This window comes from Rattus norvegicus, chromosome 1 (genome assembly GCF_021556685.1).
Source record: "Rattus norvegicus strain SHRSP/BbbUtx chromosome 1, alternate assembly SHRSP_T2T, whole genome shotgun sequence".
Taxonomy (NCBI): domain Eukaryota; kingdom Metazoa; phylum Chordata; class Mammalia; order Rodentia; family Muridae; genus Rattus; species Rattus norvegicus.
Window position 1 is genome coordinate 53,071,706 of NC_141534.1, and position 72,089 is coordinate 53,143,794.

The 72,089-nt window shown below is 43.5% G+C and overlaps 1 long non-coding RNA gene across 1 annotated transcript; it reads right to left on the reverse strand.

Moving 5' to 3' along the window:
* Positions 1–12,440: 12,440 nt before the first annotated feature.
* Positions 12,441–33,441, reverse strand: LOC148006973 (uncharacterized). Its single transcript, XR_015645400.1, has 4 exons — positions 33,229–33,441; positions 32,480–32,603; positions 20,389–20,466; positions 12,441–14,156 (listed from the first exon to the last, which is right to left on the reverse strand). It is a non-coding gene; the product is annotated as an uncharacterized LOC148006973 (long non-coding RNA).
* Positions 33,442–72,089: the final 38,648 nt, after the last annotated feature.

Here is a 72,089-nt window from a genome sequence, read left to right on the forward strand (position 1 = left end):
GCCTACGTGTCTTCACCTGAAGTGCGCCCTCATATTTTGCCAGCATGTCTCTCTCTCTCCTTGGCTGATATTTGGGGCACTTTCTACTTGAACTGTCTGGGCTGGACTGACTCTGTGAAGCAGTTGCTTGCTTTGAGTTACAACTGTGCTGTAAACTTCAAAGGCTCGGGCTTGGTCTCTTCCCCTCCACTGCACCCCCACCTCCGGACTGGGTTCGGCCCCTTAGGGACTGGCCAATGGCAAACACGCTCTTCATGTGAGCTCTGTGGCTATCTCTTCCCTTTATCCAGGGTTGTTATTCCAGTACCCCATAATTAGCTGCTAGAAATAGATCCCATGTGGCCTTGCTTGGGCGAGGTACGCCTGGCGGAGCGGCTGGCCTCTGTTGAAATCACATTCCCAGTGAATGCTGCCCTTGTAGGAGACTGAGTACTTACATTACACAGTGTTCTCTCCACCCGTGACCTCCACCAGCAGTTCACCGCAAGCACCCGGGGCTCATTCCGCCAGGAACACTCCCCAAGAATATGAAAAGTTAATACAGAGACAACCCAAGAGACAGCGGCATCTTCCCGTAAGGGTGACATTTAATGTGGGACAAAGTAGTTCACGCTCTGAGAATCTTCGGCACACGATCATGCGGAAATTTGAGTGCAGACTATTTGTTTTATTTATAGACAGAGTTATGGTGTTTCAACAAAGGGACGGCGCAGGCCTGACAGCTTCCCGTATGACATGCGCTGTGTGCCTGTGTTTTGGGCCTTACACAGAAAGCCTCTTCGGGCTGGGAAGGGAATAAGTTGTTCCACTCTCTTGCAAATGTCATCCTTCATTAGCTACTTGCACCTGTCCGGCAGCAGTCTCTCTCCCAGTGGGGATGCGAGCCCCTTCTAGAAGCCATCATCTCCTGAAATAAAGCAAGAACAAGTAGCAGCCTGTGTTAACTTTCTGTTTTGCAGCTTTGGTCTGGCCTGGGTACTTACTCTCTTTCTGATGTTTCTTGCTCAAAGTGGTACCACTTAAACTTTGAACCAAATATTTTTTATTTAGTTACAATTCAAATCTTAAGTATTTAAAGGACTTCTTGATTCGGTCCCTTGCAGGGGAGATAGAGTAGGAAATGAAAAATAAAGGAGTTTAAGGAAAAAAAATCATCTAGACTGCAGATCCATCAAAATACGGCTTCCTTCAAACATCACCATTCTCCTAATTGTAGAAATTGCTTTTTGCAAAATTCAGCCTGTCATCTCAGGAGAGCTAATTCATTTCCATTTACCTCCAACTTTACTTTCACATTTTCTCTTTTCCACACTATTTCCTTTAATGGAAAATTGGCATTTGTGAGTTGTCAACCATTTTAGGCAAACCATCAAATCTTTCAGTATTTTTAATGTGAACCCTATCATTTGATGGTTATTTCATAAAAATGCTCTTTGGCTCCTTGTGTATGGCAACCCGCAGCCCTTCTCTTGGTGAGATATAAAAGCACACACATGATAAGACCCAATAATAAGATCTCAGCACAGATTTCCCTCACGGCAACATTCCTGAGCCATAATCACACACTTAGGCTGCATCGCCCTAATGGCCGGACTATGTCTCTGGCTTGTTATTTGTGGAGCCATCTTAACCTTGAACTGTCTTAGAGTACTTCAGAGTCTGTGCTGGGGGACAGAGCCCCCTGCTGGAAGTGTTGGGGGCTTGACTTCCCACTGGGCCAAAGGTCAGTCCAGAAGCCTGGAGTCCAGTAGGCAGCGTGGATCAATGAAATCTGGATTATTGTTTCAAAAATGCATCCCTTCCTTTTGAAACCTTTCTGAGGAAGAAAAACATAGGCCCTTTTAAATCAGTCACCCTCTGCTTGGCTAATTAGTGATCCCTAGGAAAATATTTTTTATGTTGATAGTAGTCACACATCAAAGTGTTTTCTCTCAGGTAAATGTTAGAAATGGTGGATCCAGCATGATGAAATGGAACTTTTTAGTGTACTTGAACTATGCAGCGTTGGCCAAGTGAAACACTTCCAACGAACACCTTTCTCTCAATTCGTTTGGCGGTGGGCTTTTGCCTTTTTCCAGTACTTTTTAAAAATTGCTTGTTGATGTTTTTTGTTTATTTTTGCGTGTGTTCTTGCTTTCCGGGGCTTTCCATCAGGTCATCTTATGAAGATCATTTCTCCTTAGTGCTCGAACACATTCTTTAGCAAGTTGCAGTTTTGGTAAGCCTGGCTTAAGAGTTGCCCATATTTTGAGCTCATGGGGAAATCAAGTCTCTGTTCTTTGTAGAGGAGGACACCCTCACCCAGCTCTGAGGCCCAGCTCCTCCCAGAAGGCCAAGAAGGCACCACTGCGTTCACAATTATGAGAGTTTCCTACTTAAAATGTCCTCATCAGGAGCCGTGGCTAGGTGCCTAATCACTTTTCGAGTGTGATAAAAACAACGGGGAGAGTCACTAGAAAACACGTGAAACTTCAGCGGAAGGCGTTATTTCTGCTTGGATTCTGTTTGAAATATAAACACGGCGTTGACTGTTCAGCTTTTAGACCCTTGCCTCCCTCGCCTGATCCAAATCTTGCCAGTCCTCTATGGTGGGTTCCTACTTCTTGTATCAATGAAAATGCTTCAATGTATGACCCAGATTTTAGTTCAGAAAGCAAGTATTGACCTGTTCTCTAGTAGCTTTTAGAAGACAGTGTCCGAGACTGTCCCTCGAGGGCACGGTTCAATGAGTGAGTCCCCAGTTGAGTTCTTGCGGGAACCGCACAGCTGGCATTCTCTTTTGTTTAATTCTGTGAAGCGTGGTGTGGACGATCAGCGATATTAGGGTCACACAGAGCCCACGGGGCTCTTACTCCTTCATTCCATAAGGATTCTGGCTTTTAGGAAGTGTAAGGCTTCGCTCAGAAAATACAGCCGACTCCTCAAGCCAATCCTCCATCTCCTCACCGCTGTAAGTCACTGAGGCGCATGCGTAAACCTCTCTGCTAACCCTGGATCCAAAAGACTGTTCCAGTGAGGTCCTCCCGCAAACCACAGAACAAGAGAAGGACAGAGGACTCCAGAAGAACTTCCAGACAAGCCTCCTCTGAAGTCTGTCCTGATTTTTTTCAGTCTCCCCACTCAATGTGCTTGCTTTCTGCATGTGGTCCCTTTAGGACAGTGTGATACACAAATACAGATGAGAGCAAATCCACAAACTTTAGACGTATTAGATACTTGTTTCTTCCACACTGGAAGCATACCCCATTCTGGAAACAAAACTTTCTGCAATTTTTTTGTATATGACATACATTAAATGGAGTTGTAGTTACCATTCTCTCCAGAAGTTGTGGCCCCCCATGCTCTCGGGTGCTGTTTAACAGAAATCCGGTTGGCTAGAATCCCTTCTTTTTCACCCTTTCCAGGTATTGAACTCATACAAACTGTTACCATAGCAACGGGTGAGACCCACTGCTGCTAAAGTGTACGGCCTCATTGGGCACCCCGACTTTTTCTTCTGACTGGCTACCTGAATTCTGTCTCAGCCAGACCCAAAAGACTACCCTGGACTTCAAACTAAGAGTCCCCGCAAAAGGCAAATCTGTTTTGTCTCCAGCACAATCAACTATTCTTACTCTGACCTGGAGGGTGACAAGTCTCACCTTTGTGGGAAACCATGTGGAGCCTTGTAGAGCAGCAGTTCTCAACCTTCCTAATGTTGCGACCCTTTAATATAGTTCCTCATGCTGGGGTGATCCCCCCCAACCATAAAATTATTTTCGTTTCTACTTTATAACTGTAAATTTGTTACCGTTATAGATCATAATGAAGATATCTGTGTTTTCTCATGGTCTTAGGTGACCTCCCTCCAAAGGGGGTTGAGACCCCCAAGTTGAGAACCACTGTTCTAGAAGGTCCTCCTCAAGCCCCCTCAATGACTCGCTGATACTTCTCTAGTAAACACCCATTTCTAGGCTGTCTCTGACTAGGCTCCTCCCTTAATTATTCTGTCCCCTCCTCCTGGGACAAGAAATGTTCTCACTCCATTGTTCCCCACCTCAGCCCCAGCCTGACTCTCTGGTCACTTTCATGAGGAACCCCCTCCCGAACCTCCCACCATGTGGTCTCCCGGGACCTCTCCCTCACATGTCTGCCTCTTATCACTGGACTACACTGGGGCTCCTCTCTCTTTCTTTCTAGGAACTTCGGTCTCTCTAGGTTTTAGAAGCACTTCCCAAGTGAAAACCAGCATTATTCTGACTGGAGTTATAGCCCCACATGTAAGAACTTCAGTCTCACAGCCTGAAGAGCATGCTTGAAGCCCATTTATCTGCCAAGTAAGAGACCTCATTGACAGCCTTTATAATAAGATTTTCTCAGCTTCATGCAATGCCAAAAAGAAAATCCACACGTCTCGAGACTCCTGTACAGTCAGACCCAGCCAGACTCCGGGTCCCTAAATTCTCTGCTGATGCCCACTGCTAAATGGGGCATCTCTTTCTGCCTCTATGTGTCTGCCCCTGCCCCTCTCTCTGTGTGTCTCTGTGTCTCCCCCTCTTCCACCATGACTTTACTTTATTAGACTACCTTGGCTTACCACCCCCATTCTCTCCACTCAGATTATGGTACTCTGCAGCCTCCTTGGAGGAACAGGAAGCATTCTGATTTTGGCCTCAGAAAGGCTGCCTTCACCTCAGCTCATAGGCATCCCTTGGCTACAAATGGGGAGGTGGCCACTGGGTTTTCCTTCTCTTCCCTAGACAGTTCTCTGTGATTCAGGCCTCATGGGTGGAGTAGAGCAGATTGCTGGTGGCAGGTGGAGACAGTGGTCCTAGAGCCTCAAGCACCTCAGGTAGCCACTGCTGCTCATCCGTGACTTACGTTGTAGATTATGGCAGATTCCTTCCAGCACCCATCATGGCTGCTCATAAACCATCCTCCAGGTATTCCAGTTGGTTCTGCCTGCAGCATACTTTGAAAATCACAGGTCATACACGTATCAGTTTTCCCTACCTTCTTTGGGAGGGGAGGGCCTGCTGACAGCCTCCTGTTCTGCCTTCAGAGACACACAAGAAGCCTGGGTACCTGAGTCGCTCTTTTCCTCACAGTCCGTGGTCAGGGGTGGGGTGTAGGAAATGGGCCCTCTGTTCAGCCCAACAGCAACCCCATCACTCTGGTCTCAGTGGACTTAGAGGATGGGAGATGGATGCTTGTTCTTTGTTGTTGTTTGTAACTAGTCTGACTAAATCTTAAATGTCAAAGCTTACGTCCCTTAGTGTCAAACACTTGTCTTCAGAACTCGGAAACTTCAAAGTGTTGCTTACTTTTGCGGTAAGCCATTATCCACATTATTTATTTTTGTTTTTTAGGGGCAGGATCTCTTCAGGGGTAGACCAAGATGGTCTTGAATTCACCATGAAGCAGGAGATGAGCCCATACATCTGAGATTCTGTCCCTCTTGCCTCTATGCCTGAGTTCTGGAATGACAGAGATGTGCCTGCCACCGTATCTGCTTATATAGGGCTGTGATTAAACCTGGGACCTCACACGTATTAAGTAAGCCCTCTGTCAATCACAGTGAATATTGTAGATTGCGTCCAAGGGTCTGCCCTGCCCGGCACTCACAACTACCCTCCTAGGGAAACATTTTCATTGTTTCAATTTGGGAACTGGAGATGCGGAGGCTTAGGAAATTTGCGTGTTATCAATCGCTTTTAACAACCCTCCTAATGAGGGTCGAATGGCTGAAAACAGCTACAGTTAACCTAACTCAGGTAAGGCTGTGCTGATTTAGGTTTTGCAGTCTGCCCGATCGGATGACTTCAGACAGGAGTGCAGAGCTTGGACGGGTAATGGGGACTCCAGCCTCCTCCTACATCTTCTTGTTGAATTATCCTAGTGGGTAACCAGGATGACAAGAAGCCTACAGAACAGCAGGAGTGGTAGCCTTGGGGATGTAGGTCTTAAATCTCAGTTGAGCTGTGGGGCTCCAATGGCCCAAGCGATTCACTGCAAAGCTCTCTGTGGGAGAGGTACCCAGTCCACAGATAGAGGTAAAGAGGCTCTGATAACTTTGGAAGGGAGGGAGCCTGAGCTGACCGCAGAGCCACAGCTCACAGGAGGAACAGCTGGGGTTGGGACGCAGGCACTGTCTTCACCGTGGAAGCCAGATGACTGTCTTTGGGAAGCAGAACTCAGGCTTGGGTGGGGTTGGATGGAGTGGAGTGGTATTTGCCTTGTTCAGCAGGGCTGCATTTCCTGTCAGCTTCTTCAAGGCTCTTCCTCTTTCTCTAAGAAATGGGTGTTGAAAACCAGCGTCTTGAGGTGAAAACCTTGTTCTTTGGTGGACCACGGGACCGTACTGAAAACCGTGAAGAGCTTTGCTCAATGCTCACTGGTCTGGCCCTAATCTGCTTCCGGGACTCCAGTGCACTTGTTCTAACTGTTTAAACACCCCTTATCTGAGCCTCACACAGCTCTCCATTTGTGACCAAGTGTGAATGCAAAGTCAGAGTCTAAGGTCCTGCTGTCTTTTTCCCAAGACATGCGCCCTAGGCTCACAACTTCAGGGGGTTGATTTCAATGTGGAAAATAGGCTCCGACATCTCTGCCCTTCAAGGACAGCATGAGGAATTGGCCAGGGCGTACATTGGGTTCCTTTCTGAAGGATGTGGTTGGGTGTCTGATAGATTACCTTAATTATACCACTTCCTTCATGCACACATTTCTAAAATCTAATTATAGCGCATGTGACACCCCATGACCATCCAGAGGGCAGAGATTAATATAAAGTCACAGCAGGACAGTGTGCTCCCCTGAGCAGTTTACACACAACTGCAAGTACAGCTCCCCAGGGTGCTGCTAATATCTGGCTGCTTGTATCTTTGCATGAGCATGTGGAGAAGCTGCTCTCTCTGCGGTCCGGGTTAGAGCAGCTCAGACTTTTCCCATTGGTACAAGAAGCTCTCCTTATGGAATCTGACATTTGGGTTCTTGGAGCCATGCATCTATTCTGAGGGGTTTCCCCTTTAGGAAAGTATCTGATTTACTTTTATGTCCTTTGTGGGATCTAAAGGTAGGGGGCTTTCTGTTCCTCCTGCTCAGATAGGAGGCTTTGTACAGAGCCAGGGTGGAGAGGCTGCTGCCTCTCTAGGGCATTATTTAGCTTCATTTAGCCCAGAGCTCCAGCGAGGCTCAGCACATGACAGACTGATGCACTGTCCTGGAGCAAGAGCAGCAAGCAGCTGGAAGTGCTGGCCAGGTTACAGAGCCCCCTTCCTCCTTTCATCTGGAGACATTGGATATGCATATGGGACTTTTGGAGACCACCTTGGCAACAAAGAGAAAGATCAGTATGCGATGACCCTTCTGTAGCTGGTAGCATAGATCTGACCATGAGGGAAGCAGGAAAGGGTAGGAACACTGGAAGAAAGACAATGATGTTAAGTACAGAACTCCAGTGCAGAAACACACAGGTGTGGAAACACACAGGTGCAGAACCACACAGGTGCAGAACCACACAGGTGCAGAAACACACAGGTGTGGAAACATGCAGGTGCGGAAACACACAGTTGTGGAACCACATAGGTGCAGAAACACACAGGTGTGCAAACATTCAGGGCAACATTCAGGGAATAAAGCCCCAGGATCCTTGGCAGGAGAACTGAGCAAACCTGGCAATTAATTCAAGGAGGAGGGGCTTGCCAGTAGTCCTAGGGTCCAGTGCTCTTCAGTATAGATGTTTCCTGAGGGTATGGCATTTAAGTTGAATCACCCAGAGGCTAAGGCTCAGACACTCAGAAGCTTTTTGAGATCTACTGTACAGCATTATAGTGATAATTAATTGGAGTTCAGTACACATTTCAAATTATTGGAGAAAGGAAGTTTCTGATGTCTTACAATGTAAAAATAAGTATCAGATATGCTTGTTAGCTTACTCAAATCGCCTTGTTCTGCATGTGCCTGTGTGTACTGTCACAGCTTCGTGTTATACCCTATAGCTATACAATTGCTTTTGCTAATTAACAATAAGAATAAATAAATAGCTATGCGGGTCAATTCTGTTTTGGAAGATCATTTGTGTAGTCATTTGTGTGTGACCCACAAAGGGACCCTGGACTCAGGGCTGTTGGAAGCTTGCTGAGAGACTTTCACAGTGGTGGGCACAGTGGGCAGGGTCTGTGCAGGCATCTGCTAAGCTGCACCATGGGCACTGGGCAGTGATGGGCTACAGGTCCCTGTCTTGGTACCTGATGATTCTGATCACATCAGAGGACAAGGGCAGACACTCTCTCTACTGTGCAGAGATTACAACCCCAGCCACACACTGAGACCACACACACACACACACACACACACAGAGAGAGAGGGGGGGGGGAGATGCTGTTTCTGTAGACAAATATGTTGGGGCACTGGGAGGAGTCCCGTGGTATGTGGGAGTAACATGCAAGGGAAGGCAAATGGAGCCTCTTAAGGACTCTTCCCTAGATCTCAAATGACCACAAGATCAGGAGAGAACTGGTGGCCCTGGCTGCAGCAGATCAGGTACCATAAATACAGAGGGGAGACTGGCCAGGCCTCTCTCCTGCCCCAGGAGTGTCAGGATGTTGGGACACTCACGCCTAGTGACTGTAAGAACCAGAATGAAAACAACTGGACTTGAGGCTGAGACTGCCTAGCCGGCAGTGACTCCTGTCTCGTGGTCAAGGGAATAAATTGGAGTCCAAAGTCAGTGCTGAAGGAGAAATCCCAGATCCTTCTCTGTCATCTTTAATATAATAACTTTCATAACTGACATTTCCTTGTGTTATCTCATATATTTAAGGCCTCACTTTGATTTGGAGGATACATGTTTAGGCCTTCCTTTAGAAGCTTTTAAGAGTGGGTGTTTAGAGCTTGTGTGAGGATTGTGTTGTGTGTGTTGTGTATATGTGAAGGTATTTGCATAATATATGGATATGCAAATCTCTCTGTATTAGAGGCGTCATATTAGGCATTTCTGGAGGGGAATGTTTTGTGTTTTAAACACTGCACATGCCAGGAGTTGTTAATGTATTTCCATGTCCAAGTGGAGGGCTCTCTCCCCGAGTCTCAGGACAAACATAGATCATTTTTATCACTGACCCAAGGGGTACAAATTATTTTCAACTGAAAGGGTATCCAGGACTTCAAACTCCATGCTAACCCTTGAAGGGCATGGGGCGCAGATGGGAAGGGCGATGCTGCCCGGCTCTGTTGCCTGGAGATGTCTCTGAAGGGTGAATGAAATAAACATCTTTTGAATCTCCAGTCGCCAGAGGGGTCTATGTGACATCTCTGGGTGGCTTCACTGCCATGCGCGGCTGATTAGATATTAAGGTCAGGTGCTAAGAAATCAAGGTCGTGACACACTGCATTCTCCTCGGGCAGCTGGGTTCAGATAAGCTCAGTGGTGGGTGATGCCACCACACAGATAAGGTGACAGTTTTTAACAGTCTTAAAATACTGTCAGAGCAAGGAAGGGCTCGATAAGATCACAGCGTTCTGAAAGACTTGTCCAAGATTTCTTTTGTCCTCCCCAGCTCTCCCACTCATACTAACCACACACACACACACACACACACACACACACACACACACACACACACACACACAGATAAACATACAGTACACACACATGCACACACACATGCATACACACACAAACATATATGAACACATATACACATACACACACATATATATACACACAGATGCACACACATACACATATACACACATATACATACACACATATACTCATATATACCATATATATGCATACATATACATATACACAGACATACATGCATATACATATATATATACATGCATAAGCACATACACGCATATATACACATTCACACAGGCACACACATACATATACACACAGACATACAATACAAACATTCACACATATACACACATACATACACACACGTGCACACATACACACATATACAAACACATATGCACACATATACATACACACAGACATACATGCACATACATATACATACATATATACATGCATAAGCACATACACACATACATGCTTATACACACATTCACATAGACACATACATATAAACACAGACATAAATACGCACATTCACACATATACATACATATACAAACACATATACACATACAGACATGCATACAGAGACACACAGACACACATATCACACACATATACATGCATACATACACATACACACACACACACACACACACCTGATACTTTCTGAGATAGGCTGTTACAGACTGGCTTTTGAATATGAATACAAGAAGCGGTTTGTGATTCCTCCCCTCACCCCACCACCACGTCTCTGAGAGGCTTGATTTATGGCCTGGATTACTGGAAGCAGTAATTCTTCGCTCTTTATGATGTTTTGGTGGTAGGTGCACTAGCCTGCAGTCAGAACAGCATGATCTCAACTAGGTTTTTACAGAAAGGTCCCCGCAGAAAGGGTGGCTGCGAATTGGACAGCTTCTGTAATGGAGCAGTTAATAAGACACAAGCACATTAATCATGTGACAGCTATTGGCTTTAGCGGGGAAGGCTCCAGCTTTTAAAAACAGCAATTTAGGAGGAGACTGTTGAAAGAGGCTGGCTGACTTCGCTGTTTTTAACACAGAGTCAACAGCTGACGTGCACTGGGGCATTCGCAGACTTCTTGTAATGTATCTGGGATTTTCAGTAAATCCAATAAAAGAATCAATCTCTTATTTTTCATCCTCCTATCAATTACCACAGCCTGACCTGTACCGAGGAATTAACTAGTTACTTAGTAATTCTTTAAAAAACTACCAAGAACGATTTTCCACCCCCAGTTATCCTAGCAGTGAATGAATCCTCCTGCTTCATCTGGACACATATACTCATATATACCATACCAATCTGAGAAAGATTTGCTCTCATATTTGAAGAAAGAAAAGGATGATTCCCATCACCAAGTTAAAGGAAGTTGTCCTATGTAGAAAACGTCATCTCAACGTCAGTGAGAATTTCTGTCCATTAAACCATCAGGGGTTTATAGTATGAAGCATTTGAAATAAACTTCAAGAGGTTTCTTGGATTTATCTATAGAAATGAACTGATGAGGAGTTTGAGAGGAAACAGGCTCAAGAAACCTGCTCAAGTTGGCAGTGGCGAACTTCTGGGATTCCCCATATAATTACATTAATTAGTGACATGAAAGAGAAATGAATCCTCATGCATTGGACAGTGGTAGTGTCCAAGATCATAGAAAAATCAAGCAGTAGAACCAAACCAACCTTTACTCTGAAGAAGAGGAAATTATGATTACTAGTAATGACAGTTTTTGAAGGCATTGAAATCATGGCTGCTGGGACCCAACGTCAGAGCCAGAGCCTCGGGCAGCTTTAGGTTCTTAACTCTACAACTGCTTGGCCTCCAGCAACTCTGTGTCTTCTTGTGCCCAGGTGTCCTTGTCACTGAACGATGCACAGCCACAGGTCCTAACTCCAATGACTGACAGGAGGGTTCGCTATGACACGTGCTTTTATAAACAGGTCTTAATGTTCTCCACACAGTGTAGTATCAGGAGGTAAATTTCACCATGCCGACATTGTCAACTATGGCGTGCTGATGAGAAATTATGTAATTGCTGCGACTTTCGCATTCAAAGAAAATGCTCATGGTAAGTAACGCTCTTATGCTTGGTGCATTTGCCCAGATTCTTAACAAAGTATATCTCTGAAAGACTTAGAAAATAATGTGTTTTATAGTTTCTCAAGTCAGCACAGATTAATTGGTGAGGTCCACACCGGCTGGAGGCCATGCGTGTGGTGTAGATACACTGTGCAGATTAAGAGAGGAGTGAGTGTGTCCTTTCTGTGGAGAAGAAACTGGAAGACCCCTTCTCTGCTTTGTAGTCTGGCCCTGGCCATGTCAATTCCTTTCCTTCAAACTTACGAGAAATAAATAATCGTTGGTATCTAAAAGGACTTGTCTGGATGTTAGAATCCATATTGCAATAAAAGTGAGCAAACTGTAGCTACGAGCCACAGCGGATCGATTTCAGGATCATAAAATCTGGCAGGAACCAAGTAGAGGAATCCATATTCTATAGTGCAGATCACTGGGCGAGGGCAGAGAGTCAGAAGCAGTGACAGTGGAACCCCAATGTGTGAGCGGAAGTGCGGTGTTGTCCCTGGAAACTGACAGCTGGTGGGGAAGGAAGAGCAGATCAGAGGGTCTTCAAGTGGGCCGAATGCTGTTTCTTTAGGGCTGTTGATTTTCTTTGCAGTGTGGGCTGTGGGACGGAGACCTGGTACACACCAGGCAGGCAGGCACTCTAGCATCCATCTGCATCCCAGAACTTGTGTAGATTTTGGCTTTGGGAGTCGTTAGCAGGCATGTACCTGATTGTCAGCTCCTTGAGCTGTGTGTTTAGGATGAGCACACGTCCTGTGTTCTGTCTACATTCCTTTATTTTTTTTAAATCGGCTGTTACAGGTTCTTTAATTTTAAATAACATTATTATAATTGAAGAACATTATAAATGAAAATGTGCGTATATTCCAACATGCTTACTTATTTTTATTAGCATATATTTATGAACAAAGTAATGGATTTTATTAAGGCATCTCACACATGTACCGATTACAGTCACCCCCCTACTGCCGTTTTACTTTCCCTCTTCTTTCTCCCTCTCCCCTTCCAGACTCTGGGTCTCCTCGAGCTTTCAGATCCGCCTCCACACTCCACATAGCAGAGAAAATGGCAGGCTTGTTTGTAGGCGATGGTTTCCTCTGCTTTCTGTGATGATCTGGCCAATCTCAGACGGAGGAAAGGGGAATAAATAATAACGATCAAAGCTCAAGTTAATGAAACGGAAGCTAAAAGCGCAGTACAAAGGCCTAGTGGAACAAAGAGGAGCTTCTCTGGGAGAATAATCAAGACTGACAGACGCTCAGCCAAACTAACCAAAAGAGAGAAAAGACCCAGTTAAATACAATTAGAGATGAAAACGGTGGTATGGCGGAAGCCGCTGCTGAAACCCACAGGGTGGCGAGGGGATAGTTGGAAAGTTTACAGCCCAGTGAATTAGAAGACTAGTGGAGATGGGGACATTTCCAGAGACATAAGAGTTATCAAACTGAAAACAAGAAGATGGGAATCCCTAAATAGATCAATAATGAGGAATGGGATAGAAGCTGTAATAAAGACTGTCCACAAAAGAAAGCCCAGGACTTGGTGGATTCATTCTTAATTCATCCAGACGTTTGATGAGGCACTCACAAGACGCTCCTTAATATTAAGTATTTATGAAGAACAAGAGACAGCCATGCTGCAACCTCTTCTGCCCAAGTCAAATTTATAAGCACGTGGTTATCACTCTGTGGTAATAATTGTTAAAATTAACAACACAGGGACTTCTTAATTAATTATGTCTGTATCTACCAATAGGGGCAAATATTACCAAGATAATGACCAGAAAAGTGCACATTATAGCATATGAACTCATTTTCTTATAAAACAATAACATATATCTATATATCTGTGTCTGTATCTAATCTATCTGTCTGTCTGTCTGTCTATCTATCTACATATAAACATAGGCACTCAAACTCTCTGGAAATCTCTGTAAAGATAAAATAGCCCCACTGACTGCAGTTTTCCTTTCCATGGTTTTTATAGCAGCTAATTGGAAAATTCCAGAAGCCGTCAATTCTTCCCTTAAGTGGTATTGGCTTCTGTGGCATTTGATGAGATGTATGTCATCCTCCTGGGGTGTGGTCATCCTTGACTCAGTGCTTCTGTGTCCTTGGCATTGACGTTGTCCATCGTGTCTACGGTGATGTGTAGTGCCATCATGGGCAGCACACTGTGTAAGTGGCAGCCTTCCACATTAACATCAGTTCTCTCAACTATACTAACAGTGAGAATCACTGAGATGCGCTGCTCCTCACGGATACAATTTACTTCGGTTATTTCTCTATGATCTTGACTTATCTTCTCTCTCTTCCCTCCTTCTGAGAGGTCTTTCCTTCCCACATGGTTCCTTGTGTACTGCCTTGATTTTTACCTTAAATCTGGATTCCACATCTGGGGAAGAAGATACGTTGTTTATCTTTCTGTATCTGTCCGGTTTCACTTATCAGGATGATGGTCAGTTCCATCCATTTTCCTGGAAATGAAGCAACTTAGTATTATATGTCTGGTCCGAAAGCACAAGGAGAGAGATGCAAAGGAGACACAAGATGTGAAAGGACAATGAACTTCGTGGTGGCCACAGGAAGGGTTGAAGAAGCATAGAGGACATGGAATCATGGTGCCATCCCCCACACCTCTGGGAAAGTAGCCCTTGTAGATAGATGAATGATACAGATATCTTCAAATATAGATGGTACTGGGCCCATCCTCACACAGTGGAATCATGGGTTCTCCTTTTCTACATTATCTGTATGTGGGGTCTATTTTGTTCTCCAATAGTTAGTTAATTACAAATAAATACTGAGAACAAACAAATCCCCAAAATACATTTGCAAAAAAATGATCAGTTTGTGTATACACATGTTCTACAGTTTGTGTGTGTATGTTTGAGTGAGCATGTGTTTGTGCACATGCTTCCACTTGCATGTATGTGCTTGTGTGTGTGCATGTGTATGTGCATACGCATCCATGTGCATGTATGTCCTTGTATGTGTGTGTGCGTGTCTCTGTGTGTATGTGTGGGTGTATGTGTATATGTACGTGTGTGCACATGTGTGTATATGTGTGCCTGTGTGTTCTTATGTGTTTATCTACATGTGTGTGTCTGTGTATATGCACATGTGTTTGTGTGTACACACATGTATTTGTGTATGTGTGCATGTGTGTGCATATGTGTATATGTGTGTGTTAGTGTTGTGTATGTGCATGTGTGTGCATATGTATATGCATGTGTGCATGTGCATGCATGTGTGTATGTGCATGCATGTGTGTGCATGTGCATGTGTGTGTGCATGTGTGTATGTGTGTGTCGGTTCCCAAACAAGCAGGTGAGTTTATGTGGAGTGAGAAACACAACCAGAGGTGCCCAGAGAGTGATCATGGAAGTACTAAGAACTGTGGGATAATGGGAAATCTTAAACTATTTTCCAAATATTTAATTTGTATTCTCCCAAATATGCATTGTATAGTAATAAGCAATAGATACTATTTACTAAAGCAAAATGGCTTATTATGTGTTCAAGCAGCAAGAGTCTGTGTACTTTGTGTAGGAAGGAGGTCCCTTTCACTGCTCATTTGTGTCAGATGACTTGAAATTCAGTGTACACAGAATTCTAACACATGACACCTCTCCAGTGCACTGTCTGATTGCTACAGACTTGACTTGAGGCACCGTCCATGCATAGGATTTGTCCTCAATGTTCTCTGCCCATTTCTGTGGGTCTGACTTGAGACCAGTCACAGGATTCATAGAGTCTGGGCTTCTTATATGGTTTCTCAGGGTTCAGAAGATGCTGTACAGAGGCCTGTGGTCCGGGTGCTTCAGATATGGGTGGAAGTCCAGAAGATTGTGAATGCTTATATGTTCCTGCTGGGGAGAAAGCAGCTCACAGTATACTCTCCTCAACTTCTAGACATGCCAGAGTGGTGTGGGCCTTACCTAGACCTCACTCTTTTGCCCTCTCACAAGGCTGTCTTCAGTTTGCTATGGGGATTTCACCAAGCATAGCCCAGTGTGCAAGCCTCCTGAAAATCCATTGGCTGGAAGGGTAGGCAGTGTTTGCCTTCAGGTTCCAGAGAGCAGGGTTGAAAGTCCATCCTCAAAGGGCAGTCTTGCATGCTTGCATTGCACTGCAATGCTATCTAAGCAGTCTTGCCCACCCGCCAGTGTTGACCAGAGGGGAGGCTGAGGAGGCAAGCCAATCAAAGTCCCTATTTTGGGTATTCTGTGTGTTTTGGCTTGCTTCCAAGCAGGTGGGCAGTGGGTCTATAGATGTGCTGTAGGATGTGGAGAGAGGAAGCAATCCCCATCAGGTTCCCATGTTGAGGACAGGGGTTGGGTTCCTTTTCCTTTACAGAACAAGTGTTCGCTCCACAGTGTCATTGTCCTGTTTCCCCAGATCTTCCCAGAGCCTTCAAAGTCACATTTCGTGCAGTAGCCTTGGCCTTGATGAAGAATCTGGGTCTGTTTTCTTTCTCTTGAGGACACTGCAGTGGCAGGGTTCTGAGGCACTTGTTTTCTTGTCACGTTCATACCCATGACATCATCTAAGCACAAAGCAGCCTTGTCTGTGTGCTGACCCAGAGCTGTGGATGCCTACGGTGGCTGAGCTTTGTGGTAGACTTGGAATTAGAGGATAAAGGGCAGTCACTGGCACATACACTAACTGCCCAGTGGTGGTGGGGGAATTAGGACCTCAGAAGAGGCTGCCACGGAGGTAAGCAGCTCAGACGTTCTCCTGTGAAAGATGATGCAGGGTGCCGGAAGACAAAAGCAGGAACGGCCCTGGCCTCCACTAAGAAATGCAGAAATGCTAAAAAGCAACAACTAATATCCAACTGCATGTGCTTCAAATCACATATTATTTTAAGCAGCAAATTTTAGAAACATGTCAGCAAAATTCACCATACCAACCTATTTAAAGAAGAAAATATGCCACGTTGACACGTTTTAAAAGGACATTTGATAAAATTTAGGAGGTCTTGAAAATAACGCATCTAAGCAAATCAGAATTAGGAAGGGATCATTTAAATTTGTAAGAGACAATTCATTACAAACCAGCAAACCCAGAAGACATTACTGTAAATGGTAAAAGGCTAAACTCATTCCCACTAAAATTATGAACAAGACAAAGGTAATTACTGTCACCATTATCTGATATTTCAGAAGATAAGAAAAGGAAATAATAATTAAAAGGCTGGTAAAGAAGAGACAAAATTATTCTTTTTTGCTGATGATTTGAGTATATATATCTATAAAATTCAAAATAGTTCAATTTTAAAAGTTATTGCAATTAGTTAGTGAATTCGGTAAAGCAATTAACTGTGACACACATCCCAATCAATATCTTTTCTGTAGCTAGTAGTAACTAGCTAGAAATTAAAATAAGAAAAACAATCATTCTGCTAAATAGTAAAAGCAATTAACATAAAGTATCCATAAATTCAGTTCATCACACAGCAAATGGGGTTGTCGGGAAAGGTAACAGAATCTTAAGGAAATGTAATAAGATCTTCAAAAAACAGGAAAATTATTTTTTATATAAAGTAAAATGTCATTAAAGGGCCAGCTGCCCCAAATTCGCAAGCATAATTTTGAAAGTCAATTAAAAAAATCTTTTACCCCCTTAAAAGAATGACTTTTTAAAAATGATTCTTTAGACAAAGAATGTGATGAGAGGTGCTAGCCAAGACACAGCACCGAAACATACTCTAAAGCCACTGAAATCAAGCCGGTATGGCTCTGGGCTACGGAGAGACTAGGTCACCAGAAATATGAAATCTGACAGTAGAGCCCAGGGTATTGTGGGAGCTTGACAAAGCGGAGCTTAAACTCATTGGAAAATGATATCCTATTTTAGAAAGGGTTCCAGAACCCCGACTGCTGCTGTAGAGTGAAATCAGATTGGTCTCTATCCCACATGGTGTGTATATTACTAAACGGACTGATAGTTTAAAAGTAGGGGGTGTACGTAGCAGGACAGTAGAGAAGTTACAGTAGAAATCATATGGATGGGTTTTTTTAAAGCATGACAGTGAATTTAGATGGCAGAAAAGAAGTGATATACCTGCTTGATTATTTTCTTTTTTAAAAAAAACAAGATACGTTTTGTAAAGCTGGTATGCAGTCAACTGACAGATGAATAACTGAGAGAAACCATGTCATGCCAGGGAACTCGGAGGTTAAATTCAAAGGGAAGATAAGGCTTTAATTTTACAAACAGGCAAGGGACATTTACAAGTGGATGACAAGTAGACCAGCCAGCGGAAGCCATGCAAAGAGCACTCATGACACGGATCAGCAAAACCCTCACTGTCCACAAGACACTGCAAAGCTGCTGGAGCTTCACCACAGGCTAGGGAGGAACAGCTCTTGTTATTCCCAGCACCCTGGAAATCAGAAAATCTGTCTGGGGTGAAGGAAGTCTGCACTGCCATGGGCTTTTAGTGGCAAAAGGTATGTTTTCTTCATCAAAACATATTGAAAAATTTCAGATAACGTGTTTGTGTTATCTGAATTTCAGATAGTGTGTGTGTGTGTGTGTGTGTGTGTGTGTGTGTGTGTGTGTGTGTGTGTTGGGGCAGGGGATAGGGAATACATGTGTCCATGTGCAGAGGACATAGAAAAGCTCCCTCACCCTGGAGTTCGCCATTTTGGAGGGCTAGGATGGCTGGTCAGCAAGTCCCAGCAATCCTCTTGTCTCTACGTATCCTTATCTCTGGAGTTACATGCGCACATCACCGTGTTCAGCTTTTACAGTGGTATTGGAAGGTATTGGAAGGCTTCGTGACTGCAACAAACACAATTACCCATGAGCCATCTCCCAGCCTAACTTCTGTTAGCATGCAGCATGCTCATGTCTCCCAAACAAAGCAGTGTGTCTTCCGAAACCCAGACTCTATGACTGTGTGTCACTGAGGCCACAGTATCAGATATACCTATCAACATCAAACACAACACAAGGACCAGTCAGGATTCAAATGGGTGAAACAATGTTACATTTGACAATGTATTTACAAAAAGCCTTGGAGTGATTGTTACCTAGCGACTTGGATGTGATCTCATTATGTACCAGCAAGGATGAAGCTTAGAAACACTTTTTTTTTCTTTTCTTTTTTTCGGAGCTGGGGACCGAACCCAGGGCCTTGCGCTTGCTAGGCAAGCGCTCTACCACTGAGCTAAATCTCCAACCCCTAGAAACACTTAATACATGACTTCTTACAGAAGAAACTGTACTGGGTTGTAGTATGTGCCCCTGATAGGGAGATTGTAGTCTTAACTGTAAGAACCTAAGAATGGGAGCTCATTTAGAAATAGGATCTCTAAGGAGCTAAATAAATCAAAAATCTCAAGGTGAGGTCCTCCTAGAGTCAAGGTGAGCCCTGAATCCAACTCCTGGCATCCTCGTAAGAGAAAGGGAATATCTGTAATGCAAAGATAGAAGCAGCCAGTGGAGGGAAGCTTGAAAGCAAAGGGCACCCAGGGTAACTGGCCATGCCCAGAACTTACAGGCCAAGCAAGGAAATGGATCTTTCCCTCCTTTGCCAGCATCAGTTCTTTAGATATCAGACTTTGGGTAATAAGGGAGAATATGGTCTATTGTTTTGAACTCCCTGGTGTGAGCTCCCGTAATTTGCTGTGATGGTGCTAACTCACCAAAGCTACAATGCGATACCAGTATTCATCCTTTGTGTATACTGTATACACACGCACGCACGCACACACACACACACACACACACACACACTGCAGTTCTGTCTTCTCTCTCTCTCTCTCTCTCTCTCTCTCTCTCTCTCTCTCTCTCTCTCTCTCTGCAGTCAAGAGGCTAAGTGGGTTAACACAGGGGCCTGTGGCGCTGCTGGAGGAGAAAGTTGGGCACAGAGTAGATGATGCTTTGACAAGACAAGAGCTGATGGGTGGACTGAAGTTAAGCTGCACTTGCCTGTGCCCAGAGTGTGTGGTATGTGTGTAGAGTGGCCAGGGCATATGGCCAGCTCTTTGGAATAAACGAAGCAAAGGTTGATCGGTAATCTCTCACATTCATTCTTTTGAGAAGAGAGTATACACAGAACAGGACGTCTAAGATTTTCAACATAAAATGCTAATGCAAGATGAAAATCTGCCCGAGCCTTTGCATGAATCAAGCTTCCATATCTTGCAAGCATTCACTCCACAGCAATCTTTTCCTTCCATATTTGTTGAATGAGTAAAGTAAGAAGGAAAACAGTCGCGGAGGAGGCATGACCAGTTAGAAGCTGTCAATTGAGTAGAGCCCTGCTGTGTTTGGAATCCTTGAGTCTTGATAACCAGTCAGTTCCCGCAGACCAAGGGTTCCCACTCTTTCCAGACTGAGGGCCTTCTTCTCAGAAAGATTATTTATTCTACATGATTTTTTTTATTGTTTGTGTGTTTGTTTTTGTATAACATGAAAAAAAACATTTTCAACTCCAACTTTTTTCCTGGTCCCTACACAATGATGTTGTTCTTCATGTACCAACTGAGAGAAAAAGAATTATGATAGTAAAATTTTACAAAAATTCAGCAACATGAAATGTGCATTTTAGTAATGTCAATATTATACCTTCTAAAGCATAGTTCAGAGTGTGGCTTCCATATAAAGTAATGAGGACTGGCTTTGGCCTACCATTCAAACAAGCAGTAAGACCAAGAGCAATATGTAAGTCATAGTAGTTTTCAAAATACCCACCAGGAAGCAACAAGAGGTAGGAATCCATGAGAGATGGAAACAAATGACCCAAGCCCCATGGTTTATCTTCAGAAGATACTGTTAGGAGAGAAAGGAGACAAGTTGCAAACAGGAAGGAAATTACTTGTAAAGTTTGTATCTGATTAAAAATTCATACCTAGAATATATTAAGAATACGCCACATTCAATGACAAGATAACCACCCAATTTAAAGCTGAGCCAAAATGTGAGCAGATGCTCCACTACAGAAGATTATGGAAGCTGAGCAAAGGCACTGACACCCTCAATGGTTAGAGCAAAACAAATTAAACCCTGCATCTTGGTGACAGGGCGGAAACCCAACCATGAAATCCTGTGGTGTTCTAAAATGTCTGCGCTTGGACAGTGACCTGTCCCACAAAGACAGGGTGGAGTGTTTCCAATTGTGGTATGGTGTTCAAAAAGTGTCAGATTTGAGGGCATTGTGGACTCCAGATTTTCAGATTAGGGACGTTAATCCTTAATGCATAGCATACGAGTCATAGTGTCTGGCCCCTCGTTCATCATGAGGAGTTTTTTGAAATCTAGTAGGCCACATTCTTTCCCTGGCATCAAGATAGCATTTGGGAATTAGATATTAGCTGAAGATATTCTCAACATGAAGCCGTGCCTGAACCAACTCTAGCCTCTACCACTGTCCAGCTGTGCACGATGGGAAATTTCCGAAGCCTGGGTTTCCTCACCTGAAAATAACATGGGTTCTTATGAAAGAGAAATGAGACAGTCTATGCAAACACTGGGAACAGAGGCAGATGTAGAGTCCATGAGAAACTTATTTTACTGTTTGTGGGTGGTCCCTGGCTATGCTCCACTCCCTGACAGTTGGGTCTTCAGCCTAATTTCTGAGAATAATGGCTGGAAGAATGATTGAGCAAATGAAGTCAGTAGATTGTCCTTTTTAAATATTTCTTTCATTTTCTTTTTCTTTTTCTTTTTTTTTTAATTCAGATCAAGCTATCTACTATCCATGGACCATAGAAATGATTCTTGAAAATATACTCTTGGATCAAACCATCTAAATAGCACGATGTCCCACTCATCTGGACTCCTTTGGAAAAGGGGGGAGACTTGATTAATAGGTAGATGAATTTGTCAAGTTTGATGCTTAATTAGTAACAAAGATTTTTTGTAAGAAATGAGCTAATTCTATGACCATAAATTTAAGTATTTTTATCTGAAGGATATATAAATGTGGAACCCATCAGACTTTTAAGGTTTAGAAGCAAACATGGAAACAGAAAACCTTTTTTGTTTATTTGTCATAGTTTCTATAATTTCAATATAGTTCCTTTTTAAAGATTCATTTGGAAATCTCTTGATCAGGCTGGGGGTTCTAAATGCTCTAATAATTTTTTTTGCTACATTTTTATTTAAAAATAATATGCCCTCTAAACATTTACATTCAAGATTTGTTTTTCCTCAGATGTGTAAATAACACATAGTCATTTGCATCTCATGCATAAATCGAATCCTGCTACAAACAAATATTCAGAAAAGGTCCTGTTTCTCCAGACTCCTCGATTCTCCTGGCTATGCTGACCAGTATTTCCAGGAGAAGAGTGCATAGAGGTCTAGAAAAACAATCGCTAATGACCCATTTCAGTGGTGGGATATGAGAGTAGAGTCCCCAACTCAGCCTTTCATAAGGCCAACAAAGGTAGGTCAATTTGTCTTCTGGAGGTGATGTATAGATGTTACCGCAGAATAAACTCCCCTTTGATGTCTTATATAGCAAAATCAACACTGCTCAAAGTGGTTCTCATCCCTTGGCATTCCAGACATCAGGCTTTCATGGGGGAGCCCTGGCTGACTGAGCTAGCTTCACTCAGGCACAGCCCAGATCCTTGTGTCAGCGTGGCTTCATGCTGGGACAGTTACAGGAGTTCCCCTCCTTGTTGCTGCACTGATCATGTTGTCTGGCCAAACTCTGCAGCTTGTTTTATACTGTGAATTTCTCGCACCACTGCTTTTTTTATCTACTGTTCATTTGCTGGGTCTCAGCCTGGTAAGAAGACATCTCGGGAGAGCCTCCCCTCCATTATAAGATGTGACTCCAGCACCTCATTGAGCCATATGCCCTTGGTGCAGCTAACTCTCTCAGCGAACACTGGATGATGCTTTGAATAAAAGATGCTACATGAAAATAAATAACACCGCTCTCTTCTTGTGGTGTTGTTTATGTGCCTTCTCCTTCTACAATGAGGGACATGCCTTATTTACCTGGTAGTGGTTTTTTCCTGTAAAATGTGCAAGATCTGTGTCTCTAAAATTATTTATTTATTCCGTCTCTTTTTCTTGCTCTAAACAACTTAATAGATATTCTTGGAGCACCCACTCCTGTTTGTGTATGAGGAGGTAAGAAGCTCAGACAGGATTCTGCTCCTTGGGGGAACACAGTATTCTGGGAAAATGCAAGCTGAGCTTCAGAGCAGCCTAGGAGCAATGCCAGGCAGAAGCCAACTGAGTCACACATAAAGCAGGAAGACTCCAGGAAATCAAAAAGAGAATAAGTAGGAAATGTGGTCCTGAGAGAATCGAGTTGTAATGATTACTAGATGAGTTGGAACAACCATTATTGAGATTGACTTCCACCATCAAGAACTTTGCTTAGTTCCAGTTCCCTTGACATAGCCCAGGGGCCTCTGCGAAGCGGACATCGCTGTCTGCCCACCACAGATCAGGAGGTATGTTAGTCACTTCCTGTCTCTGTGACAAAGTTACTGAGAAGCAAATTATAAGAAGGGATGGTTTGTGTTGGATCAGAGTTCTGGAAGTTTCAAGTTTATAGTTTCTTAGTCTGCTTTGCTTCAGGGCTGTGGTAAGCACGTGGTAGAAACATAAGAGGTGTGTGTGTGTGTGTGCGTGTGTGTGTGTGTGTGTGTGTGTGTGTGTGTGTGTGTGTGTGTGTTGGGGCAGGATTTGGGGTACTATTTCCCCCTACAATGTTAAAAGGGGACCTGGGTCCCATTACCTCCTAACATCATCCCCTTTGACATCCAGCCTCCCACACATGGACCTTTAGGAACATTCAAGGTCCAAGCTGTTATTCAGGCTATATTGAAGGTATATATTATTAATACTTACTTCCTCTGTGGGATAAATATCTGACAAAGTCAACTGAAGGAACATTCATTTTGGCTCATGGATTGAGAGGCTATCATACATCACAGATGAGACTGCTGCAGCTAATCTAGTCACGTTGCGTCAGTGGTCAGGAGGCAAAGAAAGGGGAATGTTCAGCTTCCTCTTCTCATTTTCTCCTTTCCACTGAGTCTAGAACCCCAACCCTGAGGATACACCAACAGTTTGAAATGAACTTTTTAATTCCTAACCACCTGTAATCTAAGCTGAGAGCAGAGATCACAGTACCTAAGTCAGCCATTCACAAGGCCAGTAAAAATAATTCAAGCTTTAATATTTGAACACACTAGCTGTTTTGTCATTGAGACATGTAGCCATTGCCTGGGAGGGGCTTGAGTAGAATGTATTGCCCTTCAGGTTCTTTGCAGGACACCATCAACACAACTTGAATCACTTCTAGCTGCTGGGTAGGTTTCCCCACTTAGTTAAATGGCTCTGAAAACAACCTTACAGACAGTGTATCTCCTAGGTAACTCTAAATTCAGCCAACTCAGCAATAAACATCCATCAAGAGGGTCTTCATGGAGGAGGAAGAGGATTTAGAGGGTCTTCATGGAGGAGGAAAAGGATTTAGAGGGTCTTCATGGAGAAGGAAAAGGATTTAGAGGGTCTTCATGGAGGAGGAGGAGGATTTAGAGGGTCTTCATGGAGGAGGAAGAGGATTTAGAGGGTCTTCATGGAGGAGGAGGATTTAGAGGGTCTTCATGGAGAAGAAGGATTTAGAGGGTCTTCATGGAGGAGAAGGATTTAGAGGGTCTTCATGGAGGAGGAAGAGGATTTAGAGGGTCTTCATGGAGGAGGAGGATTTAGAGGGTCTTCATGGAGGAGGAGGATTTAGAGGGTCTTCATGGAGGAGGAGGAGGATTTAGAGGGTCTTCATGGAGGAGGAGGAGGATTTAGAGGGTCTTCATGGAGGAAGAGGATTTAGAGGGTCTTCATGGAGGAAAAGGATTTAGAGGGTCTTCATGGAGAAGAAGGATTTAGAAGGTCTTCATGGAAGAGGATTTAGAGGGTCTTCATGGAGAAGGAAGAGGATTTAGAGGGTCTTCATGGAGGAGGAAGAGGATTTAGAGGGTCTTCATGGAGAAGAAGGATTTAGAGGGTCTTCATGGAGAAGGAGGATTTAGAGGGTCTTCATGGAGAAGGAAGAGGATTTAGAGGGTCTTCATGGAGAAGGAAGAGGATTTAGAGGGTCTTCATGGAGGAGAAGGATTTAGAGGGTCTTCATGGAGGAGGAAGAGGATTTAGAGGGTCTTCATGGAGGAGGAGGATTTAGAGGGTCTTCATGGCGGAGGAGGATTTAGAGGGTCTTCATGGAGGAGGAGGATTTAGAGGGTCTTAATGGAGGAGGAGGATTTAGAGGGTCTTCATGGAGGAGGAAGAGGATTTAGAGGGTCTTCATGGAGAAGAAGGATTTAGAGGGTCTTCATGGAGGAGAAGGATTTAGAGGGTCTTCATGGAGGAGGAAGAGGATTTAGAGGGTCTTCATGGAGGAGGAGGATTTAGAGGGTCTTCATGGCAGAGGAGGATTTAGAGGGTCTTCATGGAGGAGGAGGATTTAGAGGGTCTTAATGGAGGAGGAGGATTTAGAGGGTCTTCATGGAGGAGAAGGATTTAGAGGGTCTTCATGGAGGAGGAGGATTTAGAGGGTCTTCATGGAGGAGAAGGAGGATTTAGAGGGTCTTCATGGAGGAGAAGGAGGATTTAGAGGGTCTTCATGGAGGAGGAAGAGGATTTAGAGGGTCTTCATGGAGGAGGAAGAGGATTTAGAGGGTCTTCATGGAGGAGGAAGAGGGTTTAGAGGGTCTTCATGGAGGAGGAAGAGGATTTAGAGGGTCTTCACGGAGGAGAAGGATTTAGAGGGTCTTCATGGAAGAGGAGAAGGAGTTATAGAATTTAAGGGCCCAGACAAAGGGGACATCTCGGGGACTGGAAAATGAGTTGGGCAAAGCTTTGGCACCAGATACATCTGAAAAGAAATCAGGTTAGATTGGCCAAGTAGAAAGGCCAAACATGAGACAAGAAGCAATGAGACCAGCTAGATACAAATGGGGTCTTTGAGGGAGGCTGCATCCTGAAGATTTGGAATGAGGCTTCTCCCATCAGTGTAGAAATCCTCAAGCAATAGTAGGGTAAACAATGGGTCATCATCTTGCTGCATAACAGGCAAGTGATCATCACATGTCATAGTGCTCTGATAACTGAACACAGACCTTATATCTGTCATTTAATTAACTCTAACTAGACTCCTTTCAAAGACTGGGTATTTTGTACAGGACAGTTGTTGCATGTAGCTTTTGCTATCCCACCTAAGCTCCCAGGAACAGCAGCGCTGCCAGCTCCCTACCAGATTCCCTTGAATCCCTAGATAAATGACACAGACACACACTCGTTCAATTTCAACTCACCTTTCTTGGCACAATTGCTGGGCACTATTATCTCCTGCCTGGAGAAACATCAATACTCTAAGCTCTGAATCTCTCCACCTGCCCTCAACTTTAGTTGCCAGTCAAATCTAGTCCCAGCTAAACATCCCCAATCACTCACCCATAGAAGTGGCCTGTGGCCACTTTGCCTAAGATCTCACATGGCTGCTTGGCTTTTCTCTCAACAAAGCATGGAGAACTCTCTTCCTCTCTTTCCTGGATTTGTCTCTTGCCTGCAGGGACCCAGAAGTCCTGCCCAGCAATTGACCTATGGTCTCTTTACTAATAGATCAATAACCAAATGGGGAACAGGACCTTAGCATCAGAATCATCCCTATAGACAGTAGGCCCATAAACTGCAGATAAACATTTTAATCCATGACCCAACTGTTTTTCCTCAGTGCTTTCTGTAGATCTACCCATGCACATGTGTGCACGTGCACATACACTTGTGTGTAGCTATGAGTAACTGTGCATGTACACCATTGAGTCCCTTCATCTTCTAAAGAGGCATCACAAGGACCAGTGTTTCTCCAGAGATTACCAATCTAGTGTTCTGTGAAAGCTGCCCTTCCTGTTGCAGCCCCTGTTCAAGGACAACTTACCAACCACAATGCAGCTATTTTAAGCCAGCAACAGCTGCATTCCCAAGTTAGAGGGAACATTTTGGTGGTACCCTTCTCTATACTAAGATTCCAATAACATTTAATAAAGTATGAATTCCTATGATGCAAATTCAGATGCTCCCAGCTATGTCATTTGTGCCCCCCCCATACAACTCTTGTCCTTTCTGTTTTATAATGTGACACTCTGGCTAATATTTCATACCTTTAGATATTTCCTCATGTGAAATATTTTGACAACTAGTGATCTTCATTTTTGGTAGTAATGGTGAGCATGGAAGCTTTAGGGCAGTGTTTGTCAACCCTCCTGATGCTGATACCCATTAATACAGTTCCTCATGCTGTGCTGACCCCCAAGCATAAAATTATTTTTGTTGCTATTTCATAACTATAACTTTGCTATTATTAAGAGTCATAATAGGGTTGGGGATTTAGCTCAGCGGTAGAGCACTTGCCTAGCAAGCGTAAGGCCCTGGGTTCAGTCCCCAGCTCCGAAAAAAAAAAAGAAAAAAAAAGAATCATAATATAAATATTTGTGTTTTCTGATGGTCTTAGGCAACCCTGGTGAAAAGTGTCATTCAACCCCCAAAGGGGTTACAACCCATAGTTGAGAACCACTGCCTTAGAGTAAGCACTAAGAAGCTTTATAAGGTTGTTCTATGATGGTATGTAGCAGAAGGTCACTTTCTCTTCAGAAGAATGAGACTTCAGTGGTCTATAGAAGGTTTTAGGTGAACAGTAGAGATTGACAGAGGTCAGAGGAGATGTTCATGGCAAGCTCATGGTGAAATATCCCAATCCTGGGCCTGCATCAGCCTAGATAGAAGGTCTAAGAGTAATCTGGAAAGATCTACTGTACTGAGGAACAACGATGGACACGATGATGGAGGGTCTGCCATCACTACCATGTTTCCCCAGGTTAATAAAGGGGAACTGTGACGATTTTACTAACCTCCTTTGAAAAAGCCTACCAAGCAGAAAGAATCCAGAAGCAAGTCAGAGCAGATGCCATAGTTACTAATTCTGCCAGTAGGAACCTGGTTATCTCTTATCTCTAAAATTATTTTTATCAAAGGGATTTGGCACCCTGAAGAAAGCATCTGCTTTTGCTCCATCAAGCATTAGCTGTATTCTTGGAGAGAGGAGAGGATATCTTGAAGTGCACCCAGTCAGGGGCCAGTATGAACATGTGTTCCCAGGTTTTGGAAAGAGCTAAGATATTCATAAGAGGCAGAGTAGGGAGATCAGGACTGTGCAGTCTGTCAGGCTACTTCTATCAGAACACCATATCCTAGAAAACATCTATTGGAGGTGACATGTCAATTAGCAGGGACCCAGGCACTCAAGGCAGAACCCATCCAACTTTTAGGAAAATGATCAAGGATTATTTAACTGGTCTGTACAACTTGGTCACACAGACACAAACTTATCTGTTGTGGCTCTGTTTGAGCTCCATGCTCAGAGCCGGCAAAGAAGGTATACTGTTTGAGGCTCTGGTGCTCAATGGCTCAGCTAATTAGAGGAAAGTCACATAGACTCCAGGCCCAGTAAATTCTCCAGCAACTAGGCTTTGGGCCTTCCAGTGGATCTTTAGAAAGCCCAAACTCACTTCATTTTAGTATCCATAAAGTCAAAACATGAGCCAGATCAATGTCTGGGTTAAATCTATCCCTGGTCCAAGCCAGAGAGAGAGAGAGAGAGAGAGAGAGAGAGAGAGAGAGAGAGGCCTCCTTAGTGCCTTCTACCCAAAGTCCAGCAGATCCAGTTCACAGATGGGCCATTTCCCTTGCTTCTTTATCCATCTTCCTGTGTGGTAGGCTCCAGTATTCCTGTCTCTATCCTCTTCAGTCCAGGGAGTTGTAACCCAGTCTCTTTTCCACAGTTATCATCAACTCTGGGATTGGCAGACAGACAGGAGACAAGGCTGGAAGCAGATGGAGGAATTTTGCTTTCCAGGAGAATCTGATTTTTACCTTTAGACATCAGGGCTACTGTTCCATGGCTTCCAGTAGGGCAGGACACAATGCTATGTTCTTTAGGTTTTCTTATTTCTTTCTCAGTCAAGAATTCTGCACAGGAAGAGGGGATGCATGCACACATTTGCTTTGTTCTGAGGGTTTCTCTATAACCTGACAACTGGTTTGCTGAAATCCAAAAGTAGAAAGGAAACTTCACATTTTAGAAGGACTATCCATTCTTTTCGTGGGAGTTTGATATTATTTTTTGATTGGAGATCAATTCTTAGGGAAAATATGCTTTGTAAAGTAAGTGAGTCACTGATTGCTCTAGTTTTGCCAGCGTTCCAGAATTTTCTTACTAAAACGTTTGTGCCACTGTGGTGAAATAAGAAGTTTTTTAGTTGTGAAAACAATTTGATCTTTCTTTTCTGTTGTTGTTGTTCATTTTTTTTTATTTTTTATTTTTTTGGAACCGATTCTTACCTGTACCTCAGGCTGGTCTCAAACTCACTATGTAGAGTAGGCTGGCCTCAGATGTGGCATCTTCCTGCGTCCATTTCCTGAATGCTTGGATTCAGAGCACTTATCATCATGTCTGACTGATCTTTTATTTCTTTACATTTGGGAAGTATAGCCATTCAAGGCTTCAGGAGATTATTCCACTCAAGGACATACCCAATAGTTCCTTCAACTGTAGACAGACAGGCCGGTTGGCTTACATGACAGTTGTGGACATATAGGTAAGGAATTTGAAGGTTAAAAAGTGCAAAGTATTTTTTAAACAGGTAATATTGATTGCTGGCCCTCAATTACTTTTTAGTGCTAATTATAGAACTGGGATCTAGTGCATGATAGGCAAAGATTCTTAACACTGAGTGAATGACAGGTATTTATTTATTTAAAATTTTAAATAAAACAGGCTTGTCTCTTTTTAAACATAATATTTATAAACTGAAATACTCGTGAGATGCTTTTTGAAAATTTTCAGCTTCCTTGAGCACAATGCTTACAGCGTACTGTGGATTAATGAACTTGTATGAGACACGGTGTGAATGCAGGCCGAAGGGAGGGAGCAGGGCAGACTGAACACAGGCTGTGCTAACGAGCTGGCCAAGGTGGAAGCTTGGAAGCTCCGCTGAGCAAACACCACGGAGCTGTTTCCTAGTGCCCTAGGAAGGCAGGCTTCCTGACTACTGGCTCACTCAACTCCCCTTGCTCCATTGACCGTTGAGCCTTTAATGCAGGTAACGAATCCATTTTCCATCCCAACCAGTTCAGTTGCACATCATACTTGTGAGCTTCCTCTGTGTTCTGTGTGAACTCAGTATCCCACAGTCCTGCAGACAGAGCCTCTTTGAGGGGATTCGACTGCAAGCGAGAGGCGCAAAGGATTCAACTGACCTACTCCGTGTCAGTTTCCTGTCCTGCTCCTCATCTGCCTTTTCACAGAACCGGCCACAAGCACTGAGCTAAGTGATCTGCGGTACACAGTGTAACTCAGGTTTGTTTGACAGGGTTAAATGTGACATTCTCCCCCACCAGAGAAACCTAAACACTGTCTTTACTTTCATTCCTCAGGGGAAGTTTGTAGATATCTGTGAGGCTCCAGCCAAACCTTGCTTGCACACTGATGGGTGGTAATTACTTTTTGCATGGGGTGCTTGGGGATCCCCAGCGAGGAGGAGGGTTAATTATTCTTTTTCTGCAGACTTTTTAATGTGAGAGGTCCCTTGAGACCTCAGACTGGCAATAATAAAATAACCCTCTTCCCTTCAACAGTGACTGTGGAGATGATTGTACAGGAAGGAAGAGGCACAAAGAGCATACCTGGATATCCCTGTGCCCTGCCCACCACTGGCATGTCCCCAGTCTCCAAATGGGAGCACACAACATTTCCCACATTCTGTCTCCTTCTCTTGGATGATAATCTGAAAGCCCTGCATGCCCCTAGCCAAGTCTAATGGATCATGGCAGAGCTGCAATAATGACATTTTATTCCATTATTGTAATTTGTTTTCAGGAGGCATATTTTTAATTATTTGCATGAATAATGTCATTATGCATTCGTGCCAATACAATTCTCATAATTAATTTACATGATGGAAACTTCTTAATGATTTTGATGTCAATGTTAATAGCAACATCTGATAGTTGATCTGTGGGTGTTGACATAAATCTGACTTTTAATATAGTGTTGCCAGCACCACCAGCAGCAGAAAATTACTCTGCAGGGAAGGAAATAATCCATGGGGGGCAGAAATTCAACAAAGGAGAAAGTGAACCTTGCTAGGGGTTTACAGTCCTAGAACCAAACACGTGTGCCTAGCCGGCACATGAGTGTCTTAGGCACATGTGTGTCTTCCACAGTCACAGATTGGTGGAGAAAAGCCAATCCCTAGCCTGGGGCTTCCTCTAGGGCAGTTGTTCTCAACCTTCCTAAGGCTGTGACCCATTAATACAGTTCCCATGTTGAGGTGATCCCCAACTATAAAATTATTTTTTGTTGTGACTTTATAATCATAATTTTGCTACTGTTATGAATCATAATGTAAATATAATATCTGATATGTGATCCCCGTGAGAAGGTCATTTGATCCCAAAGGGGTTGCCACCCACAGGTTGAGAACCAGGGCTCTAGAGGAGCTTACTGTGAAGGCTCTGTTCATGATGGAACCAGTGGCCCCCACAACTGGTTTGTGTTACAAGGACAATGACAATAGTAACATCTTCCCAGAGGTGTTAAAGACTTTTGCTACATCTATATTTTTGGTAACTTAACCTTTCCCATTTCATGGGGAAGATGCTCTAGCTTTGTGATTTAAAGGCATAGAGCAAAGGATAGCAGTTGTTAAAGACTGTGGTTCCTTGTCTCTCGAAGAGGTGAGGGGCCGTCATTTGTTAATGGTGTCCGTTTCTCAGGTGGCCTGCCAAGGAATCCATTGACACAGTGGGGGGTAATTTTATAGTCTCTGTAGGTTCCACTTGGGGTTCAAAGAGGAACAGCCTGGCACAGATGCATAGGTATGTATATGCACATGATGCAGATACTAGGTACATGGATACGTTCTAGCACGGAATGGAAGTTCATGAGCCTCAACCTGTAACCGAGGAACCATGACAGTTAGCTGACAGCATCTTGGGGTAAGAATGTCATTTTATTTGAGGCTGTGGCACTGGTAGGTTGAACATGCTTCCGTGGATGGTCCTTCATTGGGAAGTAAACCGGCAGCACAAACTGGGTTATTAACTTAAAAAGAGAAAAATGCGAAGGAGGACACAAAGTCCATGAGGAGGCAGGTGGGGGTGGATCTGAGAGGACTTAAGGGGAAACATGAGACTGTGAATATGATTAAAACACATTGGATGAAGCTTTCAAAGAAGTTATAAAGAGAAAAGTGGAAAATGCATAGTAATATAGATCTATGTGTATGTATGTATATAATTGTGCATGTGTGTATCTATGACTGTTTGTGTATAGAGATCATTTACTTATGGTTTGGAAATACAGGAATTTTGTTTGTCTGATGGTTTACTTGGCCATCACTGTAAGATACTGCTGGCCAGACCCTAGCTTCCCTGGGTCATGTAGTACTTTATGGGCTTACTGTTTTGAACACCATAAAGGTGTCTCTTCTTCCTTAGTCTCCGGAGTTGTGTGGGCTTTCCAGGGAATGCTACCTTGTTCTTTCCTCCTCAATATCATAATTACTATTTAAGTTCTATGTAGATGTCAACTTGCAAGGTATTTAGGCTCCTTAATAAAGTGAAACTGAGAACCAATAGAGAATGTCCAGGTTCATTCTAAGGCTAACTCTCTTTTGGTATTCAACGATGCCATGTTAAGGTGACCTGAGCAGATGGAAAAAGCTATCCACCGATTCTGTACAGAACTGTAGTTACTTACAGGAAAATGTTTCCTCTTCTCATTTACAGTGACAGCCACCATCCTCACAGTGACAGAGCCTTGTTGGTTGAGAGCTTTCTGATCTCCACTCTGTGCTGTTTGAAGGGTCTTCCCATAATAGCATCTGGCAAGGGACAGACAGAAAACGGCTAGTGTTTCTTTCCTTGTTGGATAAAGTCTGACTTCGGATCAAAGCACAGAACGCTCACTCCATCTTACCCTCACTATAATTTTTTCACTTCTGTCCCCAGAGAACAACTAGACATGAAGAGGTGAGTGCGGTCCTCTCTGGAAGACTGGTTCCGTTTGGGCAGCCCAGTTGAGCTGCTTTTGTAACCCCAATTTTAATAAATTTTAAAAGAGCACATGGGGTGGGGATAGGTAGATGACTCCAAGGGCACAAAGTTAGTTTGGATTTTCAGAAACTATGTTAAAAGCTAATGTGGCAGCACATGCCTGTCACCCCAGAACTGAGGGACAGAGAAAGGCAGATCTCAGAGGCCCACTGGCCAGGCAGTCTAACTGAATGAGTAAGCTCCAGGTTCAGTGGGAGACCCTGTCTCAGAACATATGATGGAGAGGCAATCGAGGAAAATACCTTGATGTCCCCATCTGGCCTCCACACGTGTCTGTGGGTGAATACACTGTGCACAGGCATCACACACACAAACATGGAGAGAAAGCAAAACAGAGGCACGGACAGAGGGCGTGCGGGGGAAGAAAGACTAAGCATTTACCTTATATCTTACCTAGTTGGCTAAAATTTCACAGCTTCCAAAAGCTGGGTTGAAAAGATTCAGAGTAAAAGCTGTACGGCAGATGATGATGTAAGCTGTTGCTAGGGAGCTGTTGGGTGGAGCCTAGCAGAATTGTCTGTAAGCTCTGTAAGCCACTCTCTCTCTCTCTCTCTCTCTCTCTCTCTCTCTCTCTCTCTCTCTCTCTCTGTGCATTGGGCATGTGCCCTTTCTCTTTTTCTTCTCCCCCCATGGTGACTTCCGTGACCTTTGTCTTTGGGGCAAATGTATATCCCCGAGAGCAGTTCCCAATAAACTTGCACTTAATATCTAATCCGGCTTGAATTGGCTCATTTCACCAGTGGAGAAATAACCTATCGGTCAGGTTTGAGTGGGTGGCCTCATAATAACCACAAGTGCCTAGATTGAGTTTCTGAGTTCCCCTGTCAATCTGTTGTTTTGTACTCACTTCTGCTTACTGTGTGGAGTCAGTGCTGGCTGCCTTGCTCTGGGTTCTCTAAGACTTCACATGTCTCCCGTCTTTAGCCCTCTCATACCACCTCAGCTTGAGCCTCATATGGTGACTTGAAACTTTGCTCAGACATCCTTTCTCTCTCCCATTCCTGTAGGAAGGGTCTACATCCCAACTGTATTGCTATGCTTAACTAGGTGTCTTTAATGAATGGGGTTGTGATGGGTCTGACGTCTTAGAGGCCTAAGAGGGTGCCCCTAACTCTTGACCTTCCACCTATGTCAGGGTTAGAGCCCTAGTTGTAGGAAGAAAGGGAAGCCAAGCAGAGACTGGCCTGGTTGAGCTCAGTGTAATTCCAGATCAGTCTCTGAAAACTTACCGTCCCTATGGCTGTAAATTCATTCTCATGTGTGGGTGTAATCCCGCCTCCGGGCCTCACCCTGCCCTGTGTGGCTCACTGTTTTCAAGGTGGCTCATTCTCTTTTTCTGTCTCAACACCTCAGACAAACCACCTCACTGGCACGTCCCAGCGTACCCGCCCTAGTGCTCTGCATCCCTGTGTATTCCTCTTATAACTCACAGACTGAGAATGTCTGACCTCTAGAACTTTTTCAGTTTCTAAATTCCAGGACAAACAAGTCATTGGTGCTGTCTTTTCACAAATTCTGTCATTCTCCTTAGTGCTTCAGATGTAACCTGTTTTCTTTCGACTCCAGGCAAACCCACTTTCCGTTTCCGATGCTACTTTTGTATGCCCGTCTCCCATACCATGCTACCCCAGTACTCAGTGGGCTTGACTGTAAGCTCTGCTTTTATTTTTTATTTTTTTTTTTGTCAGAAGGACATCTTCCTCATTTTCTCTAGTTTGAAAAGGTCAATGTATTACGAAGTGGATCGTAACTTCTGTTTGGATTGACTTGAGAAAAAAATAGGCTGTGTTTCCCCTAATACCTTAAAGCATTTTCACCTGTGTACTTGTGTGTTGGGATTTTCAGTTGCTTTGTGTCCCGAGGAAGTCCAAGGTTCTGCAAAGGATTCTCTCTTAAGCGCTTTCCTGGAGGAGGAGCACATGGTTTATTGAAGTCCCAGCTCCGCACAGACTCCCAGAGCTCTGTCCTCTGTGGAGGAGGGAGTGGTGGCACCAATGTTGAGCCAAGCACAGGAGCTACTGCAAGCTGGGACACATCACAGACAAATTAGACTCCTCGAACAATATGTCCATGAGTTCTACTAATTACTTTTATTATTTTTTATCCTCCAGCGTTCTGTTTGCAAAGCAGGTTTATTACCTTTCTTTGTGTAGGTGTATGCATGAGTGCACATGTCAGGGTACATATAGGATGGGCAGAGGATATCCTAAGAGAATTACCCTTTTCTTCAACTGTGGCAATGCCCAGGATAGAACTCAGTTCCTCAGGCTTGGCAGCAAGCACCTTTGTACCCACTGAACCATCCTAGCAGACCTGTGTTGCAGTTTTAATTCACATATCCCAAAGCAGTAGCAAGCTCAGGGAACTACTCACAGCTTGGTTTGCAACAAGAGCTACAATATACCTTACCTCTGTCATTAGGGTCTCTGGAGGGACAGGGTTCACCTAGAAGTAGAGCCTCCCTGTACGTTTGTCAGAGTGCCCGGGTTTTCATGCCAACACTACTCCCTCCACCTCTGCAGTGTTAGAGCACATAGGCCACTGTCTTCGATGACCAGGAAACATTTCTTCTAGGCACTGGCAGAGTCATTGGCGGTAGCAAACATCTGGGAAGTGTCTGGGTTATTTAGTGCATGATGTGTTCCCTACCAGTCACCTGATACAGCCCTATTTAACTTAGTGTTTCTTTCTTTCTTTCTTTTTTTCTTTTTTTCGGAGCTGGGGAACGAACCCAGGGCCTTGCGCTTGCTAGGCAAGCGCTCTACCACTGAGCTAAATCCCCAACCCCTAACTTAGTGTTTCTTTATGGGATAGTTTGAGTCTTAGAAATAATTGCTCTTCTAGAAAAGGACCCAGGAATCTGACGGTCACTGAGGTAGATAAAATCCTGAACTGGGTGGCATCCCCAGTCCCAAGCCTCACTGTGTTCAACACAGCTGCAAGGTGCCATGTGACCCAAGCCAGGCTTCTTCCTCCCTGGATCGTCAATACAGGGGAAGCCTGACTTAGACACTGGGGCTCTGAAATCTCTAGAGGACTGACTGGGTTGCTGTGGCTGACTCTCCTAAGCTAAGGAAAAAGGCAGGTCTATCCATGAGCAGATTCTTAGCTGTGCATTGAGAATTCTGCCCATCGTATCGGATTATATTATTGTACAGTAGGTAAATTAAAAAATTAAATGTCTGCTTCTATACTGTAGGTTCAACAACTACAGCCAGAAAATTGGCAAGTGGTCGAAGTTGTGTGTTTCTATATAGCTTATTAAGTTGTATCTTTCTGTAATGTATAGTGGCTTCAAGTGACCCTACACACACACACACACACACACACACACACACACACACACACACGTGTTCATAAATATACAGCCTTATATTTTTATCATCATCATTGTAAATAGGAAATGAAGTTACCGTCCTTGAAATTATAATAGCAGGCACACAAAGACACAGTTGCCGGCACAGAATTCAATTAAGAGATAGCAATCGCCCCTCGGTGACTGCGTGAGGTAGAAATATACAGGCATGCTAATAAGTCATATCTTAAAGCCACCATGTTTATCAGCCGGCAGCCAGACATGGGCACAAGTGTGGGAAGACGGCACTGCTCTGGGATATTTAATAAAAACCAGCTCTCTCCATTTAAGGATTTGTGTTTAATCGTTCAGCAACATTTTAAAACATCTTGGCTGGCGAGCTTCTCAATTGGAACTGCTTGCATTAGATTTTTGCTCCACCTGGCTGAGGAGGATGGGGGTGGGGGGAGTGGGAAGGAGACATTTAGCAATAAGAAATCTGCGTGTGTACATTCAGAGGCTTTTCTTGCCATTTTCTGACCTTTGAGCCGTGTTTGTGTGCATCTGCTGTCTGAACCAGTGCTCTGTCTGAGGAAGCCTGCAGAAGGCATTCATTAGCACGCTAGCCAGATGACTGGCTCCGTTAAAATATCTTTTCCCTCGCAGCGGCTCGGTATTCCTCATCGCTAGATTGTTCTAAGAATGGATTTTTAAAATATTTAAAGATGAACACAGGAAGGGCGCAAAAAAATACAGAGCGTTTTCTGATTCTTTTTTATCATATTAGTGGAGATGTGTGTATAGCAGGTCAAAGAAATTCTGTAAGTCTCTGTTCGGATAGACCGTATTGAACAGCAGCAAAGGGTGAGGGAAGGCAGCCAGGCACGTGGGCATGGTGCACTCTTTCCAGAAGGAAATATAATATTATCAAAGGGAGGCCACCCTTTGTATTTGACAAATAGGAAAATGGTCTTACATTGAGACAATCCAGGATCTATATTTTTGGCTGCCAAGATTAAAACCTTCATCGTACAGAATGGTTCGAGAACAGCTAGTCTACAACCATCTAGGTCATACAATATGCCTGGAGGTGTTATGTCACATTTGCTACGAGCAGCTGCCTGGGGGAATCTGCCGGCTTAGCAGATGGTTATGCTGGGAGAGTACCCTCCATTCAGTGCCTCGAATCAATCAAACCCTCTGCAGAGCTCTTAGTTCTTCAAAGCTGACAAGGAGGAGGAAGAGAAAAGCCGAGCGTAGGACCAGTATGGCCCCAGACATGGCAGAGGGGAGTGCGGCTGTCTACTCTCCTTTCGAAACACTTGGATCATTTTAAATGTTTCTCCTTTCAGAGAAAAGCCTTTCATTTTTCAAAGTAAGAAGAAGAAAAGTTCCTGTAGACTTCAGATATTTAGTGGATTTTAAGCTGTCAGGAGTTAAAGCAGCTGAAGTGACTGAGTCTTAGAGAAAGTTTGAGACGGAACTATCCTTTGTAATTTTCTGCCTGGTCCAAGCAAGAGCCAAGTTCAAAACTTGAGGCCCTTTTCTTGGCCTGCACATGGCAGTGACCCTTCTCACTGGAAGGCACCAACCGCTGTCCCTGGAGATATCTATCTCTGCAGTACCCCCCAAGGTGATCACAGGATGAAGGAGATTCATCTTATCCACAGGGAAACAAGAACAAGGTGCTAGAGTTTGATGTCAGCATCGGTATCATCCTCTTCATCAGTTAAATATAATTGTGTGAGCCCGAGATTCATTCTACTGCAATCCTGAAGGTTCCACTCTAGTTAAAGGAAGACACAATGGTCTGGGCTTGATCCCGAGTGTTTACTGAATTTAAACGTTGCCTTTCACAGCTCAGCACAGGATAACCATGGTCAGGAATTGGTCATGGGGAACTCTCCTCTGAGATTATCATATAATTACAAGTTTCCCCTTCTCCTTCCTGCCTCCAAACTTTCCTCTATACCTCTATACACTCTCCCTCAAATCCATGGCCTCTCTTTTTATTAAATGATATTGCATGCACATATGTATATACGTATATTCCTAAATATGACCTGCTTGGTCTGTATGTTACTAGTATGTATGTCTTCTGCATGTTTTCAGTGCAGACACTTTGGTACTGGACAACTAATTGGTGTGCTCTTGCCTGAGGAGGACCACCTCTCCCGCTCCCAGCTTTCTTGAGTTGCTTGGAGTTCTTTGAGTACAGTGGAGGCCTTGTGGGCACATCTGCTGGTGTTGTTCTTGTCCATTTCATTTCTTTCTTTTCTTTTCTTTCTTCCTTCTTTTTTTTTTTTTTTTTGGCTCAGATTCTAAAAGTACTTCTGTGCTTCTTGTAACTCTTGATGCAATCACGCGTTTACAAAAACCCTGTGATCTTCAAAAGAAGTAACTGATGTGGGCTTCTGTGATGTGGATGGAAAAAAATGAGAGAGTGCCGGATCTTACTGGGAATTAGGTTCTGTTTGAAATGACTTAGGATTCAGTGTATACATCCGAGAGCTTCAGCACTTAAGAGTGGGTAATGCTCTCACCAAGGTCCTGATTTCGGATTCCAGGACTCACATAAGGCAGCTCATACCCATCTTTAATTCCCGCTCCAGGGATCTGATGCCTTTATTTGGCCTCTGCCTGACCTGCACTCACACATAGCCTCACATCTACACACAGATATGCGCTCATAAGATTTTTTTAAAAGTCATTATCAGCAAGGTTTCTTGGCCATTTTAGGAAATTTGGACATTATTTAATCTGTTTATAAGTGATTAGATTGAATTATAAGCACATTCCTGTAAATAGATGAGTGCTGGTAGAATTAATCCTAATTAAAATGCATATATCCCTAACAAGAGTCAAATCCAAACTCTGTGCACCTAAGAATTCCACCCTAGGAAAGACAGTAAGGATTTTTAAATGCAAAATAATGTGATGAAATTTATATGAACAATTCGAATATTTGCTGTTTATTTTTAAACATCAGTTGGCTATAAGAGCATTTGGAAGGAACTGTAGAAAACCAAGCAGATGTCTCCCCGAACTTCAGGGACTTATTGTCTGTCTGTGGTCATCAGCCATTTTTAGACAATGTACGATTAAGAAGTATCCTTCATCTACTGGTTTATTAGTCTTGTGGGAAACCAAAACAAGGAGTTTGGAGAAGAGGGGATATGGCCAAGTGGTCAGTGTAGGCTGTGGAGCTAAACATGCATGCTTCTCCATGAGAGGCTTATGTCATGGAGTTTTGTGAATCTGCCTCGAATCTTTTTATTTAACTTAATACTTCAAGCTTGTATTCATGAGCTCACAGAATCAAGGCTCACTGTGTTCAAACATACTCCCTTCTAGGTTCCCAGGGTGTGGGCATTAGTTTGATTATGTTGGAAGACACTGCAGATGAATGAATGGCTCGCCCAGCCTACATTTTCGAAGAAGTTCTGGATGATGGTCTTCATCCCGCTATGGTCGTCATGGTTTCTGGCTGGGATGAATGGCCTCATGCAAACAACCAGAGGAGGACTCTATGCAGTATGGTTTCCGGCTCGTGTCATCTGTAGTTGATTCTGAGCTCAGGGTCAAGAATGGGAAGAAAGGATGTACTCCTACACGCAAGCTCCTGCATGGCAGCTTTGTGGTGATGGCAGTTAGTCAGCAGGCAGAGACAGAAAAGCCATCTTATCAGCTTTGGAATTTCTAGCAGAAATGGAGGGAATTGTTCAACATTTGAGAAAACTTGTTGGTTTACTCCTCATGGAAGTGATGGGCACAAGTAATAAGAACTGGGGCTTGGGAAGGAAATATGGGCATAAATGCAAGGAAAGTACAAAGGAAAGCTTGGACAAACTTGGTGACTGCTTTGGAGTGCTGGGCAGCAGAAGAGTCTAACACTCAAAAGAGACAGTGTGTGTGTGTGCTACAGAGATGTAAACAAGAATGAGGCACAGAAATTAGCTGAAGGTTAGACCTTTACAAGGTCAGCAGCTGTCTTAAAGAGGCATTTAAGGCAAACATGGACTGAGGAAGTATCGATAGGAATTTCCAATGGCTTCTGAGGACTTTTGGTCTTGAAGGAAAAATGTGTCTACAGGCTCCAATAACTCGTCTATAGTAGGAATAAATTCATTCGAGATCAGACAGGTAACTGGTGTAGACAGAGGAAAAGCCAGAGATAGGGTTGGGAATTTAGCTCAGTGGTAGAGTGCTTGCCTAGCAAGCACAAGGCCCTGGGTTCGGTCCCCAGCTCTGAAAAAAAAGAAAAAAAAAGCCAGAGATAAAATAGCATGTGCGATTGAAGAATCATATCTTGTGGTTGGGTTAGGATATAAACTGAGGCAAGGAGGGACAGTGGTCTTTCCTCAGAGTGCACCCTTGTTTCACTGATGACAAGGAGGACTGATCACTTCTGTCTGGACCCTGCTTCCCACTCTGTAAGTTGTGAGTAATGATGCCTTGTTGTAGAACACACAATTGGGCACAAAGACTTGAGAGATTGTACTTAGCACAGTGCCTAAGAGCAGACAAAGTGAGGCGAAAGAAGAGTGTGGTGATAGTGCTGAGAATCTTCCTGTGTTGGGGTTCAGTAGAGGCCCCATGACATGGATATTAAGCAGGACTCTTCTGTGGCTTTATGGAGTCAGTGGAGGAGGAGAGAGTAATTGGTTCAACAATCCGCTGCTTCTCCCAGCTTCTTTTTCTACTTATAGTTAACATTGTGTTCCCATCCTAGGTTCTTGGCCTTTTATAAAGAGCCGGGAATGGAGTTTCTGAGTCACGTGCTGGATTTTAGATGAGAAAATGTAGCCCATGGTTGTGGGAATGTATGGTGCCTGCTTGTGTGAGTTCAGCATCTCATGATAGAAGAACATGGAGGTGAGGCAAAGAAAGGTAGGATCATCTCTTTTAAAGATATCTGAACCTTTAGCTACAGGAAGACAAGGAGCTATTCCAGGTAGTGAATCAATGGACCAACGTTGATATAGATCATTTTATACACTTTTCAAGGGTATCAACTTTCTGAAAGTCTGAGATATTGGGAATAAGGACTCTGAAGAAAATTAATGAAGGTAGACTATATTATCCATGGGAACAGAAATATACAGCATAAAATGAAGGAGAATCAAAGCAGGAGAGAAAGGCATGAGGAAGCCAAGGCTCAGTTACTATAGGAAACAATGAATGCTGGAATTCCCCTGTAGCCTGGCTGTCTGGAGTTGCCTGTGAGGACAGTTCATGGCCACATGGATTTTCACCAGTCATGCATACTCTTTGAAATAGTGGTACCCATTGTTATCTTACAGATATATTTAGTATTATAAAACTAAATAGTTTTAGGAGAAAAATTTAATTTTTTTAGTGTGTTCCCAGAGTCAAATGCCTATTATAGAAACCTGGTCTCTTTTTTTTTTTTTTTTTTTTTGGTTCTTTTTTTTCGGAGCTGGGGACCGAACCCAGGGCCTTGTGCTTCCTAGGCAAGCGCTCTACCACTGAGCTAAATCCCCAACCCCTGTCTCTTTTTAATATAGAGGAGCGTTTACTTTGAGGCAACAACTGTCCTCTATAGTCCTCAGTTCTCTACAGTCTGTCCTCAGTTTCCCTCTCCTTTGCACATGCATGGCATGTGGTTTAGTTTAACTACTGACAAACACAATGTAGAATCACCCATGAATGCAGTCTCAATGTCAATATTAGATTGAGCATTGGGTACATCTATAAAGGATTTTCTTGACTGGGTTCATTGAGGTGGGAAAACCTACCCTGAATTTGTGCTTGGGTATGGACTGAGGTGAGGGGAGAGCAAACTGAGGTGAGGGGATGCTTTAATTCATGGCTCTCTGCTTTCTTCTATGCAAGTAATATGACTAACTGCCCTAAGTTCCTGCAACCTTGAGTTGTCTGCAATGATGGGTTTTAATCCAGAAATTCTCTCTCTCTCTCTCTCTCTCTCTCTCTCTCTCTCTCTCTCTCTCTCTCTCTCTCTCTGTTTTCTTGGTCAGGATATTTTATCACAGAAACAAGAAATGAAATTAAGATAGAAATTTGCACCAAGACGCAGGACTATCTTTTAAAAAAGCTGACCATGTGTCATTTAGTCCTAAGGAATTCTTTCGTGGGAGGAATGTGGAAGAGTTGGAGCTCCCGGATAGAAAACGCATTTAATGCTGGAAGCAGAGCTTAATGAGCCATTCCAGTAGGAGGTTTCAAGACAACAATGCTAATGGAAAGTTGGACAGTGCAAGAGTGGGTCATGAGGTTTCAGAGAGGAACAAGGACTCTGTTGGGAAATGGGCTACAGATCACCTGTGTGGTATTTTGGGCAAGATAATGGCTTCCTTCTGCCTCTACCCTGAGAGCTTGGATGAAGGGGAACTGAGAGATAGCAGACCGATTTGTTTGATGAAGGGATGATGTGTGGGCAAGCTTAATGTTTTAATCAAGTAGAGCGTAGACAACAAAAGAACTATGACTATTAAAGAATTAGCATCACTAAGGCACTGTACTCCATGAAAGTGATTTCTCGGGGTCAGTTCCCAGAAATTAGTACAGAAATGGTCCAAGGGGCTGGGCTATATCTTAAGCTGACAGCAGGACTTAGTAGCATTGTCCACATGATACTGTTTTAAAGGCATTAACGTTTGAAAAATATTGAGGGATCATGAAGCACAGATGAGGCTGAACACTGTGGAGGGGATCTTGAGAGTCATTGTGTAAAGCTGTGAAGTTAAAACCTCAGCTGCACGGAAACCTCAAGAGTAGTAAACATTCCAGGACCAGGGCCCATCCCCCAAGTAGGGCCGTAGGCATGAGCAGAGTAAGCTTAGGAGAGGAGCTGTGTATACTGCATGGTAGAGGTGTTTGAAGTGTGGGGCTTACCGAGCTATTGGAGCCCTGCCAATTTCAGCACGAGCCAAAGATGTCAGACATGGAGCTGAAGGATTTTGTATCTTCCACATTGATTTTGCTTTAGTGAGATCATGCTTTCCTTTTGGAATAAGAATATTTACTCTGTGCCATTATATTTTAGATATGTAAATAATTTTTTGTTTGTTTTTTATTTTATAGTAGCTCACAATTGAGAGTCCCTGGTCTTTTGAAACACTGGAAATATTCATGAATATGGTAACCTTTAAAGTTGGACTGATTTTACTGTATATTATAACATAGTCACGTACCTGTAGAGACAAGGGATTTATGATTTGAAATTGATGTGTTTGGGTGTCACGTTGACAAGGGGTACAGTTGAAATAGTTAGTTATGGTAACTTGATACCATGCAGAATTACCTGTGAAGTAAATTTCAATCTCAATGTTAGGCTATTGTCTTAGTTATTATTCTATTGCTGTAGAGAGACCATGATCAAAGCAACTCTTATAAAACATTTAATTGGGGGGGCTGCTTACAGGTTCAGAGGCTTGTGACCCTGGAAGTAGTGGCTTAGAGTTACATTCTGATCTGTAATAAGCGAGAGAGAGAGAGAGAGAGAGAAAGAGAGAGAGAGAAACAAAGAAAGACAGAGAGACAGAGAGACAGAGAGAAAGAGAGAGAGAGAAACAAAGAAAGACAGAGAGACAGAGAGAGAAAGAGAGAGAGAGAGAGAGAGAGAGAGAGAGAGAGAGAGAGAGAGAGAGCGAGCACAACTGAGCCTGGTATAGACCTTTGAAACCACAAGGCCCATATCCAATGACACATATTCAACAAGGCCACACCTCCCCCAAATAATGTCACACATCCCATTCCTTCTAATCTAATCAAACTGTTGAACTCCCTGATGACCAAACATTCCAATATATGAACCTATGGGGGACATATGGGTTAAGAGAGGTAGGAAGATCCAACTTAAATGTGGGTGGCACTCTTTCCTGACCTAAATAAAAAGAAGAAAGTGAACAGAACAGTGGCATTAATGTATTGTTCTCTACTTTCCGTTACAAATGTACTATAATTAGCTGTTTCAGGTTCCCACCACTGGGATTTGCCTGCATTAATGGGCTATGACCAAGAAGCTGGTTCTCCCTTAAGGTGCTTTTATCACAACAACAGGAGAGAAGACCAAGATAGCATGTTTAAAAAATTCCTTCTCCATATTGCTGCTAAGAAAATCCTCTGCAGTGCACAGCAAGGAAAGTGCTCTCTGCTGTTAATACTTCCTTCCTTTCTTATTTTAGTCAAAGGAAGTCTCTATTCTTTGCTGCACACCATCCTTGGAGAACACAATTTCCAATTTAAATAGGAATTTAAATACCAATAAGCAAGCCATTGATGTTGTAACATCCCCTCCTGCTCATTGTTATGAGTAAAAGCCAGAGTTGATCCACACCCCTCCCTACATAATCAGTTACCTAATTGTATTTTGGCACCAGGTCGGCCTTCTGTCAAATAGTTCTTACTCAAGCAGGTGGCACAGTAAACCAGAAATCAACCAAACAGCCAGATGAATGCAAAAGCAATAAAAGCCATTGCCAGAACTCAAAATGATGTAAACAAACAAAATCTAGGCAGGTCACTAAGATGCTGCAGGTAGGATGACCCTGAGGCTCTTCAAGGTGACAGACTGAGACCTGAGGAAAACGTCTTGCCTGGTCCTCACCTTAGGCCTTAGGGCTTTTTTTTTTTTTTTTTTTTTTTTTTTTTTTTTTTTTTTTGCCACCAGGCAGCAAGTTGTCACCTTGATTCCCTACAAAGCGCAGGTGGAGTTCCTTGTGTCATCCCTTCCTAACACCCCAGGTCAGCTCTCCTTTCCCGTAGCCTTCCAGCAATCGCTTACATCTCTGCAAGCATGTGTTGCAGAGTTGGCTGCTAGCATCTCTGTCTCTGTGGGAAAGGGAGTGTCATTTCTCAAGGTATTCCCTGCTCCTACATAAATAGTTAATCTAGAGCGGCCATGTCTCTGGTTGAACACATGCGGCTACACTACTGTCAGACCATGCTACTACATTTTAAGAAGTCTAAAACCGCTGTCTTCAGTTAATAAGTGATGTCAGAGCTGTGTGCTCAGTGGCGATGCCTCATCCCAGACAGATATTTTTCAGTTTTGTAAAAAAAAAGCCTTTTAATTGGACTGTTAGGAATTCCTAGTAATTTATTCTTTCATATTGCCCTCAAAATTCTGATTAGAAACCGGCTAACTAGAGCACTAATGAATAGATATCTTCACTGCCACAAGCCAGGCCCAGGCTTCCATTAAGATATCATCATTTATAGTGGGTGTCCTTGTCCTCTTTGCTGTCCCTGGGAGATGTTGAGGATCCAGTTTCTCCAATCCAAGTCCACCAATGGCTATGCAGGTCTCAGGAAGAGAGGGACATCTTCCTGCCATAAGAAGGTGGATGCTCCTGGAAGGGTCTCTGCTTTGGTCCTGCTGTGTGCCTGGGTAGGTCGTTAGGCTTCCAAGGGGATCTGGCCCTGGGCAGTTTATTCAAACTCTGTGAGGAGGTTGCAATGCTGTCTCTGAAGAGACAATGCATGCCTCTGTTAACATCATCTTAAAATCCAGTCCAAACTGACAGCTGTTGGATGACGCACAAACTGGAGACTTACTGAGAATTTTACTCATGGTAGCTGTGACTCGATCTCTTTTGTGTGTTGTCTCACCAGATCCTTCTATCACCTCTGCTGAGATCTTTAAATCTGTCCAGCTTGCTATGGTGGATTTTCTGCCTCACCTAGACAGTGTAGGACACCAGCAGTATCGGTCATCCTATACCTTATAGCCTTATCATGGGTCTCTGGGGCTGAGGGCCATGACAGTTCTTCAAGACTGATGAAAATCATATTCCCTCTTAACTTTACAATGGTGTCAGTCATCCTCAGTCTCCAGCATCCTCCTGGAATCATTGGAAACTACGAGAATACCCTCTTTAGCCAACTTTACTCTACGGGAATGTGTGCCTTCTGGGACACGTCTGACTCTACATATTGCACAATCCCGACCAGCCACAGGTGGCTTGGAGATACTTATTCTTCACTGGCTATTGGGGTTATTGGGTCATCTAGGAAATACAGGTGTGTTGCAGGCCAGGCTGCACCCACCGTGTGAAGCCTCGGGCCCATGTTCATCACCTCTGAGGAGTTATCTATGTGCGGATAGTTTATTTGCTCCATGATTCTGGAAGTGTGCACCCCAGAGGGCTGCAGATCTATGGCTGGCCTGCCTCCCAGCTTTTAAACATGTACCTTCACCAGCTAAGATTTCAACATTGCTTCTGACTCCAGTGTGCTAGGAAGTGTTATGTCAACTTGACAAAAGCTAGAGTCATGTTAGAAGAGGGAACCTCCGTTGAGAAAATGTCCCTATAAGATTGGCTTTGGTGCATGTTCTTAATTGATAGTCAATGTTGGACAGCCCAATTCATTGTGGGCAGTGCCAACTTTGGGCTGGTGGTCCTGGGTTGTCTAAGGAAGAGGGCTGAGCAAGCCATGGGGAGAAAGCTAGTAAGCAAGCTCCTTGGGTTCCTGTCTTGAGTTCCTGGCCTGACGTACTTGGTGATAGAGTATCACCTGGAAGCGTAAGAGGAAACAACCCTTTCCCCACAAGTTGCTTTGGGTCCTTGTTATTTTATCACAGTAATGGAAACCTAAGACATTCCTCATATTTTAAAAAGCTTTAAGACACCATCTTGGAAACAAAAAAATGACTATAAATAGCTAGTATTTTTACTTGGTGTGTGTGTGTGTGTGTGTGTGTGTGTGTCTGTCTGTCTGTCTGTCTGACTGACTGTCTGCAAAGTGGGAATTTTTGGTTTCTTAGGAGACTCAGTGTCATGTGGCATTTTTCTGGAAACTGTCTTACGAGAGGATGTTTTGTTGAAGCAGGATTTTGCTTTGTTTTGTTTTGCCGAGTACAGACACATGGTGCTTTTCTGGAAGCTTTCTTGTGAGAGGGCATATGATGTTTTGCTGGATCAGATGCTTAAGAGGGTGCACGATGTTTAGGAGGAATGCAGAGAGCGAGAGGATGCTCTTGCATTGGTTCATCTTGCAATGCTTTACTGCTGACAACGGTCTTGCATTGGTTTGCCTTAAATGCTTTGCTGGATTTTGCCAATCTTCACTGATCTTCACTTGTCATGACTTCATAGAGAGAAATGCACCAAAGAACTTCTCATGGTATTTCCACTGCTCCTTGCCACTTCTATGGACTTGGATTTGTGCTGTGGAGCCTTGTGGTTTCTTCTGGATCAAGCCTCTGCTACTGATTTGTCTTTGGTGTTTTGGACTGAACTGCTAATATACCTAAATAATGAAGATTGGAATCACCCCCCCACCCAAAGAACTGCTTCTAAACTTCCACAATGGCCATTTTCTATTAACCGGTTTTTTCACCTACTTTTGATTGCTGGGCTAGAAGGGAGGTTGAAGCATTTAGGAACCCTTATTAAAGTAGGTTTTGAAAAATCTAAGGCTGTCTGTCTATCTGTGTATTTGTCTGTCTGTGCAGGGGTATGTGCACATATGTACAAATACCCATGAATCCCCTGGAGCTAAAGTTACAGTTGCTTGTGAGCCATTTGATGTAGGTGCTAGGATTTGAACTCAGGTCCTCTGGAAAAGCAGAACAGCAAGTGCTCTTAACCACTGAGCCATCTCTTCAGCCCCTTTCTCCCGTAGATTTTTCCAGATCAAAAAGACTAGTCTAAGCTGCACCTTTATACTTATCAGGTTGGATCTTTTCCTTGGCTTGACTCTACTCACACACTTTTCATGAGTCATGAGTTAATAATCATTTTTCTTTCTGAAAAAAGGGTTTCTTTAAGAGTTTGGTTAGGTGTTTTATATGCCACATAAAAACCAAGCGTGGTGGCACAAGCTTATAATGCCAGCTCTAAGGAGGCAGAGACAGGCAGATATCAGGAGCCAACCCAGCCTACTTAATGAAGCCCAGGCCAAGGAGAGAACTTGTTTCAGAAAACAAGGCAGATAGTATCTGGGGAATGACACTGAAAGTTGACCTCTGGCCTCTACATGCAGGCACCCATAAGCATATGAACCTACACATATGTAAACACATATACACATAAGAGAGCATCAAGTTCACACAGAGAGAATCAAATTTAGTATTTAACACCCCCTGCCCTGTGGCTCTGTGTCATGGTTGAGGGCTCTGATGCATTCATTGTAAGATGAGAAGCTATGAACTAGAGACATCAATGCTGTTTTTGACACCACACAGAGAGCTAGGACTGGGGATGGCACTAACACTGCTTCTTTTCTGTCTGCTGTGCTGTGCTGCTGATAGTTGGTGCCCTGTAGGAAATCAACATTCGCACTGAGGTTGCAAGAGCAGTTTGCAGAGGGCAGAAGAACCAGAGGCTATTGTTGCCCAACCTTTAGGGTCCTTATTGTTAACTGCAGTCTCTGGGTCCAGCAGCAGACAAACAGAACACATTTCCCCATGAGACCGAAACTGAAGTCTTTGGCCTTGATATAATCATGTAACAGAGGGAATGCTTAGCCACTTCTGGCTGGGGCAGCAACTGCGGATGCACTGAAGACTTGTAGGTTGTTCTTGATGACAGTGCTGACATCTGGGAAGGATCCCTCCAGCCTGCCTCAGCCCTACAGAGGAGCTTTGCAGAACCGCAAGCCTGAACGTGAGTCCATGTGTGTTGTTCTTGCAGAGAGAGGAGGGAGCCCCCATTCTTCTCTGAATAAGTGAATGGAAATTTGGGAACCCCAAGGCTGATTTTCTTTATCTTGTTAATAGAGTTCACTTGTCAAATAAGTTGTCATGGCTATAGGTTTATGTGACATTCCAAAGTGTCCAGCGTTTCTCAATGACCATCATTGCACTAAAGTCATAAGAGAGGGCTTTGGGTCGAGCATGGTTGCTGGAGAGAAGGGTTCTTCAGCTTGCTTTGATTCCGTAAGAAGGAAGAGAGTGATTCTCCACTGCTGAAATATTCCCTCAGCTACTCCCACTTTTAGTTTATGCAGTAATGCTTCACGACTCGAGTGTCCTTTGGGGACAGCATACTCTAAATAGTGACACTAATGTGACCTCCAATTCATCGGTTCCAGATAGTATCCATACACTTTGCTTTATTGTCCCCGGGGGTAGTTTAAATACAACTGAGGTAGGCTCACTGATGAGAGGACGTGCATGCTTTTATAGTGTATTTTAAATTTGTTTTCATTGAGATCCTTCTCATTTGTTTTTCCTAGATTGTTTTATTCCAAAAGAAATGTGTGCGGGCAAGTCCATACAAAATAAGATTAAAAAGTAAGATGGCCTTCGAGTCATAGGAGCAGAGTGCTCGCTCTGACATCTGGAAATTAAACCTAGACCTTTGCTAACATGCTTACTTCCCTCCTTGTTTAGTTTGCTAACGAAATCACAGATTAGATTACCACTCTCCATTTGATACTTTGTGCCCCCTCCCCCAATAAAAACCATCTTTCTATTTTCCGTATATTTTCTTAAATACTCAACAATGTGGCTTTTCCCAACGAATAGAAAGGAAAACCACAAACGGACAGGTTATCTTCAGTGTCTCTCTCTCCCGAGAGCGTTCCTGTCGCCTCCTGGCCCAGAAGCAGTGACGGCCCTGTGTCCAGTGTCTGGCTGCTGAGTCCTTGGGAACATGCCTAAGCTCCCCAGTTCCTGTTTATGACCCCACAGAGCCTGCCTCCAGCACAGTCCTGAATGGCATCATTGTAACAGACTGCACAATGTTTAAGATTCTAAGTGGCCCACATTACTAAAGAATGTCTTTCAAGACAGGAAAATTAAATGACCAGTAAGAAAGGAGCTTCACAAGTTCCTATTGTATGTTACCCAAAGACGTGCCGATGCATTGAGGTCCAATTCTTCAAGGTCTTCAGAGGCTGCCAAACTCAGGCTCCGACCCTCTCCTTCCATGGGAGCCTGTCTAGGCTGAAATTTAAGTCCAAGTGAATGAATCTGCTTGGGGGTGGGAGCAAGCCACAGCTGTGATTCTAGCTCACTGGGGGTTTCTGTTTTATAGGCGGTCAGGATCGAGTCTCTGAAATTATTTGACTTGGGAATGGGATAAAAAATTGATAATATCTGATTTGTAGATTAGCCCTGGGTAGGGAAAATACTAATTTCAAAAATCATTCATCTTCCCTTTTATCCAGTCTCTCTGAGCTGTAATGAAATTAGGTGAGAGGACTGAGTCCAAGTTGTAGGAAGCTCAGGGGAGCTCGCACACCGAATTGGCAAATTAATGTGTGAACAGCCCACATCCAGCACTTATTTAGTCAATAGTCAGTGAATGAGAAAGGTGGGAAGCACATTTTTTTCGTTTCTTTCTTCTTTTTTCTTTTTTTCTTTGTCTATTTACTCATTAGAAATTTTCCAACCAACATATTATGAGCTTTCTGTTTCTTTTCCAAAACTGTGAATTTTTGTCTCCATTGTGTTTTTTTTTCCCCTTCTGAATAAAACTTCAACTCTTGAAGTAAATGTATTTACATGTTAAACCTCCCAGTCTGAGTTAGAAGGCGAATTAAGAAAGGACTTGGGAGATAGGATATATGATCAGCTCAGTAGAGGAGCTCACTGTGGAGTGTTTCAAAACAGCTTTGCAATGAATGCGATGTGAGACCGTCTCAAATGGATAGACATATTCATAAGCTGTTAAAGGCAATATTTAGCACGGTTTCAGAATTTGAGGCTGATGGGGGAACTTCTCTTTGAATTTATTATATAAGGGGTACCATGTTGTATGTACATGTTACACTAACATTCCTGTGGCCCCAATTCATGTTATTGCTATTATACAAGTCTGTTTGTGTGGGTAAGTGTACATATGTATGCAGACGTGAACACACAGAGTACAGATGTCAACTGCACTCCTGTAACTCCTTAAGGCACTGCCTACCTCGGCTTTTGATTTTTAGGCAGAGGCTCTCATTGACTTAGGCCTCCCTTATTAGGTTAAATTTGCTAGCTAGTGAGCCTGAGAGATCCACCTGTCTTAAAACTCTGGGATTATTTACATGTGCCAACAGGTCTCTCTCTCTCTCTCTCTCTCTCTCTCTCTCTCTCTCTCTCTCTCTCTAACACACACACACACACACACACACACACACACACACACATATGTTCTGAAGATCCAACTCAGGGGGTTCATGCTTGCTTACAGAGCAAGCATTTATTAGCCATGTTATCTCCTCACTTCCTAGTTTTGTGTGTGTGTGTGTGTGTGTGTGTGTGTGTGTGTGTGTGTGTGTGTTTATTAACTTACTCAACAAGCATTATGACTGAATAGTATACTGTTCTACTGAGAACTTAGAACCAATCTTTCTGGACCTAAATCCTGACTCTACTGCATACCATCCGCTTGAACTTGGCCAAATCACTTGACTTCTCTGAGTCCCAGTTTCTTATCTGTAGAAGGAGAAACAAACAAACAAACAAACAAACAAACGAATGAACGAATGAATGAATGAATGAATGAATGAATAAGGGATAGGGCAATGTGCAGTTTTCAATGACATAATTAATGCATATCTTGGCTTCTCTAGCGCCTGGGACACAGAACACCCTGGAAAGGAGATGATAAGGCAGCTGTTCTCTCTGGGCTGGAGCACTATCTACATATGCATTCTATGCCAGACATTCAAAATGGCAATGGTCACACCACCTTCTTCAAGGCTTTCTCCTGTGAGGGAAAGACATTTAAGCCACTGAGGATGAGACGATATTACACATGTTGAGAACACAGCCATCACTCCACACACTTTTGAGAATAAAATCTATTAAGTGACTGAGCAAATGATTGCAAAGGGAGATGAGTGGGTTGATAGCCAGACCTGCATGATACAAGAACACAGGTCCAGGCAAGCCTGTTTGCAGGACTCTGGCGGGCACGTTCTGTGCTCATGACTTTAGAAGACATGCTTGTCTCCGGTCCAACCTGTGCAGATGTTTAGAACTGGAAATGCACCTAGTTGGAGAGATGAACTGCTGTAGGTCAAGAGAATACAAAACAAAGGAAACAGAAAATTCCAGCAGGCGAAGGACATGCTGCCCTAAAAGACTTAAGAGAAATAGTGGCTGGGAAGAGACTCCCAGAGAGGAAGTTATCCAGAGGCAACTTTGAACCAAAAAACACTAATCATGGCCCCTCTCCACCCTCTTCTCCAGACTCATCAGCAGATGCCTGCCTCCTGTCCTTAGAACTGCATCTTGGCATGACCTGTGTCTAGAAGGATGAGGACACTATGGATTTTAGTTCTAAGGGGGACGCAGGCGCTTGACACGGATGAAATTTGTTTAATACCTGTGTTCCATGTTAGAAAGGTCTTCCCTCCATTCTTCTGGCCTATATAATAAATCCCTCTGCTTGGGAGGTAGAGGAGGGCACTCCAGGGCACAGCTCACCCTCCCCCACTGAGCCAGCCACTCATCAATTGCCTTCCTGGCTCTTGGGTGTTGCTGAGACGATGCAGTTGGTTCTGCTAAAAGTTTGTAATGAAAGACAGTAAAGACCCCCACTCCTCATGGCAGCTGCCTCTCTGCTCTTTAGAGAGGCTTCACTCTTCCATTTTCCAGACTGGTAAAAGCCCCCGAGAGGAAGTGCAGGCTGACAGTGTCACTGATCTCATGTTCTGCCAACAAGGACAATATAAACAAAGCCAAATGACATAACTACTTACGCTCTCTTACAGAGCATCATAACTGCCCAAGAGAAAGGACATCGAAAGCAGGATGGAAACTTAATTTAGTAAATAAGACAATATTCATGACTGTGCTTAGGTTTACAGAGAACTCCTTGGACTGTTCTGGTGTTTTTCTCCTTTTGTCATGAACCAATAAAATTTGGCAAGGATCAGCAGCCGTTCCCCCCAAACACTTTTTTTGCCTAATCCCTGGACTCAACACTTAGACGCAGGAAGAATCTGGTATTTCTTCAGCCCTTCTACCAACAGTGGCCATTCATAGCCAACTGCAACTACTCACAGCCAAAGGACTCATCGTGGCTGCAGACAAACACGTTTATCTTGTTCCTCTTCTTGCTTCCCGAAAACCATTTCTGGCTTCACATTGGTACCCAGTCTGGGACACTCTCAGCTGGTTCTCCTGCTGAGGTGCTCTGCTGGCCCTGGCTCTCCAGATGAGCAGGAAAAAACCACTATTCCCAGGTCCCCCATCTGGCAGAACTAAGTCAATGCTGGACCACAGACTTTCCCATGTGCTTCAAACATCAAATCCTAAAGTCCAGTAGGGAGAGCTTCATAGTGCACTGGCCTTTCCTTTGTGGATCAAGGCTGCTGGCCTTTATGTCATCTGGAGGTGGTCTTGGAGCATGACAAACATGTGATCTACCATGTCCTTAAGCAACATCAGCAGTGTGGTATGAAACATCTTGCCCACATGTAATTACAATTTTCCTGGGTGTGTATGTTGTGTGCATGTATGTATAATTGTATGTGTGGGTCTCTCACCTGTGCAAGAATGTGTAAAGGCCAGCATTAACATTGGGCTGTCTTTGTTCATTGCTTCGCTGCCTGATTGTTTTGAGGCAGTCTTTCACTGAACCTGGAAACTCACTATGTCTATTGAATTAGCTGCTCATGGAGCTCCCTGGATCCATCTGGCTATACCGCATATTCTCCCCAGTGCTGGGTTACAGCTGTGTATTTCTATAAGCAGCCTTTTACATGGATGCTGTGGACCCGAACTCAAATTCCTATGCTTACTCGACAAATTCTGTAGCCACTGAGCCACCTTCTCATTGTCTTAGAATTGTCACAATCGTCTATGATTCACCCAACTGTACACTAAACGTCCTAGCTTTATAGTTTGCATTGGGACAAGTAGCATATCTTTTGACAATCTACTGTAAGCAATTTGGCCCACGGAGATCTAGATTCCTCATGTTTGCATATGGCTGAAAGCATGTTTAGGCCACATATGTGGTCATTGTTTGCTTTTGGTTTATAGGGTAATGGGTGCATAGGTGACTGGAGAGAACTACGTTTACAGGAAGCAATGACAGCGCGAACCGAGCTCTTGTCTGTGGTTCTATTTCTGTGCTCTTTGGTGCCTATGATTCAATTAATTGTACCTTTGTTTGATGTGAAGAATCTATTGACAGAGCATACTTAAAACGAAAGAGTAAGTGGCTCCATTGAAATGCATTCACTACTCCAGCTTCGATGCTCTGATGCAGGTGTAGTGTAAAGGCCTCCAAGTACTTAACAACATCAACGAGTGTCTGCTAGTGTCTCACAGTGTGTTCCGGTCTCTTCACAATCCTGATTTGTTAGGAGAAGTCTTTATGTTGACGTGCTTTGAAGCACAGTGCAGCTCTTTCCATGCCCTCCCCCTTTGTCTTGACTTGTATGACCAGGAGGTTTTTAACCCTATGCTGATTCTGCCTCATTGGTTACTCCCTAGCTGTCACCATCCCCCCCCCACACCCCCAATCTCCCTCAACAGGAGAGAATGAAGAATAGGTCTACTCTCCGAATCTGCACGGGGTAAGGGACAAACAGGTCCTGAAGGAATTCCAGTGTGGTTAGGACTGGATATGAGGAGTGCTCTATGGTCTCTTGCTATCCACGTTCATTCTGGTAATTCTCCTGGCTAATGGGCAGAACACCCCCGAGGACGATAATGTCAGTAATGGTCCCTGGGTGTCCACTCTGTCAGGGCTAACCCATTTACAGCCTTATACACCTTTCTCCCCCGCCAGCACCAGACCTTATAATTTCTGTCTCCTGCAAGAGAAAGAGAGTTTCTCAAGCTTCATCTGTGGCAGTTTGGGTCCCTTTTTGGTGCTGTTCCTTCTGAATATTAGCTCACAGTCTCAGTAGGAGTGGTGGTGACTGGACAAGAGTGATGGGGACTAAGTAAATTGGGAGGTAGGGAACTTGGGGATCCCTGAGGGTTACTCTGACACTACCCAGTACAAATCCATCTCAAGGTTCTGAGTCTCCCAAACAGAGCAGATGATGAGCTGTTGCTGGAAATACCATCAAGATTATAAACAGCCAATTAACATGCATTAGTACCTTACCTGACAGAATGTAGCACATTCTGGGAGATAGGCCTCTGGGCTTGCTTGAGGGGGACTCCTGATTACGTTGAGGTGGGATGGCCCCACCCACGGTGGACAGCAAGATTCCCTGGCTGGAATCCTGGCCTGTATGAGTGGAGAAAGAGAGCTGAGTACCAGCAGCGGTCAGTCATTCCTCTCTGGTTCCTGATTGTGGATGTCACATGACCAGCTTTGGCTTCCCCCCACCCCAAACCCCTCAGTAACGGACCTTACCCTTGAACTGTGAGCAAGAGTAAGCCCTGAATTTCTGACTTTGCCTGTCACAGCAGCAGGAGGAGTACCTATGGAGCTTGTATTATTACTTCAGGTTGAAAGTATTCACCCGCGACTGAGTGGTTACCTGATCTCAGAGCTATGCATTGCTCTCACTGTAGGTCCAGTAATGTCTGGGTCACTTGATCTCATCTAAAAGTGCTATGGAATGGCTGTTGTCCGCACTGAGCAGCCAAGAAATTTTACCTCTTGTCTTTCACTTATATTTTTCTCTCCTCAGAACTCATGTGTATTCTGTGCTTGTAAGCTGTGGTAGCCTTTAATTTTCTACAGTAGATCTATGTATAGTTTACAGAGTTAATGGAGAAAATGACTATTACTTGCATATATTTTATATAATTGTGACATATAAAAATTTTATTTTCTTCTGTATCCCTACATTTAAGATCTCAGAGAATCAGTATACGGACGATGTAATAGAGAGTGTGTTATCCAAAGGTCAGTTGTTCTCTGACATCCCTTCAGAGCAGGTCTCTGACACTTTCCCTCATCCTAGCAAAGGTCTAGGCTGAAAATGACTGAGCCAGCTTGCTCAGGCTCCTCCCTTTTCAAACATTAAGTATATTCTCTGAGGGGAAATGAAGACTGAGTGACTCTTAGGAGTTCAGAGCTCTCTAACTGATAAGGAACTTTTGATGGACAAGCCTGCAGTGGGAGGAGCCTGGAGTGGGAGGAGCCTGAAGTGGGAAGACCTTGAATCTGCTCAGGTTCTCCATTTTGCCCTTTAGACGCAAGGTGTTCTGTATATGTTTCTGGTACAAAGTAGTCAGGGCTTCAGAAACAGAGCTGAGAGGAAGTACAGAAGGATACAGGAGAGAGCTTAAAAGAGAATCGGCTCACTCCATAACAGGGGTGGATAATCCCTACAATAGGCCATCTCTAAGCTGCAGATCTAAGGTGTCATGAATCACAAGGTCAAAGGTAGCAGAACCATAAAGCCAATGGTGTAACTCCCAGTTTGCAGCCAAAGATCCAAGAACCTAGAGAGCTCTGTGGGTCCTGGAATCTCTGTTAATCGTGTTTCTCTAGAGCAGCAGAACACATGGAATGAACATATATTACAATGACGAGATCACATGGCAGAAGCTGGGTAGTTCAACTATGGCTGCCTACACACTGGCGAGGCCAAGAATCCAGTAGCTTCTCAGGCCGCATGTTAAAATTACCTCAACAGTCCCAATCTCATGATAAAGGGCTAGAGGTCCCTGCAAGAACTGCAAGGTCTTCCTGTCCGTGGCAGTAGGCTAAAGAAGGAGGATTCCAACATCAGCAAAGGGTGGTAGTATCAGCAGCAGCAACAGAGTGGGTGCACTTACCAAAAGCAGACAGGCAAAAGCAGCAATCCTCTCCCTCAGACCCTTATGTGTTTAGGCATCCCACTCTGGGGGAAGACCCCCTCCAGGAAATACTCTCTTAGGCCTGTCCAGGGATGAGTCTCTCAGTTGATTCCAGAATCAATCAAGTTGACAACCAGCATTAACCATCGGAGGGTCTAAAGGTTGGAAAGGCTGGAGTTCTCACTGTTAACACAGAAGATGAGCATCCTGGCTGAGGAGCAGAGGGAAGGGATTTGCTCTCCCATCCAGAGCCCAGGATAGAGAGGAATGAATGAAGCCTGCTACTGGTCACTACCCATCCACAGTCACATGATAGAGACATGAATAGCTGGTGCTGTTCGTTTCCTATCCACAGTCACAGGAGAGAGAGAGAGAGAGAGAGAGAGAGAGAGAGAGAGAGAGAGAGAGATATGAATGAATGCTTGCTATGTTCACTCCCCTTTCTCTATTCACACTGTCCAGGATCCTAGTTAGGGAACGGAGCCACCCACAGCGGGTAGGTCATCCCACCTCAATTAACCAAGATGATTCTAGAGGGCTATCTCTCAATTGATTCTAGATTCTGTTAAGCTAACAGCTGACACTGACCATCATATCTGGGTGTCTTAGGGTTTCCATTGTTGTGAAGAGACACCATGAAAAGGCAACTCTTACAAAGGACAACATTTAATTGAGGCTGGCTTACAGTTCAGAGGTTCAGTCCATTATTATCATGGTGGGAAGCATGGCAGATTACAGGCAGACAGGGTGCTGGAGAAGGAGCTGAAAGTTCTATGTCATGATCTGAAGGCAGCCAGGAAGAGACTCTGTCTTCTGCAGGCAGCCAGGAGGAGGGCAGAGCACTGAGCAGAGCTGAAGATTAGAACATTAAAGTCCACTCCCACAGTGACTCCCTTCCTCCAACAAGGCCACACCTCCTAATACTGCCACTTCCCATGGGCCAAGTATATTCAAACCACCACACTGGTGTCCCTTAACATACTCTAGGAGATTCTAGAACCAACCATTAAATCATGGATTTGGTTTACTTTATTTTTCCTCTTTTTGTTCTGTCCTCATCAAATCTGGTGCTTGCCTAGATTTTCATCACTCTCAATACTTCACCTTCGGGCTGGCACACAGACCTGTCCTCCTTCCTGGTAAGCCCTCCATAATGACAACTTCCAGGGTTTGGCTCAACAGATAGTTCCCCTTCCATATGATGTTTTCCAGAAAAACAGGAGGCTGGCTACTATCTTTCTTGTTCTTCAAGGATCACATCCCTGTCTGCTAGTCCCTTCTCCTCTACATACACTTTGTGTCTCCTACTTCCACTGTTCACATTTGTAGCCATTCACCTGCATTTCTTATTAACCAATAACCATACTGTCTACACTATGTCAAAGCTTCTGTTCTGAGACCTGCCCTCTCCTCTTCAGCTTACTTATTCTTCTGTTACTTCTACATCCAAGACTTCATCTGAAAGGAAACCTCCAATTCATTAATGCTACGGACTTCCCAACACCCCTCCCTCTCTTCATCTTCAACCCCTGTCCACACCCACCCTCAGTTTCATGGCCTATCACAACTTCCCATTCCCTTGAACCTTGATGCTTTGGTTTCAGTTAAACCAATTCCATTAAGTGTGGGTCCCTATTCAGACAACCAAATGTGGTCTAGAAAACCCTTTAGTTGTACCTAATAAGAGCAGCTCTTTCTAAATATTTTTAAAGTATTTTAATTAGTATATATTACTTAATCTGTGATGGGTTTCATTGTGAGATTTTTATACTCGTATATAATTTGCTACAATCGTGTTCAACTCTCCCTTTGCCTTCTCTTCTCTTGCTCACATTCCCCTCAATTCATTATCTACTGGAATACTGGTGGATGCTCAGCCCTGTCAGGCAACACTAGCGCGTCTCTCCTTGATCACAGTCCCCCTCTGCAAATGACCTGTTGACCCCCCATCCCTTCCTGCCTTACTGTGCTCAGTCTCAGTTACAGACTTAGTTCCTCTCTCTGAACAAGTAGATAAAATACACATCAGACTTCCTTGGAGTTTTGCCAGCATCTGCCCATTGCCAGATTGCATGCTTTTAATTTTAATTGTGAACTGCTCACTGTGTGTTATTTTGACCTGTGTCTACATTACCAAAGCAAATGTAACTGGGTGTTTCATTTTTGTATGGAAGGCCTCTTCAGATATAAAACACTTGAAATGCAATTCTCTTATTTATACAGTCTTCAGAAAAGTAACTGTGGTCAGAAGATGAAGCTAAATGTAACAAGAGGAAAAATACATTTTACTCAGCGGCGGCAGACAGCCATGTTCCAGGCTCAGAGTGCTGAAGCCTAACAAACAGACGGCTGCAGAATCGACAAAGGCACATTCTGTCTGCATCTCCTGTAAGTTTATGTAAAATCGTTGACCTGGATCCAAGGGCAGACCTTTTGAACACAATCAATACAGGTGCAGGCAGATAAGAACATTCCACTGTTTTATTAAAGTGCATCTAATTCAGAACTCAATAACCCTCACACATCCTTAATCAGGCCCGACATCCTGGGAAGCATTTACCAGAGTGATCTGAAGATGCTGGCCTCCTCTTGTTAGAGGAGACATTCTACAAACAAGAATCCCAGGATCTTGTTTATTTACCCTTTGGCAGAATTCCCATCCCCCAACCCCTTCAGGGACACCACCATTTTTTTTTCTTTTTTCTTTTTAACTACCGAAAATTTGTTAGCATTTTCTGTAGTAAAGTCCCCTATCCCTTTACAATGGAATAACTCTTCGGGAGTTATTGGCGACTGGGCATTCTCAGAGATGTACTGGAAAGGCTTTGTATATTTCTTGGGGATTGACTATTCTGGGGACGGGGTGTGGAGCTCTGAGTTTATCCCCAGGAATAGGGCCTCAGTTCCCTCAGCTTTCACAGCATGGTGCTCTAGGAGATTCCTAGGAGATTATGTAGCTAGGGAAGAATTATCTCATTTCCAGAAATAATAAAATGCAAATAAATAATAGATAAATTAATTAATTAATTAATCAATTAATGAATCCAGAACCAGGGTAGGCACTATTCACTGAGTGATGCCGTGACCCTTAGACTGCTCCTGAGCTGCTGCCAAGCCTGAGAGATTGTTATTTGGAACAGCTGACTGGAGCCTTGATTCATCTTCGTTCAGTTAGCGTGCGGAACGTTGAACATGGAACATTAGCTCTGTGCTGACTGCATCCCTCTGCTCCTCCTAGGCATTTGCTAATTCTAAGGACAGTCAGGTGCAAGGTGAAGAGGGTAGGTAATAGGTTCAAATCCCACAGTCCAGGCAAGTGTGCTAATCCTCAAGCCCCCAGACGAGGTGGGGGGAGGGGAGGGTTACTGCAGTCAGCAGCTTCATCTTCACAGCACAGCCTTGTTGTCTCAACAGTCTCCCTGGGGAAGAGCCACCCATTTGACCTTCTCCAGGGCAGAGAGTCCCCACCCATGTTTCCATGCAATGCACAGCAAAGGTCTCTCTGTATCTGTTTACCTGAAAGCTTTACCTCCCACACTCAGTTTTCCTATCCGCAGAGAAGCTGAGCCCCGAACTAACCTAACACCAGAACTACACTGGCGATCAGGCAATTTTCTTTCCAAATGTCTACCAAAATTTGTATATGTAATATTTTTCTTTTTCCCTGCAGTCCTGGGCATCCAGAGCGTTGTGTGAGCCAGGAGAGAACTCTCCCACCCGGCTGTGGGTTCGGCACCTTCTGAAGGATTTAAATACATTAAATAGAGCCAGCAAGATGGCTCAATGGGTAAGGCGCTTGCCGCTAAGCATGATGGGTTGAATTTGATCCCTGGGATCTCCACGGTCAAAGGAGAGAACTGACTTCTTCAAGTAGGCTTCTAACCTCCACATGCATCCCTTACCCCACCTCCACCACACACAAATAAATAAGCAGATGTAAAATAAATAAATGTACTGTATTTAAGTTGAAATGTAAAGTTTGTATATCAAAGAGAATATCGAACACCGGGGCATCGGCATTGAGCTGCAGAAGGCTCCCTGTGCCCCACTGTATCTGACCATCTTCCACTAGAAGCTGCTCTGACTGTCAGAAACCATTTGTGTCCATCTTCCCCTGAGAAGGTTAATCAGTGGCTTGGAGGACAGATTTGCATTTGGAGGCTGTGGTAGGAGAAGGAGGTCATCTCCTGTGTGGGAGAGACGGAAAATGAAGATGGCACTGGAAGAAAGCAGGGGACCTTGAGAGACAGCTGATGCTTAGACAAGATGCAGAAACGAAACTCTGGCATGGGTGATGTGACTAATGCTGCCCTTCCAGGGGGCTATGAATCAGCACAAAATGACTGACACCGGATGTTGTCTATGGTACCCAAAAGTAAATAATGATGCAGTCTGTTATGTAGTTGTAGTTAATCCAGAAAAATGGCAATTTGAGTGGGATATATATGTATATTTATGTATATGTGTATGTATGTATATGTTTGTGTGTATGTGTGCTATGTGTATGTGTGTATGTGTATATGTGTTGTGTGTATGTGTATATGTGTTGTATGTATGTGTGTATGTGTATATATGTGTATATATGTGTATGTGTATATATGTATATGATGTATATATACATATGTATACACATGTGTATACATACACATAATATACACATATAAATATTTCCTCTATGTCAGAGGTGAGCTCCCTAAACCTATAGCAAGCTACAGACAGCTTCTCTGGCTGTGTTTGGTACTCAGCATGAGGGTATTCAGCACGAGGAACATTATTGCCCAAATCCCTCCCAATCCTAATTGGTTCCCACCAAGAGGAACCCACAGGTACTGTTACCCCGCCCCCATTTGCTTACTCCCTATTGCATGGCATTCACAGGTTCAAGGCTGTTTCATTAGGGGGACAACTGGGAAAGACTCAGTTCTATCTTGGGGTACGTGCAATGTAGTTTGACGGTCTGGCATTCTCATCTCCTAATGAACTACACAAGTGTCTTTGAAATAGTCCCCAACACTACTCATCATTAGGCAGAGCCTGACAAAGCCATTACTGGATGAAACTTTTGAGTTGTCTCTGTGAATTAAGAAAAACACACCCACAATTCACAGGACACAGAGAGATAGCACAGAGCATACAATGACCAGAAAGACCAAGGACATTCTAATTTTAGAAGAAAGGGCCCAGTGTCTGAACACAGGGTGGGGTTGGAATGTGCCTGGGATGAGGTAATGGGTCTCACTCCTGCTGTCTCTAAAAAAGACTTCATATTACACAGAACTCTGACACCATCAGCCTCTCTTCTCATTCTTCGGAGACATTTTTTTATTGCAATTGATTTCTTGGAACGAATAGAATGAGTTTATAGCAAAAGTGAATTCATAGCCTTTGTCTAATGAGCAAGATTCTTTTCCCTGGAGAAGTGGTTCCTGGATTCTTTTTGTCTTAGAGTACAAGGGTAGGGACCAAAACGTGTTTGACGAGCGTATTGTCAGAGAGCTGACAGGGTTTACCTCATGAGATGGGAAGGCACAGGTGCACAGACTTAGTTCATTCCTGGGGGGAATTCAAATCTATTTTTAAGCAGTGTTGCAGCATAGGAACCCTATGAACAGTGGGTCTGAATAGAGGCTGGCAGCTTGTCATCCCAAGACAGGCTCAAAACAAATCAAATCCTCAGCTGAAGAAGTCTAGACAAAATCACAGTAACTCATGTTTACTGGGGACAAACTTGTTTGGCACTATGGGCGGTATTTGTATATTTTCATTTTTCCTCTCATAAACCCTAGGAAGATACTATTGTTTCCCAACTTATAAATAAAGATCTTGCTGGAGCTTGGTTCTAGACATCCCTCAAAGAGCCATATGCTAAAGCTTACGCCTTGACTGGCTCTTTAAAGGACATCCTAGTAGAGAGTGGGGAGGTCACTGGAAGTGTGTCCTCATACTGAGTTCTGAGTTTCAGTCTTTTCCTCCTGTTCCCTTTTGGTTCTACAGCAGGAAGTGAGGAGTTCTGCCCTGCTGTGTACTCATCACTGATGGGAGCAACAGACTCTAGACCAAAATCTCCAACATGGTGAGCCAGGAGAACCATTTTGGTTTTGTGCTTTGAATATCTTGGGCATTTGTTGTAGTGGTCAGAAGCTATGGACATACTCCCAAGGACAAGCAAGCCTGCTCGGGTTCTCAAGAGTGGAGTATGACTGCTTTGTGATGCTGTGACTCTCGAGTGGACATTCCTCACAATCCAACTTGGCTGATTGCTAAGCTGCAAAGAAGAGTTGCATGGAACCCATGAAATATGGTTGCACTCACAGAAACACCTGCTCTCCAAGGTTTGGGTTTGTCTTCCTCATTCCTCTCTGATCCCAGTCATAAGCTCAGAGCCTACTCTGGAGTTCACCACTCAACTAATAATAATGAGCTGGAAAGATGGAGGGGTGATGGCTGGATGATGGATGTGGCATAGATGAGTGATGAGTGCATAAATGCAGCTCAGTGAATCTTCTACTAAGTCAATCTGCAAGCAAAATTGGGTGAAAAGGTAAGATCTGGCAAAATAAACATCCTAGAGAAGGATATGCTACCTTTCAGAAAACATATACTACCTTCATGTAAAAATGAAGAAGGAAATATCTGTGAACTAGCTAATTTGAAATTCAATGTGGGCAACACTAAACTCATGGCAACCTTTTAACTGGGAGTTGTGAAGAAAGTAAATTAAATAGAGTTCAGTAGTGTGGATGCTTACAGTATAAGACTCCAAAATACTTAATCAGGAAATATCCCAGTATCAGCTACATTGAATAGAACTATCTGACTGATACTCATGGATGTCTCCCTTGGGTCTCTGTTTGATTGGACTGAATGTGTTTTGATGGAATGAGCCTGCAGTTCCATGTTCTGGAGTCTCATAGTTCATGTAAAACTCTGTATCTGTCATGAGGGCTGAGAAAACTAGCATAGAAAGGAAATTCCCTCTCATTTTCTTCCTGTCTATAAATCATTCCACTCTGAAGGCCCACTGCTGGTGTCCCCGCTTCTAACTCATTATGCTGGGAGAAATGTGTTGTTTACTGAGGCAAGCAGCTCTCTGTCCTCAAGGCAGGGCATCCTATTTTTGGGAGAGGTCGAACATCTGCGCTCAAGAGCGTGAACTTGGACATCACATGTCTCATTAGAGTCCTGCCTGGCTGCAGAAGAGCCACCTGCTCCATTCTGAAGAAGGGGAGGGGCATGATCGTGTGGTGGACCTTGGTTCACAGGTGTGCACGGCAGAACCCGGCCACCCCCAGGGATGACCTTAGCTTAGAGACATCACGGTTACGGTTCTATCTACTTGCTCTTACAAGACACAACATAGGTGAGGCGTCCTGTTGTCACTGAAGTGGGAACCGCCAACTGGAGCAGCAAGGAGGAGTTGTCTCACTCTTGATGAAGTGAGGCATCTGTGTGGGTCTCACCCAACACTAGCGTGACCCGAAGATAATTGAAGGAGACCAAGAGTTCTACTATTTCCTCTTGTTCATCATCTAGGAATTTCTGTGGCTCTCTATTGAGTGGCTGTGCTGTGTTGCACCACAAGTGGGACCCTAAGGGAAAATGGAAGAGTGAAATGTATTGCAAAACAGTGAAATTAAAACAAAATAGTTACTCATGTCGTGTGAAGAGCTGCATTCACACTAGCAAAGTGCAATGTGTGCTTGATACCATTTAGTTGCGAAGGTGATTCTGGGTCCAAGAGACACACACATTCCTTTGTGACTCATGTAGCTAAGGGTCACTTTATCTCACTCCCATGAGAGAAAACAGAATAAGATCTTGAGTTGAAGGTTTTTTCTTTTATTAGGGTGATCTTCAATATAAAATTTATCCAACATCATTAGGCTCTAGCTCTTTCTGATGCTCTAACACTAGACGCTGAGGGAGCGTGCAGATGGGAAATAAGGAACTAACATTTGTTCAATGATCTGCCGGCATGGAGCCTTATGCAGAGGACTTCACATGACTGACGTAATTCTCAGGCCTGTCTCACAAAAAATTGTTTCATATGTTCTGTCAATCAGGCAGGTATAGTCAAAGTAATGTCTTCAAGGCCATGTTTTCTTTGTAAATATTTTTTATGATCTGAAAACTGTATATATTTGATAGAACATATTTCAATCATCTCTATTGATTATCAGCTCCTTGTGTATCTTCCTCATCTTCATGTCCTCCGTTGGCTTTTGTTATTGATAGCCTCCTGATTCCAACTAGTGCTGGTCATATATGCATAGGTGTAGGGGCCATCCTCTGAGGCTTGTGTTGTAGAATATATTTAATCCCAATCCAGGGTTTCTAGCCTGCCTTTGATCATTTAGTTCCTGGATAAAACACACATACACACACACACACACACACACACACACACACCCTTTACATTTACAGTAAGCCTTAAACAGGACAAGAGCTGGGCAGATATCTACCCTCTGTGATATGAGAATCTACTTTCCTATCAATAACCCCGAGTTATTACTTACTATGTTTCATCTGGGCTGCTCTTAACTTCAATTGACCAGCCCTAAGAGCCACATTTTCATGACTCATCTAACTTCCCTCTCCCTTGTGGTTCTCCCTAATCTCCCCAAGCTGGGGAACTCTAAAACCTGCCCATGTCTCCTCTGCCTGGCTATTGGCTGCCAGCATCTTTACTCGTCATTCAGAAATAACTTGGGGCAAGGTCACATAACATTACTTGGGTTTATCTGCAGACTCTCTCACTTCTGAGTGACCAGGTCTTGAGGAACCAGTGCTAGCATTAGACTACAAGCAGCATCAGGCCAACCCACTCCAGGCTTGGATTATCTGCTAGCTGAGATGTTCCTGAAGAAGAGTGATCCTTTCTCACTAACCAATCAGCCAATAACTCCTCTGCCAAGTGGAGGGGGATGGCTTGTGGCCCACCCTTCTTGTGGTGAAGGCCATATTTTCTAAACTGTAACTACTGATATCCACCTTATTATCTGATAAAACAGCTGCTAATTATAAAACCATGAGCAGATATGTGATCACCAGAGAGCTAGTGGTTTCAGGTTAGGTTTTATGTTTTTGTCTCACTTTTTCTTGCATTTTTTTGGTCAAGTATTCAACTTGAAGTGGCATCTGTGTGGCTCTCACATGACATTAGCGTGATCAGGACACATCAGAAGATAAGTGAAGAATACAAAGAGTTCTATTATTTCCTCTTGTTCATCATCTAGGAATTTCTCACTTTAGCTCTCTATTGAGTGGCTGTGCTGTGTGGCACAAGTTTCTGGTTTCTTTGGAAACTCAGTTATGCTATATGATATTTTGGTGGGGGCAGACAAGTGAAAGGATGTTTTGCTGAAGCAGACACAGGTGAGAGGAGGTTTTGCTGAAGCAGACATATGAGAGGATACATGACATATAGAAAGAGTGTAAATATGACCTCACAGACAGTGAGAGGAGGCTCTGTCTTGCTAGTCTTTGCTGATGATGCACTTGTATTGGTTCACCTTACATTGAGTTGCTGATCTTTACTTGTCATGACTTCATGGAGATTAACTCACCAAAGAACTTCTCACGATATTCTGGAGGCCTTTTACCACTTCTGTTGACTTGGGCCAATTGGCCAGCCTAACAGTTTCTTCTGGATTGAACTGCCATTGCTGGTTTGTGACTGGTGTTTGCGGAGTGGATTAGACTGCTGCTGATGATTCATGTTGGATTGTGCTAGAGGACTGGACTGCTGACAACAGAGATTGGAATCACCCCAAAGAACTATTTTTTGACAGGTCCACACCTCTGTTTTCTATTAACTTTTCTTTTCTACTACCTCTGGTGGGCAGTGGGCTAAAAGGGAGGTTGAAGCATTTAAGAACTCTGATTAAAGTAGGTCTTGAAAAATCAAAGCCAACACAACTGAAGGAATATTTTGCCTAAAACTCAGGTTTTTTTTTCTCCTGAAATGCTTAACTTCACATGTCTTTTCTGATTTGCTTTCTCCATTTTTGCCTAACAAATTTTGTCAATTTTCTGTTACTCAAAATCTGATTTGCTGCCTTTATAGAGCAGTAAATGCTGATTAATATTGAATAGAACAGATTGAATTTATGTGCATAACATGTAATACAAATCTAACTTATGGTGCATTTAGGATGGTTGCCTAGGAATTCAATTAGGGTTATTCTTTGGGTGTGTTTAGGGTTTACTTTGTGACATCATATTATGAGCTCTGGCAGTGGACGAATATTTATGCTCCTTCCTCTGTTCCTAGTGCCAATCAAGTAGGGGCCTGGCAAAGAGAAGTACCAAATTCATTCCATTCAGTAAAGAATAGGTTTGGGCATTGGATTTGGGCTTGTGTGTCTTTTTTTGTATGTGTTGCTAAGATCTTTTCTAAGAAGCTCAAAATTAGCCCCTCCCACAGGCCTTAAGCCCCTCCCACAGGCCTTAAGCCCCTCCCACAGGCCTTAAGCCCCTTCCACTAGGCCTCAAGCCCCTCCAACAGGCTACCTTCATCCCCTTGGGCATTCACCTATGATACACACCCAGTGTCCTTCCAGTTCTTCCTCACTGTTCCCCTCAGCCACTTCTAGTCAACTTCCATGCCTTTGTTACTTCATGCTGGCCAGCAGAACCCTCTATACCAGAGACTTCGTGGCTATGATACTCAGTAGGCATGCCATAATTCTGCATCCTCCCTCATAGGAAAAGCTTCTTCCTGCAGTGGATGTGAAGTAATACAGAGACCCACAACTGGAAGACGTGCAGACTTCAAAGAGTTTGGAGCACTCATCCCTAAACGGGATGACTTCACCAAACCCCTCCTCTCAGGCCTCAGGGAGCTATGCAGAAGAGGAGACAGAAGGATAACAGGCAGAGGTGTAAATGACTCAGGGGATCTTCTCCATGCAACAGAAGGGATGGATGCACACATGAACTCACACCAACTGTGACAGCATGGCCAGGACCTGTAGAGATCCAAACCAGAAAAAAAAATCCCAATAGGGAAAAGGGGAAGGAGCTATTCACAACATATACATACTGCAGAGAGAAAATCAGCTTTCTGCAGAGGAGAAAGGATGAAGGAGTGACACAGAGTATATCACTCAAACTCTGGGGCAAACCCCATGCTCAGGAATATTTGGCCAACACAAAAAATAGACCCCCCCCCATTTTTAATGATTTTTTTGGTTATGCATTGATGTGTGTGTGTTTGCATGTGTCTGTCTGTGTCTGTGTGTCTCTGTGTGTGTGTGTGTGCATTTGTCCTTTTTGTTTTGTTTCTTTATTTTTAGTTTGTTTTCCTTCATTTTGTAAGAGACAGAAAGAACATGAAGTTGGATAGATAGGGAGGTAGGGAGGATCTGGGAGGACTTGGGAAGTGGGAAGAATTAGATTAATATAAATTTTCTGAAAAATTAAAAGAATATTTTTTAAAAGGTAATAAAAAGTTCGAATTCCTTTCTCCAGATTGAATCCCTCCTAGCCTTCCAGCCTCATTACTGTTGAGATCAATTATCTAGTCCCATAATAGGTCTGTGCTCTATTTTAGTGTCTGCACCATCGGGTTTGAAACATCTAGGACTATAATTATTTGCAGGACCAGAGGAGGAGTGGTTAGTGAGGCTCAGAAAATTCTTGAAAGGAAAAATGAATAGTTGTTAAGGGTAGAAATCTTTTTGGACTAATCTAGTGTTTAGCAAGAGGATGAATGTTTTCTAAGAGTTCTGTTCTCTAGTGTGGTTTGCGTGCATGTATACACATGTATGTATATACCTGGGTGTGAATGGGTATGTGTGTATATATGTACCTGTATGTGCATGTGTACCTGTGTATATATGTGGTCATGTGTTCCTGTGTATATCTGCATACATGAGTGTTCACGTAGAAGTGTGAATGAGTATATGCAAATTTATATTTGTATACATACATAGGTATGTGTACCTGTAGGTGTGTGTGTTTATGTATTCATCTGGACAAGTATAACTGTGTATGTTCATATACATGTGTGTTTCTGTATATGCATTTGTACATGTTTATACATGTATGTTTCTGTGTATGTGTGTATATGTATGTGTGTATGTGTACATTGTGTTCTTATATGTAATTCTGCATGTGTGTGGCTCTGTATGCATCTTTATACCTGTGTATATACATGTATGTGTTTCTTTATATGCATGTGTACATATACATGTGTGTTCCTGAATGTGTATTGTATGTGTGCATATGTGTTGCTATATGTATACCAGTGTGTGTGTGTGTGTGTGTGTGTGTGTGTGTGTGTGTGTACAAGTATACACTGTGTGGCTGTGTATGTATGTGTACCTACACTTTTGTGTGTTCACATATTCTCTTGTATGTTCGCTTCTTTATGCATTTAACCTACACTGAACTCTCTTTGATGTCCCCTGCAATCACCTACCTCTAGATTAAAATTTCTTTCTCTGTTTATTTTTCAGTACCGGTTTCTGTTCAGTACTCAAAGGATGAAGCAAGATGCAAATTATTTGAACAGCTCTACAGTCATGATTATTTAGTATAGCAAAGGGTTGAAGGAAGATTCATGAGAAGGTACGCTGACACAGCACCAGAGGAAAAGCATTCCAGCTTCTCCTTGGCTTCCATGTATAATTACTGGTTTCTTTTAATAAACTAGTGATTATATTGTATGCTTCAGCCAAGTTGGGACTTCTGAAAGATTCTTGCGCTCTATGGTTATTAAAGTTTCCAAGGATCCAAGGACACATAACATCCTGAGCCTGTGATTTTTTTCAACAACAAGTCTTTAAATTCTTTTGACATTTAACGGAATATTTCTGTGGTGTTAGGACCATGTTCTACACAAAATGCATTATAGAACATTTGATTTTTTTTTCTCTCTATGGGAAAAAAAGGAACCAATAATGAACTCTCGAGGAAGGAAATCCAGTTCAAGTGGATTTTAAATATGCATGATAAAAATAGATGTGTACTCCTGAAATGCTAGATGACGTTTAATCAGCAGTAATTGTGTTTTATGCAAAGCCCTTTCTGTACAGAGCTGTGGTCCCTTTTGCATAAGCTGTAACATGTCTTGAGCAGGGCTGATGGGCCCTGGAAGGCTGCACTTGAATATCTTTCAAACCATTTGGAGTTAAAGGTCATACCAAGCGCCATTGAAAAGATAATGTCCTACAGGTTGTCAATGAAGTCTGTGATATGATTTATTACCTAGAGTCAAGTGTTAATTGGATGGCAGCTGCCTTTGAATGAATCATCTTTCTCCCTTCTTAAGGCTGACAGATAAAAATGGAGATATTAGTTGAAATGAAGTCTCTTAGGCCCAAATGGAAACCTGAGATTCCCTAACTGTCCTTCTATTTATTTATTTATTTATTTATTTATTTATTTATTTATTTATTTATTTATTTATTTATAGAGATTGGCCATATGGCTGTCAAAAGGGGGGCAATGATTCCATAGTGAATGGAGAACAGTTAGCTCTTTCCATCCATCAAGTCCAGTGTGGGAGCTGGTACAGGGCACCCTGACTGATGCCTCTCTTTGGTCTGACTGCTCAGGCCCATAGTCTCCCTGGCTAGTGGCTCCTAGCATCCATTCCCACCAGCCTGGTCTTTATGTTCCCTTTTATGACAAATCTAAAATGCACTAAATGGCAACTGGCATTTGTTGTGATTTTCCCATTTCCCACATCTTCCGTGAACACCCTTGGCATCTTACTTACATTAGAGATGGGTTTTCAACTCTGGTTCACTGACTCAAGAGTTGAGTTTACCCATTTGAGGAGTTAAACAATATATTCTCACTGGGTATTTGTGTGCAAGAAGAAGGTTGTGAGCAACATAAAAGGAGTAGGAGTGCTGGCTAGAGAAGAAATGCCAATCTGATAGGGTTGACTAGGATGTCACCAATGAGCAGAGGATGGACATTTGTTCTGTTGGGCAGAAGAAAATTTCCAATGGCACAACAGTACAGGTAGGTAGTTATGAGCTATGAAGGACCAGATTATTCTAACTTCAGGTTTTTCAAAGACTTAATTTTCAAGGAAACGCCCCGCTTGAGTGTTTAATGCATGGGATGGCAAAGATATGTGCCTCGTCTGATTTATATGCTTGAATTTAATGGCCAGTATTATAAAATGAAGAGGAAGTCTTTTGGAAGAGAACAAGTTGGGATCAGGGGGTCAGAGCCCTCACACAAAAGCTTAAAGGAGGACATATTTATGTCACACCCCCAGTTTTCTGAGAACTCAGCCACAGGAGCCACCTTGGAGGCAGAGAGCAACCAGAGTCTGAATCTGCTCCTGCCTTGATCTTGGACTCCCTGTTTGCAGATGTTTATTATGGCACCACAAGGAAAACCAAGTAGGTTCAGCTTCATCCAGTGCTCAACTAGAAGATTACTGGAACCTGTCTCACTTCTGCAAGGTCACATTTTCCCCCACTATAGCTGTCCCTCTCCCCCACCAATTCCTCTCTCCCTCTCTTTCCTTCCTTCCTTCCTTCTTCCCTGCTTTCTGTCTTTCCTTCCTTCCTTCCCCATCCCTCCTTCCCTACCCCTCTCCTCCTCCTCCTCCTCCTCCTCCTTCTGTCTCTTTCTCTCCCTCCCTCCTATCCTCCCTCCTTCCCTGCACCCCCTCCCCTTTCTCTAGCTGTGAGACCCTGGCTAACTCAGGTGCTAGAATTAGAGCCTCATGCTTACAGCAGAGGAAACCGGAAGGCTTAACCAAGCTTTCAGGGAGTCGAATCTTTTTCAATTGGAATAGGAATGTGGCCTGGTCACCACAGTTACTGTACTGTCCAGTGAGGGGACTTGCAGGGACCAAAAGCAGTCTGTCTCTGAGAGTAGCTTCTGCGTGTACAATGTGTGATGGGGAGAACTGAGTAGGTTATGACTGTCGGGACTTTGGGCCTCCTTTCCCAGATCTTTATCATCTACTATCATATCCACAATGTTGTCTCAAGGCATGGCCAAGATTTTAGACTGTCTATATCAGGAGGGGTCTCAGCCCTATGTGTTCAGTTACAGACCTCCTGAATGCTAAATTTGTGGTGGACCCAGACCCTATCACAAGTCCCCATTCCTCCCATACACTCTTTATTTCCCAGGATTCTCTGGTGTCCTTCCTGTCAGATTAGATAGATGATGCTATTTGAATGGCGCTGGGCCTCCGAGTAGGAGCCAGACTTCCCTAACAGTTTGTTGCATTCCTGTGGAAACAATCCTGTGTTTCCATGCTTGAAATGAGGGGCTTCTTTCAATATCCAGATTCACTTTTATGCCCTGTGCCAAGGAAAGATGGCTTCCTGACCA